Below are 72,089 nucleotides of genomic sequence, written 5' to 3'. Positions count from 1 at the left end.
GGGTGAACCGAACTTGCATAGTTCGGGTCCATGCAGAACTTTGTGGTGTTTGGCATACCAAACCCGGACTTTTTAAAAAGTCCGTGTTCAGGTTCGGCATTCGCTCGAACAACGCGGTGGACACCTGTCAGACAATGGCCGGGCTGAGAACGGCGTTGCTGGCCAGGGAGGCAAGAGCGGGCGCACCCATACTGTCAATCACCTTTCCGTCAGCCACTGCCAGAAAGGAGCTGTCGCCCATGTAGTCAGCCCCGTGGGAATGGCCCGTGGGGGAGGAGAAGCTCTCAATCTGCTGGGCCAGGGAACCGGAGGTGCAGGACGGGATGGAGGCGGTTGAAGCGAAGGTCCAGTGTTCAAGTGACATGGAGGCAGCGAGCTCTGGCTTGCCCATCCCATAGAGGCGTCCGATGGGAGGTGAAGCACTGGAGGGGTGTGTATGTCAGGCTCCATCAAACAGGCGATGGCCGGGAGCCACCGAAAATCCCTGCCCCTAGTTCATTCTCATTTCAGAGGCTCCCGGCCATCGCCCATTTGATGGAGCCTGACACTCCCCTCTCCAGTGCTTCACATCCTGTCGGGCAAGAGGGATCGGGAGGCAGGTTCTGGCGCAAGAATTTACGAGCCGCAACAGCAAGCGCAATTTAGCATTCCAGCTCATAGCCCATCGCTGCCTTCCCCTAGTGCTTCATCTCCCGCCGGTCTAGAGGTGTTGGGGTTCGGGTTCGGCGAACCTACCCAAACTCTGATGTAAAGTTCATCTGAACCTGCTCAAACCGAACTTCAACGGGTTCGCCCAACACTAATTATAACTTTGGGCACGTACTCACTTAACAATTGCCTTGCTTAGCAACAGAAATTATGTCTCAACTATGGTCTTAAGTCAATAAGACCATAAAATTACCTCTATGTTACACTTTGAAATTAATGGACATTGATTGCCTTCTTGAATATAATACTAGTTGTGAGCCATAGTTGAATTTATATTTAAAAAGTGGGATATAAAACCGTTAATAAATGCATACCAAAAAAGGTAAGCAGAAAGTTATCTATACCCTATGCTTTCCTTGCCAGCCTTTTTGGGCCCCATTCATTTCAATGGAACTTGCTGAAGGCTAAATGCAACAGCCATGTAAAAGCATTACCACATTTTGACTAATACTTATTTCTATCTGAAGGGGGTAGGTTTTTTTTTAACTTTTAATAACTTTGTAATGTCAATGAGTGCTTTAGAAAGTGTTTCAACATCACAATTTATATGGAAATGTTAAGCAATGCTTTAAAACCACTTAATATTTTTTTAGGTCTTTATTGTTCATCTTGCATTGCCAAATTACTTGGAGGCTTGATGGAGTTATTATTTCTGGAATACAATATATATATATATATATATATATATATATATATATATATATATATATATAATCACAATGAAGTCATGTTGTATAAATCAAACATTTTTTTTTTAAAGGGCAAGTATAAAAGGTGGGAAAAGGGGCAAATGATTAAGGCAGACTATCAGCAAGTAGCCCAAGCCTGTAAAGATGAAGAGAGGAAGGCTAAGGCTCACAATGAACAAAGGCTTGCAACAAAAGTTAAAAAATAACAAAAAAGCTTCTTCCAACATGTTAAAAACAAGAAAAAAGTCAAGGAAACAATTGGTCCATTGCTGGGAGAAAGTGGTGACAAGCAACAGGGAGAAAGCAGAACTAATTAACTCATTATTTTGCATTTGTCTTTACACAAAGGGGAAAAAACAGTCCAAACTATCAAAAACAGTGCCACAAATAACATATTAGGAACACAAGTTAAAACAGGGAAGAAAATAGTAAGTTAACACATGTCTACCCTAGATGAGTTCAAATAACCAAGACTGGATGGATTGCACACCAAGGCTCAGAAGGAACTGGCAGACTGAACTATATCTTTCAAAGATTCTAGAGCACCAGGGAACTGCCAGAGGACTGGGAAAGAGCTGGTGTACTTCCCATCTTCAAAAAAAAAAAAAAAAACAGATCCAGGAAACTAGAGATCTATCAGTCTGACCTCAATACAAGAAAAGATTCTGGAAAAGATAATCAAGCAATGAATCAGCAAACACTAACAAGCAAACAAAGTAATAACCAAAAGCCAACATGGGTTTGTGCCCAACTAATCTTATTGAATTCTTTGACAAAGTGACAAAATTAGTGGATCAGAGGAATACTATTGATATAATTTACTTGGATTTCAGTAAGGCATTTAATAAAGTAGACCATAACCTACCACTAGATAAAGTAGAAAAATGTGAGTTAGACAGCAGCACCATCAGATGGATTTGTAACTGGCTGGCCAACTGCAAGCAATGTGTAGCCCTCCATGGAATTGCATCTAATGAAGGGAAGTATGCAGTGGAGTACCCTAAAGTTCTGTTTTAGGCCCAGTACTCTTTAATAGTTTCATCAATGACTTGGACAAGGGGATAGAAGGGGAACTGAACAAATTTGAAAACTACACCAGGCTGGCAGGAATAGCACATATCCCAGAATATAGGCTTAAGATACAGAAGGATCTAGACAGATTTGAACATTGGGTGCTATCTAACAAAATGAAATTCAATGGTGAAAAAAATAAAGTTCTACATTTAGGCAAGAAAAACAAAATGCACAGGCATAGTATATGTGATACCCTGCTCAACAATAGTAACTATGAGAGGGATATTGGAATCCTAGTGGACAACCATTTAAATGGGAGCCAGCAGCTGCCAAAAAAGCCAACACAGTTCTAGGCTGCATAAACAGAGGATAGAATGAAGATCACATAAAGTGTTAATATCACTTTATAATGCCTTGGCAAGGCCACGCTTGGAATACTGCATTCAGTTTTGGTCGCCACAATGTAAAAAAGATATGGAGTCTCTGGAAAGAATGCAGAGAAGAGCAACAAAGATGATTAGGGGACTGGAGGCTAAAACATATGAAGAAGAGTTGCAGGAACTGGGTGTGTCTAGTTTAATGAAAAGAAGGACTATGGGAGACATATTAGCACTGTTACAATATCTCAGGGGCCACCACAAAGAAGAGGGAATTAAACTATTCTCAAAAGCCTGAGATCAAAAAAGAAGCAATAGGTGAAAACTAAGCAATTTAGAACTAAGAAAAATTTCCTGACAGTTAGAACAATTAATCAGTGAAACAGCTTGCCTCCAGACTGGAATGCTCCAATACTGGAAGTTTTTAAGAAGACATTGGATAACCATTTGTCTTAAGTGGAATAGAGTTTCCTGCCTAAGCATGGGGCTGGACTAGAAGACCTCCGAGGTCCTTTCCAACTCTGTTATTCTCTTCTGTCCTGTCCTGTCCTGTTCTGTTCTATTCTATTCTATTCTATTCTATTCTATTCTATTCTATGCAACTTGGGCCTGATTTATATTCAGCACTTTGATGCATGAAATTTATTTCTGGTAATTAATTTATCAATGCTCAATAGTCCAGTTCAAAAATATTAATCAATTATCTACACAATATTCTTCTTTATGTTGCATTTGGACCAAGTGAACCATCAAGATAATATGTGACACATTATTACAATATTTTATAAGTTAAAATTTAACGAAATTGTTAAAAAGTTGCAATTAATGTAAAATAATAGAATATCATGGTAGAATGCCTTTTTAAAAATAAACATTTATATCTAATATTGTTCCCTGTGTACTATTTTGAGATATACAACTACTGTATATCGAGCTTTCTCCCAGAAGATTCTGCTAGACAAGATGACTGAAACAAATATTTCATCCTCATCTTCAGAGAAAGAAAAAGGGTCCACTGTATTTTAAACCTGTCAAACCTGCCGCCCTGAGTCTGCGGAGAGGGGCGGCATACAAATCTAAATAATAAAAAATAAAAAAATAAACTGCTCATTTATACTAGGCAAGTGATTTATCAAGCAATGCATTTATGAGTATTTATGCAAGCATACTTTAATTAACAGGATTCAGCTTGAGTCTTCATGAAGAAATCATGGCAGTCTAATCTTATCAATTTTATAAACTGATTAGTATAACCAGGATATGCTATACACTCAGTGAAACCTTTGAAAGGGTGTCTCGTGATGTTCTCTTTCATAAAATGGTGAAATATCAGCCAGAAGTCACCGTACTCCTATTATATTCAGTTGGCTGAATGACTGAATCTAAAGCATCCTCCTCAAGCACTCCACTTGTTTGTTTGCAGATAACACCAAATTTGGAACAGTTCAAAAACATTTAAAGAGTCTTAGACACTGAAAAGAAGAATACCATTTAATAAAGTTGAATAAAATTCCTAAATGGTAGAAAAAATTTAAACATCTGTATATACTTGGGTAGACTTAATTAAACCTAAAGCAGCAATGCAAGGAGGATGTAAAAAAGGCAAGTGCAGTGGTACCTCTACTTAAGAACTTAATTTGTTCCGTGACCAGGTTTTTAAGTAGAAACGTTCTTAAGTAGAAGCACTTTTTCCCATAGGAATCAATATAAAAGCAAATAATGTGTGCAAACCCATTTAAAAATAAAGAAATAAAAGCTCAGAATTTGGGTGGGAGGAGGAGGAGGAAGAAGAGGACAGTTGCTGCCAAAGGAAGAAGGTGAGGTGAGCGCCCCCTTTTGCCTTTCCGCGCCCAGACGCTACGGGAGGCAACCTCGTGCAGTGAAGCGGTTTATGCCCTCTCCAAGCACCCTGAGAAAGGAAAACGCTCTGTTCTGTCTGGATTGCCAAAGCTTCCTTAAGCACCACTGAAAGGCACCTCTGGAAGCCCAGAAAAGCCCGAGATGGCTGGGATTAAAGGGGGAATGTCAGGAAATTGGCCGGGCCTTCGTGCCACTCTCATATTTCCTGGGAAATTTTTCCGGGCTCAGGTTCTTAAGAAGAAAATGGTTCTTAAGAAGAGGCAAAAAAATCTTGAGCACCCAGTTCTTATCTAGAAAAGTTCTTAAATAGAGGCGTTCTTAAGTAGAGGTACCACTGTATAGTGCATTAGCAGAAACATTGAATCAATGGCAAATAATTGTTTCATTCTAATGGCTTTACTTTAAGAGTGTTGTGCCCTGGTCAATTCTTACCTGTCACTGTATGGCATGATAGTTCCATAAGACAGTAACAAACTGGAGAAAATTCAAAGAAAGGTGGATAGTGAAGAGTCTGCAAATCATGCCTTATAAGAATCTTATGGACATGTTTTGCAAGCAGACAGATCAGTTAACAAAAGCAATATTTCTATATCTGAAGGGTTCTCACAAAGAAGAGGGTGGGGACTTCTTTTCTATTGTCCTAGAAGGCATGAGCAGAATTAATCAGTTAAAATTATTACACGGGAGAAGGGTAGGGCTAAATAATCAGAATAGCTTTCTGACTACAGGAGCTACCAAGCAGCAAAACAGTTTGCTGTATGAACTTGTGAGTTGTGACTGTTAAAGCCGGAAGTTGGCTAGCTCGAAGGAAAAAGGTCAGGAGGTGGCTTTTCATAAAAATAGCTATTTATTCAAAGATTCTGCTCAAACAATTAATAATGGAACTGAGTCTGACAAGCTTCCCTATTTATAGGAAATCTATGACGGAGAACCAATAAAAACTATCCAAGTCTCCAACACACTGGCTGCTTAAGTAAAACCAATCAGGCAGCAGCCAGGGCAGATATAAGCTAGGATTTAACACTTTCCCCCCACTATTAGAATGCACAGGCATAGTCCTTCAAATAAGTGGGGCTTTGCCACCTTGCCCAGACCTTCTCTGCTGGGTCTATGGGAGCTGCCATCCTCAGAGGTGAGACCAGCGCTGGTGAACCCATCCTAGCAGGTGAGGGTGCTGGTGGAAACACAATGAGTGAGGGCGTGATTGGAAGACTGACTGGAGTAGGTGAAAATAGCATACTAGGAGGCTGGGATGGTATCAGGTATGTGGCGGCAAAGCTGACTTATGTGCCTCCTCCAGGTTTGACCATCCAACCAGGAACAGGGTCCTGTTATATGAGAGATATGTCTGGGGACCCACTTGGGCCCAGTCCCTAGATTCAGTGCAAAAATGGGGGGCCCAAGTTGTAATAGTCTAGAAGTGGTCTGCCTGAATTTAAGGACAACAGCTCTAACTCTTGCAAATAGTTCTGAGAGGGTGGAGGCAGAAATGAGCATGCCATTGAAATAAGGCACCATCCCCTGCAACCCATGTTCAAGCCTTTCCAGGAGGCTCTAGAAAATGCCAAGGACAATGCTAATGCCAAACTGGAGCCTGGTACATTTGAAAGCTCCATAGTAGGTAACAATAATTTGAGCTAAGGCAATTGAACTCATCCACTGGGACATGCTGGCAAGCTTGTGCCAGGTCCAGCTTGGCTAAAACAGACCCCTGGCCCAAGAAGTGCAGGAGGTATTGCACTACTGGGACAGGACTGGACTGCTTTATAATCAGCACAAAGGCGCACTGTTCCATCTGGTTTAAGGGAGATTATGATGGGGGTTTCCCTTGTAGTGTGGTCAATGGGCTGTAATACACCTTGAGAAATTAACTTGTCCAATTCAAGGTCTATTTTAGGCCTTAAAGCTAATGGGACCCTCCAAGGCTTAAGCCAGATGGGGGCCACCTGAGCATCCAAATTAAAAGAAATTGGGGTGCCAGTATATTTACCAAGCTCTAGAGTGAAAACATCAGGAAATTCATTTTGTAGTGATGCCATGTGGCCCTCAGAAGTGATGGTGGAGGCTGGTAAAGCGATAGTAGCATGGATTCCAGAGACAGCCAGATCAAGCACATGGAACCAGTTGACACCGAGCAGAGTAGGCAGGTGTCCATTGACAACGATGAGAGGAAGGTAGGAAACCTGCATAGCTGATACCCACTCCCCACCAGGAGAATTCAATTCTCTTGGTAATCTTTGAAGGCAATGGGGCATGATTCTAAATTTCCATATCAAAATTAGGGAGCAACTGGATCAAGGGCATAAGAGCGTAAGGTTTTGGATGACCTAGTGTCCACCTCCGACATGGTTGGCCTAGATATGAATAGTGACAAACAGCTGTTGTGAAGGGTCAACCAGGGAGGCAGGTAAGAGACTGAAGAAAGATTTTTGGAGATAGAATAACAAGACTCTTGAAGAATAGGGGGTCTTTGAGAGGATGTTGGTCTAAATCAGTGAAGGGCTACCAAAATTTTTACTACCACACTATGGGTGTAGCTTATGCATTTTCTTTCAACATCTTTCAGTGCAAATTGGGTACTTTGGGATGGAGCTCCATTTTTGCTATCCCACTGCATCCCTCCCGTCCAGGATTGTCTAAATCCTGGAAGTGGCCTTGAGGTAGAAACAGGAGAAGGCTTTTTAGGGTACGCCCCAGTGGGCATTCTTGGTGATGCTGGGAGAGAAGATCTGCAAACTTTAGCTAGATATTCCTGTTTGCTGCAACAGCAACAGGTGACATTTCTAAAGCAACAGTCAGTTCTATTTTACCCCCCTCCAGCTAAAGCAAGTTTGCTAAGATGATTGATCGATTTGAAGGGCTTTCTCCTTGTTGTTTGTAGTTTGCAGATATCATTTTCATCATCTGAGAAGATGTCAGGGTCTGAGTCCTCATGATGAATAGACTGAGGTCTGGTTTGAACAGGTATAGTTCTGGCTTTCTGCATTTCTTCTCAGGAAGCTCAGAAACTCTTGCCTCATCCAATGCAGTAGTAAGATTGAACTCTTTTTTTTTTTTTTGCCAGTAAGTGTCTTGGATCTTGGATCCCACAGTCAATTGATCAAGGAGGAGGTCTTACTCTGAATTCACACTTTGCAGCTTCAGAGCAGCAATATAGTTGTTTATCAATTTATCCTCCTTTTAGAAATGTATGAAAGCATATCTTCTTGCCACCATAGAGGGTGCAGGAGAATAGTGGTTTTGAAGCTTATCTATAAATCCCAGGAAACAAGGTACACCTTCTGAAGAGCAGCGAGGGCTCTGGCAGTGGCAAAGGAGTTTAAAAAGTAGCCCAATTTGCAAGTCTCCGGCACACGAGTTGTTTAAGTTCAACCAAACAGGCAGTAGCCAGGATGGTTATAAGCCAGGATTCATCAGTGACCTTCTTGAGAGGTGTTCAGAAGAGAAACTCTGTGATTATCTGCAGGAGATGTTCTAGTACAGGGGTGTCAAGCCCAAGGCCCACAGGCCAGATGCATAATGCACTGGCCACGCCACCCCCAGTTTAGCAAAGGGTGTGTGTGTCACAATATGGCATGTGATGACAATGTGATGACGCAAATTTGACACCCTGCTCTAATGAATTCTACTAGAGATTGGAACAGATGATATTTAATGTCAGAGCCTATGATTCAAAATGAGACTTGGATCATTCTACCATTAGATAAATAAAAAAAATGTCAATAATCATATAACATCACATAACATGATTCTGCATCCAGCTGGAAAGATATACAGCATCAAGATTACATTTAGAATATTTGGGCACCACACTTTAGAAAGGACTTTTTTTCAAATTCGAGTGTGTCCAAAGAAGAGCAATTAAGGGGATAAGGAACTGGGAAGAAATCAAAATGTATGAATAATAACTGGAGTCACTGGATGTATTTATTCTGATAAGAGGAGACATCCAGGAGACATGATAAATGTCTTCAGACATCTCAAAGACTAACATGAGGAAGGTGGGGCAGAATTTTCAGAGTTGTTCTAAAAGATAGGCATTTCCTAATAGTAAGAACTGTTCAACAATAGAATAGAGACAAGCTTTGAGACTTGTTGAACTTTCCTTCATGAGACATGTTTGAGCAGATTGGGAGGCTGGATGGCATCTGTTAAGGATGCTGTAGCATTGGATTTCTGTGCTGGCCAGCATAGTTCCCTCTAAGCTGAGCAGTGAGCAATGGCTCACTTAAAAATCATCATCAACTCAGAGTTTTCCAAACCTGCCCAGAAGCCGAGAGGGAAAGAGTGAGAGGGAAGGAGAGAGAGAGGAAGAGAGAAAGAGAGAGAAACAGATAGAAAAAAGAGAGGAAGGAAAAGAGAAAGAAAAAGAATGGGAGTAAGGAAGAGAGAAAGAAAATCAAAATCTAGTTTGAAACTAGCTCAACTATTTAAGTGGCATTTTGATATTGATAGAGTTGCCCTATTATGAGCTCACTGTTATAGACACACAGTACAGTATTTTATTTTGAAATTCTCTGAGGCAAAACAGGGTGGGATTTTTTATTTATTTGTTTGTTTGTTTGTTTGTTTATTTATTTATTATTTCTGTGCCGCCCAGTCCCGAAGGGACTGCCACTCAGACACTATACTTTTCTGCCCACCCCCCCAAAAAATTAGAGGGAACACTGCTGGCCAGGAGATTAGACTTGATGATCTCCAGTATCCATTCCTGTTTTAAATTGTCACTCCCAGCATCTCATAGCACATACTTCCCTATGTACGCAGAAGGAACATTCAATTGAATTGTTCAATTCAAGTGAACCAAAATACCTTCCCGTGTCCTAATGTTTCTCTTTTACTAGCATCATGTATAAAATTTTATTTTTGTATACCACCAAGACGTACTTGACAAGCAAGGAAACAAACAAGCAAATAAAATAAATAAAAAAGCAAAAATGTCACCTACAATTGGAAGAAGTTAATTCACAGGTAGGTTTATTTTTACAAATGAGAATACAGAATAACAGAGTTGGAAGAGATCTTCGTCCAATTCTAGTCCAATCTTCTGCTAAAGCAGGAGACCTATACCATTTCCGGGTATATATCCTATACCAAGAGCTGGGGTGGCGCAGCAGATAGAGTGCTGTACTGAAGGCCACCGAAGCTGATTGTAGATATGTAGGTCAGTGGTTCAAATCTCATCACCGGCTCAGGGTTGACTCAGCCTTCCATCCTTCCGAGGTGGGTAAAATGAGGACCCGGATTGTGGGGGAAATAGGCTGGCTCTGTTAAAAAGTGCTATTGCTAATAAGTTGTAAGCCGCCCTGAGTCTAAGGAGAAGGGCGGCATAAAAATTGAATAAATGAATGAATGAATGAATGAATGAATGAATGAATGAATGAATGAATGAATGAATAAATAAATAAATAAATAAATAAATAAATTTCCAACAAATAGTTGCCCAATCTCTTCTTAAAAGCCTCCAGTGATGGATTACCCACAAATTGTGAAAGCAAGCCATACCACTGATTGATTATTCTAATTATCAGGACATTCTCCTTATTTCTAGGCTATACCTCTGCTGAGTTTCCACCTTTTGTTTTTTATCCTGGCTTCAGGTGCTTTGGGGAATAGTTTGACACCCTCTTCTTTGTGGAAGCCCCTTAGATATTGGAAGACTGCTATCATGTCATCCCTAGTCTTTCTTTTCATTAGACAAGATACACCCAATTTCTGCAGCTGTTCTTCATAAGTTTTAGCTTTCAGGCCCCTCTCAGCATCTTTCTATAATCTCAATGTTGTTAGCCCTCCCCCGAGTCTGCAGAGAGGGGCAGCATACAAATCCAATAAATAAATAAATAAAATGTCCTCTCTTTTTTCATTTTGTGGAATCAAAACTGCATGCAATATTCCAAGTGTGGTCTTTCCAAAGCAATATAGAACAGCACTAACTCTTACTTGATCTCGATTCTATCCCTCTGTTAATGCAGCCTATGACTGCATTGGCTTTTTTGGAGGCTGTAGCATACCACTGGCTCATATTTAATTGGCTGTCCATTAGGACTCCTAGATCCTTCTCACAATTATGCTGTTGAGACAAATACCATCTAATCTACACCTGTCAATTTGATTTTTCATGCCTAAGTGTAAAATCTGATTTTTCTCACCACTGAATTTTATTTTATTGGATAGAGCCGGTGAAGGGCTACCAAATATTTTACTACCACACTGTGGGTGTGTCTTATGCAGGATGCCCTGCATATACGTTCATCGTTCAGTGGAGCTCTGAGGTGGAGCTCCGTTTTTGCTACCCCACTCTGTTCCCACCCCCAGTCTGGGCAGCAACCCACCCCTGGATAGAGCCCAATGTTCAAGTCTATCAGGATCCTTCTGGATCTTGAGTCTATCTTCTGGAGTATTAGCTAATCCTGCCAGCTTGCTGTAGTCTTCAAATTGGATCAGTTCCCCTTCCATCCCCTTCCATCTAAATCATTAATGAAGATGCCAAAGATTATTAGACCCAAGACAGAACCTTGAGGTACTTCACTGCATGGTTGCCTCCATATAGATGTTCTTCTATTAGGGACTACATGCTGAGTACAGGGTCAGTCAGTTATGAATCCATCTAGTTATGATTCCATCTATCCCAGATTTTTCTATTTTTCCAAGAAGTAGACTATGGTTTACTTTGTCAAATATCCTACTGAATTCCAAGTAAAGTATGTGCACAGCATTTTTCTGGTCCACCAATTTAATCTATTTGCCAAAAAATGCAATAAGATTTTATTGGACTTTTCTATTTTTGGCAAATCTATGTTGGTTTCTGGTTATATCTATGCTTGTCTATAGGTATTTGCAGATTTGTTGCTTGATTATGCTTTCTACCATTGCTGTCTGGCTGATTGATCTGCATATATTTTTCCTAATATATTTTTCCTACTTTCCTGGAAACCATACCAGCTCTGTTGCTAGATTTGTATAGAGAAATGGGTTTCAGACAGCATAATGCAGATGGAAGAGAAGAAAATAGAATAGGTTACGGACTAGGAAGAAAAAGAAGACTTAGAGAGGGTGAAGCTCAAAAAGATCAGTGATGGTGCAAAACTAATTAAGAAGAAAGGAAAGAAGGAGATAAACATGGGATTAACAGCTTAAAAATAAACATCTGAATTAGTAAATGATAAAAGTGAATATTTGAATATTAGTTATTAAATATACACCTTTTTCATTGCAATCAGGAATTTTTTATGCCCGTTCTTGTAGTTATATGATAACAGGAAAAAAAATAATCATTGCTTGAAATAGATATTTGATTATTTCTGCCCCGCCATGTCCACATTATTTCTAAACCCTTGTTAATTTTTAAAAGTTCAACCTCAAGCTCAACAACAATTGTTAGACATGATTACTTTTTAGAATTCCTGAACTATGCTACTATATCCATTATCACGTACTGTTACTGCTAGAAAAAATGTTTCTAAGACCAAATCTCCTAATGTTGTATGACCCTTTTCCTTGTTTCTGCTAACCACATTGTCCTCCATTGCATTCCAATATGGGGACTTTTGACAGTGCCATTGTTTATGAAAACAACATAACCACATCCTAGACATTTAAAGTTAAGGAAAGAAAACAAGGCATTCCACTAAACCTTTTCAATGTGCCTCTAGTGTATATGTATTTGTATATTTTTCACTCCTCATAAAAAAAAGAAGGGAGGATAGAATTTTTGGCCTTTGTAGCAACCTAAGACTGTGGGATTTATGATAATGAATTACTATTATTTCCATTTTCATGTTCGGGTTGCAGTGTTACTACCATATTATACTGTAAAATATTTTGGCTATTTTCTCTCAGAACATCCTCAAAATCTCAGAAAACAAACAAACAGTAGATTTTACTACTGAATTACTTAACTGGCATAGATTAATGCACAAAATATTGAATCACAAATCCCATCCAAGTCTATTTGGCCAATCTTCATTGCATTGGCATCCTTTAGTCTCAAAAGACCATGGTATCATGTTCTGGGTTCCCCAGAGCATGAAGCCTGGGTAGTTAGTATGAAGGATACTTGTCCAGGCCAGACCACTAACTCACATATAGATATTTTGAGATCAATAACTTGAAATAGAATTTGATTTACTTTTGTAATTATATCTGTAATTATTTTCCATATTGCTCTGCTTTCTCCAATTTGGAATGTTGAATAAATTAACATTCCTTTACCCTTAGAAAAATAATAGCCCTCCATATTTAGTTTATTGAACTTTTCACATTATTGTTTGAGCAATAACACAAGAGACAGGGTAGCAGTGTTATTGTTTATCATTGAGGCTGGTGGTTTGGTGGCTGTACCCTGATTTCCAAGTATGCAGCCACAGAGGTTATGCAGAAACTCTCTCTCTTTGCAAAATGCCCTTGGACTAAAGGACAGTGATGAATTTCTGTGAATAGCTTTTAAAACTGCTTCTAGGATTATAGGAATCAGTAGAAGCTGCTATGACATCAAAACTGTCATTATATACATCGCAATGCTATTGCACAAATGGTGCAGACATACGTCTGTCATGACAAATACATAAATCATAATGATTTTCATTATGTCTCACAACATAACTGCATATTTGGGATGATCACCTGTGCCCCAATAACTGGAATGCTTGACTGAAGCTTGATTTTCAGTGTGAAGAAAGCCAAGATGTCTAGGACCAAAAATGAATAAATCTAGAAGAAAATGATAGATAATATTAGGGGTTATTTTAGAAACAGAGAATATAACCTATGAAAGAGACCAGAGAACACCAACAAAGATGATTAGGGGCTGAAGACTAAAATATGAAGAATGGTTGCTGCTACTGAACATGGCTAGTCTAATGGAGAAAAGGGGCAGGGGTGACATGATACCAGTATTCCAATATTTGAGGAGCTGTCATAAAGAGGATGGGGACAACCTATTTTACAAAATATCTGAAGACCACACAAGGTACAATGGCTGGAAACTGATCAAAGAGAGCTTAGCACAATTGTGATGACAGAGATTGTGCAAGTATAAGATGCAGTGCTGCAGTAGTGCATCACCCCTGAGCTGTTTGACATAGTTGTTTTGCAATCTGGGAAAATCCATATTCTGCACAGAAGGCTATGATTATTCTCTATCAACATCTCAACCTAAGTGAAAAATTGCTAAAGCATAGGAAGTGACTTGGAATTAACCTCACTAACCTAGAAGACTTTTCAAGAACTCCAGCAATGAAAGAATTATGCAAATATGAATTCATTAATAGTTCATTTTTAATTGCTTTTTTCCTTTAGATTTCAGAACTAAAGTTAATTTTTGAAAAAAGTGGGTAATTTTTAGATTTTGGCATGAGAATTTGGTCTTAAATTAAAAATTAAACAATGGTAGTGTGATTATTGTGTTGAACCATTATAACCAAAACACTGAGTTGTGAAGCCCAGGGCACATAACTACCATTGAGAGGACTTGGGAAAACTTAAGGTGAATCTCTCACTGTGGTAAATATTTACTCTCTCTTGTGCTTTTTATTTTTAATATTTTAATAATGACTGTTTTGATACATTTATCATTTTAAATAATTGTTGCATGCTACCCAGAACCACTTTTTGGAAGAAGTAGAATGCTACACTATATAAATTAGATAGATAGATATGTAGGGGTGGGGGTAGGGGAGTGGGGTGGGGGATGAGAGAGAGGGGGAAGATAGATGGAATTATATAGCTAGGATAAAATAGTATAGTGAAAATATTAGCTAGCATACGGTGAATTTCTATCTCTAGAAGTAGAGGAGGTTGCAAAAGCATGTCCCTAATTCCTGAAATCTTGCATAGAAGGAAACTACAGTGTTCCCTCGATTTCCGCGGGGGATGCGTTCCGAGACTGCCCGCGAAAGTTGAATTTCCGCGAAGTAGAGATGCGGAAGTAAATACACCATTTTTGGCTATGGACAGTATCACAAGCCTTCCCTTAACACTTTAAACCGCTAAATTACCATTTCCCATTCCCTTAACAACCATTTACACACCATTATTACTGGTACTCACCATTGAATAAGACACTTAGTGATCCTGATATTTATAAACATAATTATTTATTAACAATAATTATTTTTTTTGTTATTTATTTGCAAAAATTATTAGGTTGGTGATGACATATGACGTCATTGGGTGGGAAAAACCGTGGTATGGGAAAAAAACCGCGAAGTATTTCTTAATTAATATTTTTTGAAAAACCGTGGTATAGGCTATTCGCGAAGTTCGAACCCGCGAAAATCGAGGGAACACTGTATTATGAAAGCTCTCTTGGCAAAAGGCCTACCCTGCTTGGTCTTTGCTATGAAACTCCTCTGCTGTATCTTCTACTAGATTATTCACATCATAATAAAAGCCCAACCAACCTTTTTAAAAAATCTAATTATGCTCAAAAAAACCATAATTCTTTTATTTGCTGAAATTTCAGATGAATCCCTTAAAGCAGGGATGTCAAACTCTAGCCAGGATGCCAGATCTGATCTGCAGATTGCTTAGATCTGGCTCATGGGGTCATCTTGGAAACAATGAAGGACCACCCTGCAATGCCTCTGCCAATGAAAATGGAAATTGGGAGGGCAATACACAGCTCTCCCGAACTCTGTTTTCACTGGCAGAGAGTTTCAGGAGGCTCTTGCAGAGTCTGCAGAGAGGGGCGGCATACAAATCAATCAAACAAACAAACAAACAAACAAAATGGATTTCATGAGAGCTACATGCTGCTTTCCCGAACTCCGCTTTCACTGACAGAGGGTTGCAGGAGGCCATCGCAGTCAAAAATGGAGTTTGCGAGAGCTGTGTGCAGTTCTACTGATGCCTGTTTTCACAGGGTTGCAGGAGGCTATTATAGCCAAAAACGGAGCTCACGAGCCTGTTTTTGCTGGCAGAACGCTTGGGCCATCACAGGTGCTCCTGACATAAGTGACATTGAATGGCCACATCCACCTGGCCACATCCACCCTGGCTCCCCAAAGTCAAACATAACCCTGATGCAGCCTTCAATGAAATCAAGTTTGATTCCCCTGCCTTAAAGATTCCTTCCTGATATCCCTGGCTCTTCAGTCACAAAGTTAGACTGAGCAGGCCCATTCACACAGCAGTGCTTTGTCACAAGGTTTCAGATTGGGCTAACATGACTCTGCACAGAAAAGCTAAATAACAACATTCTGATACTTCACTCTCGATACTTCACTTCACCGACACAGACTTCAGAGGGTAATCAGAACTGCAGAAAAAACAATTGCTGCCAATCTGCCTTCTATTGAGGAGCTTCATACTTCATGAGTCAAAAAGAGGGTGGTGAAAATATTTACTGACCCATCACATCCTGGACACAAATTGTTTCAACTCCTACCCTCAAAATGTATCTACAGAGCACTACACACCAAGACAACTAGATATATGTTTTTCCCCTGAATGCCATCACTCTACTAAACAAATAATTCCCTCAACACTGTCAAACTTTTTACTAATTCTGCACTTCTATTTCTACTAGTTTTTTCTCATCATTCCTATCATCCTTTTCCTCCCACTTAGGGCTGTCTGACTGTAACTTGTTGCTTGTATCCTAAGATTTTTATTAATATTGATAATATTAATATTGCTTATTTGACCCCTATGACAATCATTAAGTATTGTACCTCATGATTCTTGACAAATGTTTCTTTTATGTACACTCAGAGCATCTGCACCAAGACAAATTCCTTGTGTGTCCAATCACACTTGGCCAATAGAGTTCTATTCTATTCTATTCTATCCTATCCTATCCTAGCCTATTCTAATGTACTATAACCAAACTGATGGCTGAATTATTTTCTAAATAGAATTTAGTGGTAGCTTGTGCTAAGACTTGAACTAACTTTATTGTCACTTTAAATGTGCAATTTTTACTACACAATTAGTACATTAATTGGCATACATTAAAATGAAATTTCATTGCATACAACTCTCAAAGGGTCTAATATACCTTACATAAACACGACAAAAAATATAAACAAACACGCACATACCCAAATATATGACACAGAGAAACAACACAGTCCTGTGCTTGTGCTAAGACTGGGACTAACTTTATTGCCACTTTAAATGCGCAGTTCTTAGTACATGATTAGTACATTACTTGGCATACATTAAAATGAAATTTTATTGCATCCAGTTCTCAAGGGGTCTAATATACATTACACAAACATGACAAAAATATAAACATGCATATACCCAAATATATGACACAGAGAAACAACACAGTCTAATTTGGATGTATAAATGTACAGGGTGAGAAAAATGAATGCACAATGATAAGGCCAAAAAGCAGGAGCTCTGGAGCAAAGAATGACCAGGAGACAAGCCTAAGAATTCAGAACTCAAAGGTAATCAATAGGAATCTGACTGCCCCATTATCTGAATAAATATGGAACTGTTCCAAAAGATAGAAATAAATACTCCATTCTGTATTAATTCCTCAGTCAGCTTCAAAGTGATCTCAAATATCATTTATCTTTTGTACTTTTTCTACATGGTTCTCTGCTAGGTCATCTCAAATGCTTCCTACTGGACTTGAACACCTTCCTGCAGACCAAGTATTGGTTACTTTGATGATGATAGATTGCCTAAAGATGAGAATTGATCGCAAAGTTATTTTTTTCATCACAATCACAGCAGAGGTCACTAAATCTAAATCTAAATTAGTTCCAGACAAAACAATGGCTTGGCTGGTACTAATAGTGATCAATCAGATTTCTTTCCTTAGAGAATTGTAAAAATGCATCTTAATGCAACTCTTCCACTGAATTTTCTGAACAGCTGATAAAGTTTTATTTATTTAAATATTTAAAATATATAAAATTTCCTGAAGGTAATAGTTAAGAAGTTAAGAATCAGAGTTTCAAAACAAACCTGGACTCTGATTTACCTTGACAAAGATAGTGCGTCACTGAAGACAGATGAGAAAGTTACTACTTCTTACACAGTGATAGTGATTAACTCTTTTCTCTATGAGGTGTTTTGGATTGTTAATTTGCAAACAGGCTTTGGACTATTCCTGCAAAATGTAGGATTTCTGACATGAAAACAGGATAGAATTTTCAGAGAAGGGCGGCATATAGGTCGTAATAATAATAATAATAATAATAATAATAATAATAATAATAATATTTAGGTCTGGAATGCAATAGTAGAGAGTAGAGCCTTCCTGCTTAGGATCCAATCAACTAGCTATGTCTTCTTAGAAGCCAAACATCGTTAGGCCCAGTATAATTTTGCAAGAAGGGACAAATGTACTTACTATATACTATTACTATCCTGTCTCATGAGTCAAGGAGGAAGATACTATGGATATGTGACTTAGGCACCTACATTTCTTACAAGGGAGTTTCCTAACCAACATGCTATAGCCTTACTTACCCTCTGTACAGATTTGAGGAAAACAGACCAAATATGTTGCTTACTAATCATTTTAATCCATTTACCGTACTCTGCCAACTGATTTTTCTAGGAAGAAATAAATAACTTCCTCTTTCTCCAGTTCGACCTAATCTGAAAGTGTAAGCTAAGGACTACATGCAAAATAATTTGACTCACTTAATATTTATATTAGGCAGAAGTCTGGAAGAAAAATGAGGAGGGAGAAGGAATGAATAATTCCTTTCTGAAGGGGTTGATCTTGGTCTGTTGCTTCTAGGATCTTATACAGTATCTAGATAAGCACACCAGGACATCAGCTAAAGTCTCACTCCAGAAAACAAACCAAAAAAACCCCCATAAATCAATGCTACAATCTTGAGGGAGAGTTGTATGAAGCCTATGGATTAGAGTTGGGAACTCGTTACTTGTGGACTTTGACTCCTAAAATTACTGAGCCAGCCATGCTGGTTGGAGTTGAAGTCCAGAAGTTATAAAGGGGCCATAGTTCCCACCCCTGCTATGAATCATCTTGTTGGTGTTTGTTTTGCATTATTTTTATTATTAATATTAATATAACATGCATTTTATAAATAAATCCATAATATAATTGTTTACTATAAATATTTCATAAACAAGCCAATTTATTTTAAAATGTGCTTTTTGGCTTCTTCTTTTTTTAAATTATGAATTATCTCAAAATTATCTCCTCAAAATTCATTTCTATTGCCAATTTTCATGGATACTAGAAATTATTATCAGTTCTGTTTCGTTAGAAAAATCTTTCAACTTCTAAGTATGCTTAAAAAGTAATTTTTATATAATTTCATACTTCTGTTCTGAGTAAAATTTTATACTATTTTCCAAAATGCTGACAGACTATTTGTCCAATGGAAGATGTCACAAGGGACATGCTTAGAAACACTGCATTTCCTTATGAAATTTAGTAGTATTGTTTTCGGAGATTAGTATAAAATTAATAATATTAAATGACTTTTGTACTATTTAGGCTGGCAGCTTTTCTTCACCATCAACCGTGATATATATGCTAGATTCACATATTGCATTAAGGTACTATTTTAATAGGGGACGCTGTGGCTCGGTGGCTTAGACACTGAGCTTATTGATCAGAAAGGTTGGCAGTTTGGCAGTTCGAATCCTTAGCGCTGTGTAACGGAGTGAGCTTCCATTACTTGTCCCAGTCTCTGCCAACCTAGCAGTTTGAAAGTATGTAAAAATGCAAGTAGAAAAATATCTTTGGTAGGAAAATAACAGTGTTCCATACATCTTCGGTGTTTAGTGATGCCAGTGACATGACCACAGAGATGTCTTTGGACAGTGCTGGTTCCTTGGCTTTGAAATGGAGATGAGCACTGCCCCCTAGAGTTGAGAATAACCAGCACATACTGTATATGCGAAGGGAACTTTTACCTTATTATTTTAAACAGTGCTAACAAATATCAAATTTAATTTATCTGCTAAATAAGCCATGATTGGTTTTCCCTACATTATTTTTGAAAACCTGCTGCTCAGATTTATTGATTGCTTTATTTTTCTTAAGTAATTTTGGATAAGTATGGGGAATACTTACTGGGTCATTCCATGTTTCAAATGGTGTGATTTCAAAAAAAGTGCCCTGCTCAACCATCACGGATTTCGATGAAATTTTGTGTGAATATGCACACATGTCCCCAATGAACATTGATAAAGTTACCTGTGCCAATGCAACACTTGCAGAGATATAGTCATTTGTGTGAGCTCATATCGTAGTCTTCTACAGAATGACTCTGAGATTCCAGAAAATTTAAGATATGATATCTCCAGCAATATGACAGAAGCAAAGCTTGGCCATATTGTACAACTTTTTGTGCTTCTTTATACAAAATAATAAAAACATTCTCATGAGCAATCTTCATCTAGATCAGTGGTTCTCAACCTTTCTAATGCCGCGACCCCTTAATACAGTTCCTCATATTGTGGTGATCCCCAATCATAAGTTTAGCACTAATTCTCCCAACAGAGCTTCAAGCTCATTGGTAGGGAAGTCAGAGGGACACCCCCAATGTAAACGACTGATTGGTCGGATTGTAAACATATTTTACAGAGTGCCAGAATAGAAGCTTTAGTTCCTAACACCATGGGAGATTTGTCTTTTCCCATGGTCTTAGGCGACCCCTGTGAAATGGTCGTTCGACCCCCAAAGGGGTCCCGACCCCCAGGTTGAGAACCCCTGATCTAGATCATTTAGAGCAAAGTTGGCTAAAAATATTGCAGCTCAAAAAATGTTAACGTTTGGCTTCTTAAATCTCTGGAAGAAAAAGTATAAGAAATGTGAAACTTTATGCATAACAATTTAGCAACATAAGGTTTTCAAATATAAAATTTCATTCTACTTCTTTCCAATAATTTACCAATTGAATATAAACGTGATGGTTTTTGTAAAAATGCCAAAAATAGGGAGTTTTTTCAGTTCACTTCTACATAAAAAAAGACCTTCTGGAAATTCTGTTAAATTATTCTCATTAGAAAGAGCATGTTTCAAACCCCCTAAAAAAGTAGGGTTGGTTTTTCATCGCTGACATATAAAGCCGTAAAAATAGGGACAAAGTTCAGAACACAAAAAGGAATAAGAAAGAGATTTCAGATCTCTGGTTGGAAATAGTATCATACTTCCATGTATAATTTCCATACATATGTAGTCATTATCTGAAAGCTAAAATCTACTCAGATCCTGCCTTCCCTCTTGACAGTGATACAAGTTTAGCCTCTTAAAACCCAGTGCATTGGTAGCATATCTTGAATGCTAAGTGTTGTATCCTGAAATGGCTACCTTGTATTTCCTGTAAATAGTTTGTTCCGCTTTCCAGCGCTGTCTGAGCCGAAGCAGGAAGTCGCTCCTGATTGGCTCAGACGCGGCTGGCTCTTGCTTTGGCGGGAGCCGCAAATGTATAAAAGAAGCGGCTTTTCCAAGCAGAGCCAGTCGGTACTCGCTGAATTGTCACTTTGCCTTGCTGAGCTGTCACTTGTTCTCTGAGCTGAATAAAAGTACCGATTTGCTTGAACCCTGTCTCTGGGTCTACTTCACTGGCGACGAACGGACGGAAGAAACATCGCGTGCAACATGAACAAAGTCCAGATTGGCCAGGCTCCGGAACTCTTCGATCCCGAAAAAACGTCCTGGGACGAATACATGGCCACCTTCGAGATCTTCCTCGAGGCGGCAGGGATACAGGACGCCGAAGCCGATCGCAGACGGGCTATCTTTCTGAATTACTGCGGCCCAGAAATCCGTGGCCTTGCCCAGACTCTCACCGACCCGCAGCCAGCAAGAACCGTAGCTTGGGACGTCCTACAGGAAAAGCTAGTGAGCCATTTCAAACCGACCAAACCAGCCATGGTTTTTCGGCATCAGTTTTCCAGGATGGCTCAGAAGGAAACTGAATCAATCAACCAGTTTACAACGCGACTTCGGACGGTACTTGCTCAATGCAAGTTTAAAGACCCGGAAGCTCGCCTCACCGATGCCCTGGTTTTCGGCATGAGAAGCGCCACAGTGAGAAACAAACTCCTCACCGAAGAAGAGCCGACTCTACAAACCGTGATTAAACTAGCACAAACCGCAGAAGCCGCCGACGCAGCAGCTAGAGAATTAAAAGAACACGGAAGGCGAGAACTCATTGCCAAGATTGACTCCGCGTCTCCCCGCGCCGTGGAATCAGACGACCCCAGCCAACCAGCTCACAATGGGGACAACTGCTTCCTGGTACAAGACCAGCCGAGACACCACAGAGCTACTCACCCAGCCCCCTGCGCGGGCTGCTGAGGAAACCACCAGCGCCATCGATGCCCTTTCCGAGACGCCACATGCCGCCGCTGCAACCGTCGAGGCCACATCGCCATCGCATGCAGAGCAACGGCACCAGAGGAGACATTCGCCACACCGCAATACCAATGACCACAAAACCAGACGTCCCAACCGCGGGAAAATCGACCGTTCCGCTATTCGGGTCAAAGAAACTACTCAACCGCTAACCGCGACTACTATAGAGGTAACACTCAATTTTCCGTGAATAACACGGCAACAAAAAAAGGGGCCAAAATTGTTATCTCACTGTTACTAAATAACCAACCATGCTCGATGGAGCTTGATACTGGGTCTAGGTATACCATTATGCCTTGGGAGAAGTTTAAACTGTATATGCCTAATATGTCTAAATCTGATCTAAAACAAACCTCTTTAGTGATCAGAGATTTTCAAGGGGGGGTAATCTCGGTCCTGGGAACAGCAAATGTACCTATTGTATTCAAGAATGTCAAATGTACCCTACCCATGCTTATTGTAACGGGGGCTAAGCACTCTCTCTTGGGGTTGGCTTGGATGGAACCTTTGGGGATTGAAATTTCGGGTGTGTGTAATGTGAACTGTGATAATATGCCTAACTTTGTGCAAGAGTTCCCTGAAGTGTTCAGCCCCACCTTAGGATCGTATAAGGGGCCCCCTATATCATTTTCTATTGACCCCAAGGTCCCACCAGTCAGGCTAAAACCTCGCAGGGTCCCCCTTCCGCTTCTCCCCAAACTAGACCTGCAGCTTGATAAACTTATAAGCCAAGGTATTTTGGTCCCTGTGGAACAAAGGCCATGGGAAACTCCCATAGTTACGCCTCTGAAGCCAGATGGTTCTTTAAGGGTTTGCGCTGACTATAAATCCACCCTGAATAAGGCCCTCCAACACCACCCCTACCCCATTCCGGTGGTACAACAACTCCTACACTCCCTGGGGGAAGGGAAAAGGTTTGCAAAAATCGACCTCGCACAAGCTTACCAGCAACTCCCGGTCGATGAACAAACAGCAAATGCACAAACAATTGTAATGCACAGGGGGGCTTTCAAATGCACGAGGTTACAGTTTGGGGTAAGCATAGCCCCAGGAATATTCCAGAGCATTATGGAACGCCTATTGTCAGGGGTAAATGGGGCCATTCCATATTTTGATGACATCTTAATTGCAGGGGAAAACCAGGAACAAGTAAACAAAAGAATAAGGGAAGTACTTAAGAGGTTACAGGACAAAGGCTTAAGAATCAAGCCTGACAAATGTGTCTGGGGAACCAACAGTATAGAATTCCTAGGATATAAAGTAGACAAAGAAGGTATCCACCCCACAACAGAGAAGCTGAGAGCCATTAGGGAAGCCCCAGAGCCACGAGATAAGAATGAGCTGCAGGCATTTTTAGGCCTCCTTAATTTTTATTCCGTTTTTTTTAAAGCAGAAGGCAACGGTAGCAGAGCCTCTACATCGTTTACTCCAGAAGGAAGCCCGCTGGACCTGGGGGGAAACTGAACGTGAAGCTTTTTTCCAAATAAAGCAATTATTAACTTCTAAAAGTGTAGTAGTCCAATATAGTGCTTCATTACCCATTAGGCTCACGTGCGACGCTTCACCGTACGGCATAGGAGGAGTCCTAGCTCACGTTCTGCCTAATAAGACAGAGGCCCCAATAGCATTTTTCTCAAGAACCATGACCAGCACAGAGAGGAATTATAGCCAGTTAGACAAGGAGGCTCTAGCTTTAGTGGCAGGGGTAAAGAAATTTCACAATTACATTTTTGGAAGAAGTTTTGAATTAGTCACTGACCACAAGCCTTTACTAGGTCTGCTAGCCCCCAACAAGCCCACTCCGCCTTTTATGTCTCCAAGACTGATCAGATGGGCTCTTTTCCTCTCAGGATACCAGTATGATCTCACCCACAAGGGGGGGAAGGAAATCAATCACGCAGACGGCCTCAGCAGGTGCCCCATAACAGACTTAGTGGAGGACCCTGCTCCTTCCACAGATATACTAATGATAGAACTCGAGGATAACCCACTAACCACGGCCAAAGAGGTAGCTGCACACACGCAGCAAGATCAAATCCTTAAACAAGTGGTAAACTGTGTACTTAAGGGATGGCAAAATGATGCTGTGAAACCTGAATTGTGTGACTTCAAAACCAAAAGACTTGAGTTATCTTAGGTAAAGGGTTGTCTGCTGTGGGGAGATAGAGTGATCATCCCCAAAAGCCTAAGGGAAAAGGTACTCAAAATGTTACATGTGGGTCATCCTGGGATTGTCAGGATGAAGAGCCTAGCAAGAGGGCATTTATGGTGGCCAGGTCTGGATGCTAACATTGAGAGCTGGGTTTCGAAGTGTGAACCATGCCAAGAGTCACGGCCTAATCCCCCCAAAACAACTCCGGCTGAGTGGGAGCAGCCTGCTGGTCCTTGGTCAAGAATCCACATTGACTTTGCTGGTCCAGTGGGGTCCCAGTATTTCTTAATAGTGGTTGATGCGTTCTCCAAATGGGTGGAAATAATAGCAATGAACAACATAACCACAAGTGCCACCATCAAGGTATTGAGTAGACTGTTTGCCTCCCATGGTTGCCCAGATATCTTAGTGTCTGACAATGGGCCACAGCTAACAGCCAGGCAATTCGAATTGTTCCTAGATGGCCTAGGGGTCAGGCATGCCCTCATCTCGCCTTACTCGCCTTGGGCTAATGGATTGGCAGAACGTTACGTTCGTGTGGCAAAGGAGGCATTGCGCAGGTCAGGCCCTGGGGATGTACAACAAAACTTGGACCAATTCTTACTCACCCAACACATTACCCCTAACTCGCACACACATGTAAGCCCTGCAGAGTTATTAATGGGAAGGAAATTAAGGTCACCACTAGATAGGTTGAACACAAGGTTCTGTATTAATAATAACCAAATGTGTGTAAAACCTGAAAGAGAAATGTATTTGGGACAAAATGTATATGTAAAAAGTTTTGATGGAAATGTAAACTGGATGAAAGGAATTGTTGTTAAGCAAAATGCACCAAAGACTTATATTGTAAAACTAGAGGATGGTCGTTTGTGGAAACGACACATAGACCACATTCGGAAGCAAACAGAAAATCAATTGCCACAAACCGCTGACATGGACTCTCCCCCTTCAACAGACTTTAACACATTGCCCGAGTTAAGAAACACGCAAAGAGACTTATCGGGCCAAGGGGAGCCATCCAGCGACGCCGAGCCATCCTCCTCCTCCGAAGCCTTCGTTGGGCCCGCCAGGCCAAGTCCGCCACGCAGGGAGAACAGCGGCGAGCCATCCTCCACAGTCGGTGTCGAAGGAGAAATTGAACTGCGCAGGTCAGAACAAGCTTCACGGAGGCCCCACCGATTGGACGACTTTGTCACGTGGCTTCGTGATGGATTGGCTCAGACGCGGCTGGCTCTTGCTTTGGCGGGAGCCGCAAATGTATAAAAGAAGCGGCTTTTCCAAGCAGAGCCAGTCGGTACTCGCTGAATTGTCACTTTGCCTTGCTGAGCTGTCACTTGTTCTCTGAGCTGAATAAAAGTACCGATTTGCTTGAACCCTGTCTCTGGGTCTACTTCACTAAGGTCTGAACTCAATAAGAGGTTCTGCGGTGAAAACTGATGAAATTGCTTTCATGGCAACAGTTTAGTGAGTCAGGATGAACGCTGACAGTAGTCTAAAACTACAGTAAGATCTCCTTGTATAGGAAGCATATATTTGTCCCCTTTATTAGAACACATACTCATTGTTTCAACATAATTTAATGTGATTTGCAGCACGTGTGGAGTGAAGCATCCTATGGTGCAACCATGGATTTTTACCCTCCAGTCAGATGTTAAGCTCATTTACTGGAAAGGCATGGCCAAATAGCAGCAAAAAGTGTTGAAACCAGAGAAGTCAACAAAACATTTATCTGAAAGATTTCTGTGTTGAATCACTTCACGTCTGCATTGGTTGCCGATCAGTTTCCGGTCACAATTCAAAGTGTTGGTTATGACCTATAAAGCCCTTCATGGCACCGGACCGCCTCCTGCCGCACGAATCCCAGCGACCGGTTAGGTCCCACAGAGTCGGCCTTCTCCGGGTCCCGTCGACCAAACAATGCCGTCTGGCGGGACCCAGGGGAAGAGCCTTCTCTGTGGGGGCCCCGACCCTCTGGAACCAGCTCCCCCCTGAGATTAGGATTGCCCCCACCCTCCCTGCCTTTCGTAAACTCCTTAAGACCCACCTCTGCCGTCAGGCATGGGGGAACTAAACATCTCCCCCTTGCCCATGTTGTTTTGCCATTGATTGATTGACTGTGTGTCTGTTTTTATATACATTGGGATTGTTTTATAAATTTATTAATTTTAAACTGTAATTAGATTGGTGGGCATTGGATTTGTTATTATGTACTGTTTTATTGTTGTTGTGAGCCGCCCCGAGTTTGCGGAGAGGGGCGGCATATAAATCCAATAAATCTAATCTAATCTAATCTAATCTAAAATGAAGTGCATAAGTGCACCAGAGTGCCTTTCATCCCCTATCCTAATGTTTCTCTTTTACTAGTATCATGTATATAAACATTATTATGTTTTTGTATACCACCAAGACAAAACAAACAAAAAACAAGCATAAATAATTTACGATTTGGTGCAACTATGAATAAGTTAAATGAAACAGAATGTTATATATGTTCTGGACAGACAGTACTCAAATGAAATTTATTTGCTGTGGTCAGCAATATATAGCATTGAGAGGAGATATACATAGGAAGCATGTGTTATGACACTCATATAAAATAACATTCCACCAATTCATTCAGAACTGCGAGTTATTAAGCATTTTTTTTTAAAAAAAAGTTTATTAATAAGATCTAAAGACAAAAAGGTATGATCCCATTTTTCCCACAAGATGTGCAGAATAAAACCGTCCTTCAATTTTCAGAGTACTTTACCAACATGAGAGGACATATGGAATATAGCTAATGTTATTGGAAGATAATTTTTTCAATTCTCTCTTTTGCCTCAAAAATCCTGAAATGCACCCGGAGATACAATAATGACAATTCTCGCTATTGTCAATTTACCATGTGTGCAACTCTTAACAAATTCCCCACTTTCCATTTTTGTCCCATTACCATCAAACTATAGGAGATAATACATAGATAAGGGGATAGATTCTGGATGGATATGACAGCCATTACCACAAAATAATTTTTTTGTGCCAATCTTTGACCTAAATAATTATTCTGCATTCAAAATAATATTTCTTTAGGAAACAACTGAAGAAACAAAGAAGCATGCAATGCTATTTAGTAACAGATTTGTTACTAACTTTTTTTGTCATCTCCAGAACAGATGATCACAGTAGCTAACCAGAATTCATTTGTTTTTAAACATTTTAATCCAATTAAAAATGTTTACTGGGAAATGTATCCTTGTTTATCTTTATTTATATCTTTCCATGTTGTAAGTTTATATTGTATTGTAAACTTATATTCACTTATAGTAAATTTCTTAACTTCTTTTTCAAAACAGTTTATATTTCATTGCTGGATATAACATTTGATGAAGTAAATAAAATCATAGTTTAGAACCATATCCCCTTTAACTTCTTGCACTCATCATACAAGTTTGAGTTGAACAGAGTAATAATATTTGTCTCAAAAGCAGCAGAGGGCAGATTCCAATAATATTTAAGTTTGGAACCAAAGCAGAGTTGACTTTATTTTTTACATTCACATAAATCTTTCTTCTTTTAATACAAGAAGAAAATAGAGAAAAGTTTTGGAAAATTGTTAAATTTGGAGATAAACTGATTTCATTTGCTCATAAAAAGGCCTTTTTGAAATTGCTACATTGAATATAAATCCAAATATACATCTTATTTATTATATTTTAGTTTATTGTTAGTTAACTATTGAGAATTTAAAAATTGATATTTTCCCCAACTAAGTTTTTGTGAGCCTTTTATATAAAAATGACAGGCAATATAAAAGTATCCTTGCATAAGCTTTGTGCAAAATTTCATATGAATACATTTATGGACACATGTTATGGAAAATCCTTGTTTGGGTGTTACTAAAATATACAACGTAGTGAAAGCTTAGGGACAACCTGATGTGCATTTTAGATCCAAGTTACCATTTTAGATCCAAGTTACCATTTTAGATCCACGTTTGTTTGTTTGTTTTGTTTGTTTATTATTTCAATTTCTAGGTTGCCCTTCTCCGGAAGCTTACAACATAAAAAGTTAATACATAGACCTAGCATATTAGAAATTGAAGTTAAAACTAGACTAATACAAAATCTAAAACCCATTAAACATGCTAAAATCCAATTTAAACAACCCTAAAAACCCATATCTTAAAACCATTCAATCACATTCACAATTGATTCAATAACAATTCACATCTCAGTCATAGCATAGGCTGAACCAGAATATCTATGTTTGACAGCCCCAAGCCTGCCGGCAAAGATGTGTCTTCATTTTCTTCCAAAAGGCCGGGAGAGTGGGAGCAGTGCAGATCTCTGGGGGGAGTTGATTTCAAAGGGCCTGAACCGCCACAGAGAAGGCTCTTCCCCTAGGGCCTACCAGCTGATGGGACCTGGAGAAGGCCAAATCTATGGGCCCTGACTGGCTGCTGGGATACAGGAGGCAAGAGAGGGTCCCATAGATAATCTGGTTCTAAGCCATGTAGAGCTTTATAGGTAACAGCCAAGACTTTAAATTGCATCCAATTGGTAGCCAATGCAGCTCACGGAGTGATGACAAAACATGGGTGTACTTAGGAAGGGCCATGAGAGCTTGTGTGGCTGCATTTTAGATTAACCACAGTCTCCGAACGTTCTTTAAAGATAGCCCCAAGTAGAGAACATTGCAGTAATCGAATCTCGAGGTGATGTGGGTGTGAGTGACTGTAAGGAGGGCCTCCCTGTCCAAATAAGGCCACGACTGGTGCACCAGGCAGACCTGCGCAAACGTCTTCCATGCCACAGTTGAGATATGTTGTTCCAAACTCAGCTGTGGGTCAAGGAGGATTCCCAAGTTTCGACCTTTTCTGAGTGGGGCTAAGATCCCCCCCCCCCAAGTAATGGATGGATAGATGGAAATGTCATTGGGAGGCAATGCCTACAGCCACTCCATCTTGTTGGGGTTGAGCTTGACCCTGTTGGCACCGATCCAGATTCTCACAGCCTGAACTGTGTCACTGAATTGGCATGGAATGGAAATGTAGAGTTTAGTATCATCAGTGTACTGATGGTAACTCACCCGGTGTTGATGGATGATCTCACCCAGCGGTTTCATGTAGATATTAAACAGCAGGGGGGAAAGGACTGCCTCCTTAGGGATTCCACAAAGGAGGGACCCAGGAGCCGACCTCTGACCCCCACCACCAACACTGACTGTGACTGACCAGAGAGGTAGTAGGAGAACCACCATAAAAGTTACCATAAATTACAAGCTAGGTAGTTTGAATATCTTAAGTGCATTCTTACTTATAATGAGGCAAAGCAATGCAGATGCAAATTTATTAAGCTGGATTAAGCAAAGATTCTTGCTACAGAGATCATAAGTTAATTAGGTATAACCATAGACAAATATCAATGTAACAAAAAGCAGAATTCTATATCTCTAGTCTAGAGGGCAAAGATTAAAAAGCTGAATATTAATATAAGCTGCAATGATAATTATTTTAAAGTTATAGAATCTGATGTTCTGAAATAGTCTATCATTATTCCATTTGAAAATTATTTTGTCATTATCACACTTTCCAAAGAGGGAAAGTTAGATAACGATCTAAAATCAGTCAAATTTTCAATGAATAATTAATTTTTAAAAATCAGTAGGCAAATAATTATCGTTAAAATTATACCTGCAAATAGACATTCATTTGACCATTATCCCAAAGATACAACTTCCTGAGTTAACCTTCAGAATGCCCGATAACCCATCAACCTCCTTAAAACAGCTGTGCCAAAGAGATATAAATTGGTAAAACCACTGACAGATGAGATGATCTGACATTTTGTGATTAAACTCTGCACAATGGCATTCATCAGAACAAAGTAATAAAATGTTACAAACAAAAAGATATATGAAAGTATCTCTGTGGGATTTGATCTTTGATCTTTTGGTGAATCATTTTTGGAAGCCAAAGGCATTTTACTGATGAGAAAGATCTGCATGATAGATGTCTTCCTGAAATTAACATGGTAGGAAGACTGTTTTCTTCTTGCACTGTTGTCACTTCAGAAGCTGGTAAATTGGCTTTATGACATGTCCAGGCAGGTTCAATTTTCTACCTCTGATGCTTGAATCATCTCCATATCTTTTATCACACCCAGGTTCTTGGTAAACTATGGAGCAAACTGGGTTCTAACTAAATGAGTTGAGTGCCTGTGAGCTATCAATGTATATGGCTCTTATATATATGTGTATATATAAGAGCCATATATATTGATAGCTCACAGGCGCTCAACTCATTTAGTTAGAACACAGTTGGCTACATATATATCAGCTGAAGGGATCAGATCCTGTGGCCTAGAGGTTAATTCTCTGCCTTGCAAGGCAGAAGACCCAGGATCAAATCCCAGTAAGGTTATGGCTAGCTGATGAGGCCAGAACAAGGCCGAAATAGCGCTATCCTAGTCTCCCTTAATTTAAAAAATTCAGCATAAACATGTGATACATACAGAATATAGTTTGCCGGCTATGAATAAATTAACTGACTTGAAATGGCCCTGAGTTGGGCCTAGAGGCAAAAAGGAACGGTGACGTTCCTTCAATATACCAGGGTGATCGGACAGAAAAAAAACCCATATAGCCCCTGGTACAAAGTTGAAGGGATCATATCCTGTGGCCTAGAGGTTAATTCTCTGCCTTGCAAGGCAGAAGCCCCAGAATAAGGCCAAAATAGCGCTAGCCTAGTCTCCCTTAATTTTAAAAATTCAGCAAAAATATGTGATAAATACATACACACATATATGTACATATATATGTATATACAAATATACATACATATATATAGTATATATACATTCCAATAGAGCACAGATAGAATAACATTATCAGAATTAGCCCTGTTTTTTTTAACATTCTGGAATCAAAAGCTTTTTATTCAGACAGTGCACAGTTCAAAAATGATTCAAAAGTGCTTTAAAAACTCCCACCCCCCACAAATTTATATAGAAGCCTGAAAAAGTCAAGCAGTATTCATTATTGTAGAGAAACCTTCCGAGGTGGGTAAAATGAGGATCCAGATTGTGGGGGCAATATGCTTGCTCTGTTAAAAAGTGCTATTGCTAACATGTTGTAAGCCGCCCTGAGTCTAAGGAGAAGGGCGGCATAAAAATCAAATAAAATAAAATAAATAAATAAATAAATAAACCAATAAATAAACCAATAAATAAATAAACAAACAAACAAACAAACAAATAAATAAACCAATAAATAAATAAACAAATCAACAAACAAAAAATAAAAAACAAACAAACAAATAAATTAAATGCTGTATTCTCAATCATACAAAACTTGTCAACTTCACTGAAATATATCCCTGTGGTGAAAACATTAACATTATTATTTCTGAATGTGTTTGCTGTTAAGAGGATTCTATTTTGTAATTCCCATATTATTTATTCACCTGTTGACATCTAGTGGTTAAAAAAAGAAATTGTTTTTGGGAGTTTTTGCTTGGCACATTTGCAAAATCTCTGACTTGTTTGCCATACTTTGCTGAATAAGTCAAAGATCTAGCATTGCCCTAAGCCAGTGTTTCACAAACTTTTGACATATGTGTACCCCTTCTATAATTTTTGTAATGCTTAGTACCCCTCGTCAAAAAAGAGGATGTATTTTAATAACAATCAAAATATATTTATTTTTTCATTTTTTGGTACATACACAAAGTAATAATAAGTAAAAAATAAAAATACCCATAATAAAATATAAATAAAAGTTATGTTATAAATAACATTTATTTGGATCAATGAGAAGGATGAAATTGTTTGTGCTCAGATGACAGATAGTCATAATTTGGTTCCCTGATTGTTAATTTTAATTTTGTTAAGAGCTGGGGTGGCACAGCAGGTAGAGTGCTGTACTGCAGGCCAGTGAAGCTGACTGTAGATCTGTAGGTCAGCGGTTCAAATCTCATCACCGGCTCAAGATTGACTCAGCCTTCCATCCTTCCTAGGTGGGTAAAATGAGGACCCAGATTGTGGGGGCAATATGCTGGCTCTGATAAAAAGTGCTATTGCTAACATGTTGTAAGCCACCCTGAATCTAAGGAAAAGGGCAGCATTAAAAATAAAATAAATAAATAAATTTTAATCTGGGATAGTCTTTTTTTGACAATGTCTACAAATGCTGAAAAAGCAACTTCACATAAATATGAAGTTGAAAAAGGCAAGATGTATTCCAGAACTTTTTCTGAACGCGTACCCCCACCAAATTCTTCCCGTTCCCTTGGGGGTACGCGTACCACACTTTGGGAAACACTACCCTAAGCTATTGTTTCCCCACGTGTGGGCCCCAATTCACAGGGAGGGTTTGTGAGTAGTGATGGGAGAACTGAACATACCGAATTTTGCGGTGTTCGGTATGCCGAACACGAATCTGATTTTTTTTGAAACTTCGGGCAAAGTTCGGGGATGCGTTCGGCGTTCCATGGAATCCAGGAAGTGATCACCTTGGTGTCCTTAGCAACCTGCTGGTGATGTCAAGTCTCCGCCCCCGGAATCTCTTCATGGAAGGGATTCCCCAGCTCCTTCAAAGAAAGGTCTTCACATAAAAATAAACATTGTTATTTTTACGTGAAAGGACACCGCAGCAGCGCTGCAAGCAAAGGGCGTATTTCACATGCATAAAAACTAACACGTAAGGCAATAATGCTGCATTCTGGAATTTAACCTCTGACAGAACATGAGACCAGCTCACAAATTAGAGGTGGTTGTCTGAGAAAACACTCAATACCATGTCTACCGTCAGCTGATCCTTTGTGATTGCTTCTAGAAACCACCACCCCTAGCCAGCGCAAACCATTTTTGCTTTCCATGGACAGAGCTTCCCTCAGGACTCCTGCTCTTCGTTCATTTTTTGCTTGACGTATGCAGCTTCCCACTCTGTTTCGAGAATCATGTATGTTCCATCCTCTGTGCTTCTACTGATTCTGCAGCAAACCCTCAAGAGCATAATAATTGCACGGACTCTGTTCTGATCCAATTCATTTTATTAGGAATCAGGCAAGTAGCGGTAACAAAATAACTAGAACAATAGATACAAAGTAGAGGCAAGAATGCCGGCTCGCGGCTGTGCTGTCCTTTTAAAAACTTTCTGCGCTAGAGGTGTGGCTTGACAGCCTCTTGAATTTCCCGGCCGCGGTTTAGCCAATCCATGGCCGGTATGCATATTAACTCATTTCCATAACTATTTACATATTCTATTTACATACACAACAGCAGTGGAGCTCTACAAATGATCTGAAGTCGTTGTCCTGAGGCCGGCTTTATGGAGGATCCCTCCCAGGCTGGTGAAACCTAGACTTCCATTAAGTCTGCAGGGCCTTTTGCACAATGACCAGGGCTTTTCTGCCATGCCCAGATGGCAACAGTATCGCCACCTGCCTGCCGTCTCCTGTTGGCTACTTCGATAGGAAGAGAGTTAGAAACATAGGAACATAGAGAACGGCAGAAAAAGACCTCATGGCCTATCTAGTCTGCCCTTGTACTATTTCCTGTATTTTATCTTAGGATGGATATGCATTTATCCCAGACATGTTCAAATTCAGTTACTGTGGATTTACCAACCACGTCTGCTGGAACTTGTTCCAAGCATCTACTGGCTTCTAATCTTTCCCCCAACTAACCTCAGATTGTGCCACCTTATTCTTGTGTTCACTTTCCTATTAAAAACACTTCCCTCGTGAACCTTATTTATCCCTTTAACATATTTAAATATTTTGATCATGTCCCCCCCCCCTTTCCCTTCTGTTCTCCAGACTATACAAATTGAGTTCATGATAAGTTTTAAGCTTAAGACCTTCCACCATTTTTGTAGCCTGTCTTTGGACCTGTTCAATTTTATCAATATCTTTTTGTAGGTGAGGTCTCCAGAACTGAACACAGCATTCCAAATGTGGTCTTACCAGTGCTCTATACAGCGGGATCACAATCTCCCTCTTCTTGCTCGTTATACCTCTAGCTATGCAGCCAAGCATTCTACTTGCTTTCCCTACCACCTGAGTTGCTTGTTTGTGGGCATGGCATCCATGATTTGGAGTTTGGCACCTTCAAAAACTGGAGCAAGTGTCATGGCCATCCTGGTTTGGGTGAATCTTCAGGCAAAGTGGCATATTGTGAAGCCTTTGAGCACTTTGACCATTCTGTGCATTCTGCTTTCTTCCAGAACAAACTATTATTATTTGGCTGTAGCATGGGCTTATGGTGGACTTTTTATGATGGTATTGTGTTGCAGTATATCAAGCTATGTTGGGATAGGATTTTTATTAATCTGGAATTCTAGCATAGAAATATATATACACTCTGTGTGACCCTGATTCCAAAACCCAGGACAAGGAAAGGCCGTAAACCTAATCTGCATCCCTGGGAAAAGGGGCTCAGAATAAACATCTCAAAAGTTTTACAACTCAGGATCAAAGGGGGGAGGTTTCATTGCCTGAAGCAAACAAACTATCAAAGGACAATTAAGAGGGATTAGCCAGAAGAAACCTTCAAAAGAAACTAGGTGTGAATTAACATCTGCTTTTTAGGAAATCCCAAAAAGATCGTTCCTTGATATGCATGGGAAAAAACTCAAAGATACCTTTGAAGATGTATCATTTTGACATGTATATGTAATTATACCCCATTTCCTTATGTTCCTAAATAAATAGAAGCGCATGGCTCTACACCATGTCACTTCACCCAGAGAGAGAATGTGTCCAGTTTCTACTTTCTAGGATTCGCTTTCGTGAGTGGCCCCACTGGCTTGCCTTGCTCTCTGTCCCTTTTGAAGGCATTGCCTTCATTAGGACTCAGCGGCGTCACAGTATTGTTTATGATAAGTGATTTCATTTTAATATTATTATTATTTTCATGTAATAGTATCATGCCAACCTGAAAAGTGGAATCTGGCCTAAGATATGATCAATTGCAAAATCTAGAGCATCTTAGATATAAAATACAAGGTTTTGGACTTGGTCATGCTCAGTTTATAAAACGCCCTACCAGATATACTGTAAATAATTTAGCCATCACTCAGATTACTTGGGAGAAAAAGAGTATCAAAATAATAATATAATCCAGAAAAAAAGGCATCCAGGTTTTTGGCTTTCTTGCCAGCAATTCTCTAAGGAAAGAGTTTAAATCATGATCATAGAAGAATCAATTAGCATTAGGAACATCAATTACCTGACTTAAAGATCAAGGAAAGAAATGAATAAGCGAAGACAGAGATAATTACAAATCAATCTAGGCTTCACAGGAAATTCAGGTTTACAGCAAATAAGAGCCAGTTTGGCCCAGTGGTTAGGCAATGGCAGTGAAGGGCTACCAAAATTTTTACTACCATACTTATGCTGGACGCCCTGCATTTTCTTTCAACATCTTTCAGTGCAAGTTGCGTGATCTGGGGTGGAGCTCCATTTTCACTACCCCATTGTGTTCCCCACCGTCCGGGCAGTAGCCCACCCCTGGGCACTGGGCTAAAACCCAGGAGATATGAGCTCTACTTCTGCATTAGCATGATAACCAGCTGGATGACTTTGGGCCAGCCATTTATTTTTCTCAGTCCAGCTCACTTCACAAGGTTGTTATTGTGATGGCAAACCATAACTACTTTTACAGTACTTGATTCCGTCTGCTGGTCATAATAAAGATTTGGTTTGATTTAAGGTCTAGGCAGAAAATGCTCACTGAATCCATACACTGCACTAATTTTTGTCCATTGGAATACACAGCCTAGTAAACAGGAGTCGATGTATGAGGTTACCATGTTTAAGTGGCAAGGTCATAATGGACACTAGGAAAGCAATAGTTTTCAATATGTCTTTGCTGCCATAAAGCAGTCACTGGGATGGGAGTGGAAGGAGATTGCAAGCCAAATATGATAACTTTAATCTGCAACAAAATCAATGTATGGATGAGAGGCAGTCTTTCTTGATATTATGCTATAATGTGCGATATGCCTGCCTTTCAAGGATAATCCTCTTATCAATTAATAATTTGTACTAGTATTATTAATTAAGGGGCGAGTACAAGTGCACTAGAGTGCCTTCCATCCCCTGTCCTATTGCTCTCCTATATCTCCTATACCTTTCTTCTATTCCTATCTCTTCTTCTATTTTTTCATTGATATGTTCTATTACTATATCTTCTTTTCTATTCTTTCTTAGATATATTTTACTATGAGTATCTCCTCTATAATCTTCATCATGCATTTTACTAGGTATATATATATACACACACCCACTAAAACCCTCATTGTGTATTGGACAAAATAAATAAATAAAAATAAATTAAATTATGTTTTGGAGTCGGGCCGCCGTGATTGCTCCTCCTAAAAAAGCTCTTTGCTAATGGGCTGCAGGGTTCCATCTGTTCAGCCTTCTATGCTCTGGAGAAACGATTCTTTTTCCTCCCCCAAAGGCCAAAGGATACCTTAGGTCAGTTCTCAAAAAATAATTGTCTCTGGCGGCGCAGGCAGAGCATCTCTGCAGCCATCTCGGACTTGCGCAGGAAGAAGGCGGGGCCGATTCAAAAGCAGCCGGCGTGGCTGAGCACCCAGGGACCTCGCTATGGCGGCGGCGGGCGTCCCCAGCCGTCTCTTGCTGCTACGGGGGAGACGGCGAGGAGGCTTCTTCCTCTTGCCGGGCGTAAGAAACACCTCTAAGAATTGCAGCCGCGGCGGTTGCCGCAGCAACGGCAGCAGGTAGGAAATGGGAAGGGTCGGATGGTATTCAGGGAGCATTAAGCCTTCCCCAATCTAAGCTGCAAACAAGCAATGCTTAGAGGCTCTGTCTTTGCGCTTGTCGAGCAGGAGAGAAACCGGAGGAAAGATTGCCGAGGTAACTCAGTTGCAGGCTTCTTTCCAGTCAATGAAGGTGTGACTGGAGGTTCAACCCGGTAGGAACCGTGCGTCTGAGCGCCTCCGGAACGGAAACGCTGGGGAACCAGCGTGGGTCGTATGCGCGAAGAGCGCGCTTCGCTCCAAAAGGCCAGAGACAGCGAGACCTCTTGCAACGACTTCAAGGAGAGTCACATCTCATGAATGGCGACAACATTTCCGCCACAGGTTCAGCTTTGTATTTTTAGGACTATTTATTCATTCGCTATCCAGCTCATTAAACCGCGTGAATCCCTAATGTATAGGTTTTGGAACTAAACTGGAGCAGAAGGATGAAGAAACGCGACAGCGGGGACTTGTTAGTGACGACTATTCGTCATTGCTTCTTCCTCATATCAAATGTATTGGTACCTAATCTTGTCATGAGAAAGATGTTTCAGTTATGGATAGTTAGATGTCCAGTTTCTTTTTTGCTCCTAATTTTGTAAAGTAAAGTAAATTCCTTCATTTACTGGTGTATGTTATGTCTAACTGGGTTTTATTGTTTGAAAGTCACCCTAGTGATATTGCTATTAGTTAGTGAATTTTCCTTTATTTTTTTGCGGAAGGATGGATTATACATTTTGTAAAGAAAAATGCATTCAAAATATTTGATTTGTGCATGACCAGTTTTATAAATGAGCATCCCCAATAGATAACACTCCCTTGGTGCTACATAATGATCTGTTAGATTGTTTTTTAAACGTTATAGTCTATATCCTTCATTTGTGCTGTTCTGTGCTTAATGTTACAGCTTTCTGTCTGAATTCATAATTTTTCATTAATCAGATATTGTGAGAACACATAAACAAATGTTTCTAAGGCCACCAAAAGTAGAATAGAACAAAATTAGAGGCTTGATTCTTTACTCTCCTAGATTAATAGGCAGTTAGAACAACCAATAGTTTATTTATTTTAGTTATTGGTATCCTGCTTCATTATTTTTTTTTAAAGATGATGAACATAATACTCCTTCCTATTTTTTGTCAGACACAAGAGATCAGGAAGGGGTTCTAATGCAAACAGGTAGCATTCTACAAGAATCTGAACTACTAATGGTCAAAGCAAATTACCAGCAGATAAGAATCAACTGAATTTAAGATAAGCTGATTTAGCTCTCTTGTGGGTGCACAGGGAGTCAAGACTGATGACACGCTTGACCCCTACCTTGAGCTAAGTCTGGTCATCTCGTATAGTTTTTCCCACAACAATTCTGTGAGGCAAATTGGGCTGAGACAGAGACTGGCCCAAGGTCACCCAGCTGACTTTCATAGCAAAGATGGGTGGTCACTTACTTTCTAACTTGCTGCCTTAATATCTTGCTGCTTAGAGTGAGTATTTAGTGCCATTTTTAAAAATGTGAATTTTTTGTGAAAAATTACGAAAAATTGAGGTAGATAGTCAGATATTATTTTCTGACAGGACTAGAATACAAGATAGTCCTTGACTTTTGATAACAATTGAGCCCAAGGTTTCCATGGCTAAAACAATTAAGAGAATTTTGTCCCATTTTGTGACTTTTCTTACCACAATTATTAAATGAATCACTGCAATTGTTGAATTGAATCCTGTTGAATGAGGAAAATATTAGACTTTGGAATGTAACAGGGCTTAGAGCTGGAAATCATGGCTTGTCCATTAATATTCTTTTTGTATACATTAATTGCTATCTCAATTTTCTAAAAACGTTTCAGTATAAATAAAAGGTAGATAGTTTTACATGTATACATAGTTTTTTGTTTGTGAGTTATACTTCTAAATTCTATATGTTTATATTTTTAAAATGGTGGCTTGCAAAAGTGTTTGCTGAACAATACGCTATTAATAATTAATTGCCATTATTTATTATTATAATAATTAATAATTCTTATTAATTTGTTATTGTTATCAATTATCAATAATTGAATACAAGCAGAATCTGCATTGGAGCTTCTTATTAGTTTGTGAGAATTATGGTGATGATAGAATTTTTAAAAGATCTGTTCAATTGATACATAACAACAATAGCCAACTCCCTATGATGATTGCAGATGTCAACGTGCCCAGCAAGATTCTCTTAGCTTCTTCCAGGTTTCCTAAATTCTGAAAACGAAATGAAAAAAATGAAAAACCAGTATTATATTAAATCCAGTAGGTTCAAGCATACGCACATATAGTTTTTGAGATATGACTATAAAGGTGCCTGCTCCTTATGATTTCATGTCATGACTGTCTTTAGATTAAATGTCTCACCTAACAACCACCCCCAATCCCTGCCCTCCCCAGTGAATCGTTAAATAAATGGGCAGGTTTTTAAATAGAGCATGGGATGCTGATTCCCACCTCATGAGGCCAAACACGCTCCTCATTACCTTTTGAAGAACTCCCAAGGCCTTCTAGAGCAGTGTTTCCCAACCTTGGCAACTTGAAGATATTTGGACTTCAACTCCCAGAATTCCCCAGCCAGTAAATGCTGACTGGGGAATTCTGGGAGTTGAAGTCCAAATATCTTCAAGTTGCCAAGGTTGGGAAACACTGTTCTCAAGCACTTCAATGGATTGCTTCTTTGCCCAACCACATGGTGCAATTCCAGAAGTGGCCGCCATTTTGTCCCACCACAAAATGGTAGCTACATTTCTTTCACTACTACACCACAGTTTGGCCCAGGTACAAACTGATTTGTTCTTCTGCCTTAATAAGGCATGCAGAAGTTTTTCTGCCGCATTAATTTTGCAACTCTATGCAGACCTTGTTAAGGAAGCAAAATGAAGCAGTTTGGCCATCGTCATTTTGTCCCCGCCCACAAGCGGCAGGGATAAAATGATGGCCATGGTTAGGTTGTCACCATGTCGCTTGGGGACAAACTGCTTAAGTTTGCCTTAACAAGATATGCAGAATGCTGCAGAAGCTTTCTGCAGTATTCAGAAGCTTCCATAATGGCTGTGAAGACCTTGTTAGAGCCAAAAAACAAAGCAGTTTGTATGGCAGCCACCATTTCTCCTTGTCCACCAGTAGGTGGACAAAAGAGAACAACTTTCTTCAAGTCATTGCCTTGTGGTCCAGGGACACATGGTTTGCATTTCTTCCGAAATATGAGGTTTAAATACGATGGTTTCACTTCACAATCCCAGTCACCACTCTCCATTGTGTGAAGTGACCGTGTGGATTAAGTGGTGCATGGGGTACCACGGAGGGAGAGGGCCTGAGAGTACTAATGTAATCCTAGGTCTGCATTCCAGCACCTCCCCAACTCATATATGACTTACCCCAGAGATCACTTCCAAAGATTGTGTTTAGGCAGGGTATTTCCTGTACAATATGGAGTGGGACTCATAAATCCCTTTGTTTAGCCGTGTCATAATTTTGAGCAGTTGTAAATTGAGAAGTATCTACATGCAATCATGAACCAGTGAGGCCCTTCTGGGTTCTATATAGAACAAATAGAAAACTTTCCGTTCAGTGTTGGCAAATACTTCAAAAGAAAAGGATTTAGGGGTAGTGATTTCTGACAGTCTCAAAATGGGTGAACAGTGCAGTCAGGCGGTAGGGAAAGCAAGTAGGATGCTTGGCTGCATAGCTAGAGGTATAACAAGCAGGAAGAGGGAGATTATGATCCCACTATATAGAATGCTGGTGAGACCACATTTGGAATACTGTGTTCAGTTCTGGAGACCTCACCTACAAAAAGATATTGACAAAATTGAACGGGTCCAAAGACGGGCTACAAGAATGGTGGAAGGTCTTAAGCATAAAACGTATCAGGAAAGACTTAATGAACTCAATCTGTATAGTCTGGAGGACAGAAGGAAAAGGGGGGACATGATCGAAACATTTAAATATATTAAAGGGTTAAATAAGGTCCAGGAGGGAAGTGTTTTTAATAGGAAAGTGAACACAAGAACAAGGGGACACAATCTGAAGTTAGTTGGGGGAAAGATCAAAAGCAACATGAGAAAATATTATTTTACTGAAAGAGTAGTAGATCCTTGGAACAAACTTCCAGCAGATGTGGTAGATAAATCCACAGTAACTGAATTTAAACATGCCTGGGATAAACATATATCCATCCTAAGATAAAATACAGAAAATAGTATAAGGGCAGACTAGATGGACCATGAGGTCTTTTTCTGCCGTCAGACTTCTATGTTTCTATGTTTCTAATATACACATCAGAATAAGAAAAAAATAGTATCACAATACAGTATTTCAATTATGCTAGAACACCATTTTGCAATTGTCAAAGTTACCATTTTCGGGGGAATAGGACAGTCTTTAACAGCAAGATATTTCTGAACTCATAAACAGCAAAACATTTAAAATTGTTTGAAAATATCTCAACAAACGCAATTAACACATCACAAAAGTTAATTGATAAAATATGTAATCTGTGTCAACTACAGCATTGCTAATCTGCCTCTTGTTCCATTACCTTCCTACCCATGTTCATTTTAGTTTAAATCTTATCACAGTTTAGATACTGATTAATTTACACGCAGCTCAATCTATGCATCTATGGAAATGAGCTGCATTTCATAAAACCTTATGCTTTTCAATAAAATATATTAGTCAGAAAAAGTGCTACCAGACTTCTAATTTTTGGTACCACAATACAGTGATCCCCCGTTTATTGCGTCCCCAACCATTGCGAACAGGGTACTTCGCTATTTTTCAACCCGGAAGTCAAAATACCATCTACGCATGCGTGCCCGTGGGCACGCATGCGTAGATGGCAACCGGGAGATCAGCTGCTGGGCGGCTTCCCTGAGTCTTCCCCCTCTTGCTGGCGTCAGCGAGGAGTTTCCCCACCGCCCACGCAAACTCCTCGCTGCCGCCCGCCCTTCGCCCGCCCACGCCGTTCATTCTCGGCGCTTTCGAGCTGAGTCCGGGAGCGAATTCGCTCCCGGACTCAGCTCGAAAGCGCCGAGAACGAACGGCAAGGAACGGCTTTTCCACGCCGTTCATTCTCGCCGCTTTCGAGCTGAATCCGGGAGCGAATTCGCTCCCGGATTCAGCTTGAAAGCGGCGAGAATGAACGGCGTGGAAAAGCCGTTCCTTGCCGTTCGTTCTCGGCGCTTTCGAGCTGAATCCGGGAGCGAATTCGCTCCCGGATTCAGCTCGAAAGCGGCGAGAATGAACGGCGTGGAAAAGCCGTTCCTTGCCGTTCGTTCTCGGCGCTTTCGAGCTGAGTCCGGGAGCGAATTCGCTCCCGGACTCAGCTCGAAAGTGCCGAGAGCCAGCGCCCCCCGGACCACCGCCTGTCTCCTGCTGCCCGGTTTAGCCAGGACACGAGCGGCGAAATGACTTGGAGGAATGTGAAGCTGAAACCGTCCGGTTTCAGCTTCCCATTCCTCCAAGTCATTTCGCACCCCGCTTTTCCTGGCTAAACCGGGCGACAGGCGGTGGGCTGGGAGCCGCAGGCGAAAGGAGCTCGGGCATTGTTCTCCGGACCCCGCCCGCAGCCTGGAGAGGGAAAGGGCCGCGGGCGGGGTCCGGAGAACAATGCCCGAGCTCCTTTCGCCTGCGGCTCCCAGCCCACCGCCTGTCGCCCTAAAGCGGGGTGCGAAATGACTTGGAGGAATGGGAAGCTGAAACCGGACGGTTTCAGCTTCACATTCCTCCAAGTCATTTCGCCGCTCGTGTCCTGGCTAAACCGGGCAACAGGCGGTGGGCTGGGAGCCGCAGGCGAAAGGAGCTCGGGCATTGTTCTCCGGACCCCGCCCGCAGCCTGGAGAGGGAAAGGGCCGCGGGCGGGGTCCGGAGAACAATGCCCGAGCTCCTTTCGCCTGCGGCTCCCAGCCCACCGCCTGTCGCCCTAAAGCGGGGTGCGAAATGACTTGGAGGAATGGGAAGCTGAAACCGGACGGTTTCAGCTTCACATTCCTCCAAGTCATTTCGCCGCTCGTGTCCTGGCTAAACCGGGCAGCAGGAGACAGGCTTTGAGTTTTTGGCTGCGGGGGGAGAAGTAGGACTTTCCTAACTCCCTCACCCCGCAGCCAAAACTCAAAGCCTGTCTCCTGCTGCCCGGTTTAGCCAGGACACGAGCGGCGAAGTGACTTGGAGGAATGGGAAGTCCAAATCGGCCGGTTTCAGCTTCCCATTCCTCCAAGTCATTTCGCACCCCGCTTTAGGAGTCAGCGGAGAACGGCGCAACTGTTTTAAAACGATCGGAGCTTTCCAATGAGTCCCGAAGACAAACGTGTCTTCGGGACTCATTGGAAAGCCGCGCGGGTGTTTTAAAAGGTCCCCGCCGACATGGGGGGCTCGCTAGCACCCCCCCAAACCTGGGTTGGGGGTTCGGGGGGTGCTAGCGAGCCCCCCATGCCGCCCCCAATCTTCGGCTCCTCGCTAGCGCTGCGGAAGTTAAAAACATCATCTGCACATGCGCAGATGGTGTTTTTACTTCCGCAGCGCTACTTCGCGAAAACCCGCTCGTTGCGGGGGGTCCTGGAACGGAACCCTCGCAACGAGCGGGGGATCACTGTACAGCTAATTAATATTGGTCCCCTCATGCAAGCCTATTTTGAAATTGCTTTTACGATGTCATGCTTGTTCATTCTGGCTTTAAAAGCCCATACAGTTTACCGATGCACCATTATTTGATAGCTGGTTCTTAAGTCTTTTTGCTAGTTGGAGCAGCTAAATAAACACGAAAACTCCTCCTGTTTTGGTATGATAGCTTAGCTTTGGTGTATTCAGTAGATTCAGAGCTGCCAAGCTTTCCAAGGCAGAATTTCGATCAATTAGTTATGATGATGAGTTATGGGACATTGCTGGGGAAAACCCAAGGCAGTGTGCCTATGCTTATTGGTTTCTCTTTTCTCTTTTCTAGGAGCATCAGAGAGATTCGGAATTCAGGCTTCTCTTCTTCCCCCATGCCCCTTAAACTCATTTACTTTATGAATCAAAGGGATGCTGTTAAGTAATAAATTTAGATAATAAAAGGTATTTTTCCATAGATGTTTTACTCATAATTTTTTAGTGTCAATAAACACGATACCACAGCTTCTTAAGTTCTTAAGTATTAGTTTGTTTAGACAAAAATCTCTCCCTTGAAATAATTATCTAATAGCATTTCCATTTCACATTTTAAAAGTTGCATTATAGAAATAGCCAGTGACTCTCTTGATATGGTAGTTGATTTACATTAAGAGTAGAAAATCTATTAATAAATGTGGCCATGTCAACATTCATGTTGTGATATTCACGAAAGGGTGTGTTTTTTCTATAATGCTTGCTTATTTCATGTTATAGAAAATTACATCCAGAGATATTTGTCTATCTGTATGTGAAAATGAATTAAAATGTATTTAAATATATAAGAATTAATACAACTAACTAATAATTCTTGCAAAACTGAAAGATATTGGTTTTTCATGCAAGTAAATTAGCTGAATGTGTAACCTCAATAGCAATCTTATACAGAATGTTGCTACAATGCACATATTATACATTTACTGTCTGCATTCTGGCAGCATTCTGAATAGGATTGCTATTCATAATCCCCTTGCACAACATCATTTAAAAGAATTGACTTCTAGCAAACACTTATATTGTTTTCCAGATGATAATATAGACCCGTGATGGTGAACCTATGGCATGCGTGTCACAGGTGGCACCCGGAGCCATATCGGAGTGCACACCAGACTTTGCTAATTTCAGCTCCAGCGCTGGCCACCTGGTTTTTGGCCTCGGGAAAGGCCATTTAGTCTTCCGGATGTTTTAGGGAAGCTTCCCTGAAGCCCTGGAGGCAAAACAAATCCCGTAATGGACAAACCAGAAGTTTGGAAAAACGCACTTACGGTTTGCCAAAGAAAGAAGGAGGGGGAAACAGATGAACAAGCACCGAGAAAGCAGAAGGAGTCTCTCTGTTGCTTCCGGCCACCTGCACTATGCCTAGTGGGCAGGGGAAACAGATGAGGGTCCCCCTCTTTCAAAGCAATTTAAAACCCAGCTGCCTCTCCATTGCAGGGAACAGCAAACAACGCGCAAAGTGCTCCGAAGGGCTGGAACAAGGGATGCCCCGGTTTGCTAATGGCCAACTTGATAGAATTCTTTCCTCCAGTCTAATTTCTCTTATGGCACCTCTCCCCGTCTGCAAAGAAGGACTAAGGGACAGCATGAGAGGGAGGATAGAGAAAATCCAAGCCATTCAATGGGTGGAAAGCAACATATTCGGAGAGGGGCAGCATACAAATCTAATTAATAATAATAATAATAATAATAATAATAATAATAATAATAATAATAACAACGTCTGCTGCAGGCTGGGCTAGAATCCCTTGTAAATTAATTCATCAATGGGAGGATTCAATGGAACAGAATATTCATACCTCGGATTTGAATTTTGGAGTTCTCGGTGCATTCTGAACTTGGTTGTTGTTTGCAGATTTTTTATTAACTATGTAATAGCGTCAGTGCTAATGACTGCAGGGTTTGCTCCCTATTTGTATATGATGCTTGTCCTGCTAGTGTTGATAAGGTTGTGGTTTTCTTCTTGGTTATTTCTTGATTAGAGTTTTATTTTTTGCTTGTTACTGGTAATAAGCAGGAGTTATGTCCTGTCCAGAATGGAGGGCAATGGCACTATATATAACAGAAAGCAAACCATACTGATTATGTTATTTAATTGGATAATAAAATGCCTGCAAGCAAACAACCAAGCTCAAGGAGTACCAAGGACTTCTAGTCAGAGACATGTCTGAAGTACTCTTTGTTTCCAAAGCCCATAATAAATAAGTCTGTGTAGAGCTAGTAAGTCATAATGTGGCTTAATTCTTTTAGGATTAGCGTCTATTCATTAAGAACTAATGTCTGTGAACATGGGCATAGTTCCCTCTAAGCTGAGCAGTGAGCAATCGCTCACTTAAAAATCATCATCAACTCAGAGTTTTCCAAACCTGCCCAGAAGCCGAGAGGGAAAGAGTGAGAGGGAAGGAGAGAGAGAGGAAGAGAGAGAAACAGATAGAAAAAAGAGAGGAAGGAAAAAAGAAAGAAAAAGAATTGGAGTAAGGAAGAGAGAAAGAAAATCAAAATCTAGTTTGAAACTAGCTCAACTATTTAAGTGGCATTTTGATATTGATAGAGTTGCCCTATTATGAGCTCACTGTTATAGACACACAGTACAGTATTTTATTTTGAAATTCTCTGAAGCAAAACAGGGTGGGTTTTTTATTTGTTTGTTTGTTTGTTTGATTGTTCCTTCCTTCCTTCCTTCCTTCCTTCCTTCCTTCCTTCCTTCCTTCCTTCCTTCCTTCCTTCATTTATTTCTGTGCCGCCCAGTACCGAAGGAACGGCCGCTCAGACACTATACTTTTCTGCCCACCCCCCAAAAAAATTAGAGGGAACACTGAACATGGGTACTATTCCTTGTTCAATAAATAATGATTAAATATCTTATTCATAATGAAATTTGTTTAGTTTTGATGGTATCTGACAGCCTCAAAATTTGATGGATCCTTTGCCCAGGGCTTCTGGACTCTTCTTTGCAATCTAGATTTTAGCCAGAGGTTTGTTTCTTAATCTTTTGCTCCTTTTGCGGAATGCTTCAATGGCACTCAGCCTCTTAATCTTATAACATATTCTTCAGCCTTCTTCCTGCTGTTTTTTTTAACTGCATCACAAGATTTAACCAGCAAGTGAGGTTTGAGCCAATGCTGTACCTGTTCTTTAAGCACCAGTACAGTCTCTGCTTCAGTTTTCTGAGACCGCCTTTAATACTTTATTAAATTGACTAACTTTTAATACCACATTCTGCTGAATACTATCCCTCAACATATGAACTCTACTATATTGGTAGCAGACTGCTGTTTCCAATTCCCACATCCTGTTTCCTTGTCCTCTACTTTTATTTTGTGGATATTATTTGAATACAGTAATAATTGCAAGAAATGTAGGTTATCAAAATATTTATGAAAATTACTTTCAAAGCATTTTATTGCTATGCTAATAATTTTATCTATGAAAAAGGACTCATTTCACTCAAGGATGTTGCTTGAATCTATATTATGCTAGGCACTTCTGAAATAGTCCAGAATGAAGCCCAAGCTGAATCTGAAAACTTAAGGGGCAATCTTCAGAAGATGTAGGATTAAGCTAGAAGAATCTGCTATTCTAAAATATTGTTCCTATGTATATTTTAATATTAAATCAGTTTTCCTTTAAATATTATACCATGTTTCCCTGAAAATAATACAGTGGTACCTCGGTTCTCGACCACAATTCATTCTGGAAGTGTGGTTGAGAACCGATTTGGTTGAGAACCAAAACAATTGAAGATAAATTCCCCTCTTCAGTTGTCTCTCCCTCTAGCTTGCCTGCTTCTGTCCCCGTGTCTCTCTCTCTCTCTCTCTCTCTCTGTAGCTTGCCGGCTTCCGGCTTCAGCTCTCTCGCTCGCCTGCTTCTGTCCCTGGCTCTCTCTCTCTGTGTAGCTTGCCGGCTTCTGTCTTCAGCTCTCTCGAGTGTTCGAGTTCCAAATATTTGTTCGGATTTCAGGGCAAAAGTTTCTTTAATTTCCTGGTCGAATACCGATTTGTTCAAACTGAGAAGCGTTCGAAAACCGAGGTACCACTGTACATGTCTCCATAATAAGGCCAATTGGAGTTTTCAGCGTATACGCTGAAATAAGCCCCCCTCCAGCTACTTTCTGGGAGGCATTCTTTTGTCTGGGAGAGAGAGAGAGAGAGAGAGATGGATGCGCACACTTTGGCTCCTCTGGGCTCTACCTACAGCAATTTGAAACATATTCCTCTCTGCGAGGAGGTGACGAAGCAGGAATCTTTGCAGGCAGGAGCGCACTTCAAATGCTGCTGGAGGCAGAGCCCAGAGGAGGCGAGCCAGTCCCACAGGATGTGTTTGCCCCTTCCTCTCTCTTGTACTCTCTCTTTCTCCTGGCCAAAAGAGTGCCCACTGCAAAAAGAACAGCTTCTGGCTGGGAGAACAACAGCAAGCAAGAGGCAGGCACACACATGCCCCGCAGGACTGGCTCAGCTCTGGGCTGCTCTTGCTTCCTACCTCCTGGAGTGTGTTTCAAATTGCCATAGGCAAAGTCCAGAGGAGCCGAGCCAGTCCCGCGGGATGTGCGCGCATCTGCCTCTTCTTCCTTGCTTTCTCAGAGGAACGCAGTGGAGCTACAAGTCCTGGGTAGAACATGCATCTTGCGGCCCACCCTATCTCACCTCACCTCACCTCACCTGCCACCTCCAAATTGCGCTCCACCATGAGATGTGCATCCTACCTGACACTTGCAGCTCCGTCATGTTCCTTGGCATTCTGTCCAGACAATCCCATTGTAAAAGAAAACTTCTCATGAGTTTGAGAAATTTGGTTGAACTCACGAGAAGTTTTCTTTTACAATGGTCTTCTCTGGACCAACACCGAGGAGCTCAGCGGAACTACAAGTTCAGGTAAGAGCTGTGTCTCGTGGCTCAACATGCCCCACCTGCCAGAAATGAACTTCTGTGAAACTTGTTATGCTACCGCCGGTGCCTTGTGGAGCAGGACTCTACAAGGCCTTTTTTGCTGTTGCATGCACGCATGGCAGCAAGACCCCAGCTGTGCTGGTGTGATGAAGCTAGTGGCAGTCTTGCAGTTTGTGCATGCAATGGCACAACAAGCCTTGCATAGTCCTGCTCCACAAAGCAGTAGCAGAGGGCTAGCCGTTCGGCTAGCACCAAGAATAGGGAGGGGAGGCAGTGCCTATTGCACCCCAAAATAATAACCCCCACCCCCACCCCGATAATAAGGCCAAGGCCATATTACGGTGTTCAAAAAATATAAGGCCCTGTCTTATTTTGGGGAAAAGATGGTATGTTCACATAAATTGTCCAACAACTAAATGTGCTGGAATAACATATTTTATATGTTTCAAAGTATCACTAGCGCTATATTGAAATTTCCTTGGCTGTAAAGGTTTAGACGGATTCTCTTTAAAGTTTTCATTTTTGTCTCTTATAGGAATGAAGCAACTATTATCTCAGGGAGAAGGCTGGCTGCACAAGTCTGTGAGGAAATACAAAGAGATATCGAATCGTGGCTTACCCTTGGCCACAAAAGACCTCATCTTACTGTTGTTGTAGTAGGAGAAAACCCAGCTAGCCATACTTATGTAAGAAATAAAGTAAAAGCAGCAGCCACCGTAGGTATGACTTTTTTTTTTAAAAAAAAATAGAGTTTGGACATTGCCAACCTACAATATTTTACCTGCGTACAATGTAATTTTTTCTTAATAAAGAGGCTTCAGTGGATATAGCAATGATTCAAAGCAGGAGAGCTAACACACCTATTTAGGGACAGTATTTTCATAAGGTTTGAGTGAGATAGTAGGCAAGGTTGATATCAGCCTTACCAAGAACAACAGACAGAAAACGTGGTCCGGTGGAGTTTATCCTACTTTATTGTAAGGCTATATTAATAGAATCTTCCAAGTCTAAAACTTGTGCCATCTCATTTGCAACCCAAGGAAGAATGGAGGGCTTTCTGAGCCTCTGTTTCGATCCATTATCTGTTTCCTAGACAACAGCTCTCTGCAGGTCTCCCAAAGTCATTCTTCTTCTTCTTATTAATTAATTAATCTATTAATTTATTAATTAATTTATCAATCTATTTATTTATTTATCTATTTATTTATTCTATCTATTTATCTATTTATTTATTTACTTATAATAAATAAATAAATAAATAAAATGTATAGGCTGCCCGTCTTATCTCAAGGTAACTCTGGGCTGTTTATAATAATAAAAAATAAAAACTGTATAAACTAAATGCATAAGTAAGTTAATACAAAAGCCAAGCACTATGGCCCAATTAAAAAATGGGGAGAGGAGGTGGGATCTGTTGTTAATTGATCAACCAGATTCACAGTGATGCTCCCCCATTGGAGCCCTAAGCTAACGAAGAGAGCCAGGTCTTTAGAAGCTTCTGGAAGGTCACACCGGGGGAGGGGGGGAGAGCAAGATCTCAGAGACCGCCTTCTGCTGCACGAATCCCAGCAACCAGTTAGATCCCACAGAGTGGGCCTTCTCTGGGTCCCGTCAAATGTCGTTTGGCGGGACCCACGGGAAAAACCTTCTCTGTGGCGGCCCCGGCCCTCTGGAACCAGCTCCCCCCAGAGATTAGAATTGCCCCCACCCTCCTTGCCTTTCATAAGCTTCTTAATACCCACCTCTGCCACCAGGCATGGGGGAACTGAGATATTCTTTCCCCCTAGGCCTTTACAATTTTATGCATGGTATGTTTGTATGTATGTTTGGTTTTAAAATAAGGGGTTTCTTAGTTGTTTTAATATTGGATTGTTACATGCTGTTTTTATTACCGTTGTTAGCCGCCCCGTGTCTGCGGAGAGGGGCGGCATACAAATCCAATCAATAAAATAAATAAAATAAAATAATAAAAATAATTTAAATAATTTAAAAAATGTTCCATAAGTCAGGTGCAATGGTAGAGAAACCCCTTCTCCTAGACCCAGCCAAAATAATTAGGCTCACGGGAACTGCATCATGCTTCCTCTGCCAGCATCGGTGGAATGGGCCAATCCCAGAGGGATGAGACAGTCTCTCAAGTAGCCTGACCTATTCACTGATGTCTAAATCCATATATTTCTCAAAAAGGCACCCAGTGATGCCAACATTTTGAACGTGTGTCCTGACATCACAGTTCAAGTTGTTTCATTGTCACAGACAAGTTTGTAAGGGGTACATTTTGTTGCATGCCTCTCTACCTCCCCCTCCCCTTCTCTTCCTCCAGGCTCCTAGGAAAACCATTTGCTTAATTCAGTAAATTGAGTTTGCGAAAAGAGCTTCAGTAGTTACAATCTGTCTACACATGTCCTAGATAGATAAGCAGTGTATGCATTTGTTTTACAAGTTTTGAGCAAAGATAAATAATAGTGCCATTAAATGTGGAAGTATATAATTTGATTTGTGTATCAAATTTTGCAAGAGACAAAATGCAAACTTTGTTGCTAAGGATATTTTTTTTTGTGGATTGTTTTAGGCATTTGTAGTGAAATAATACTGAGGCCCAAGGAAGTTTCTCAAGAAGAACTTTTAGATCTCACTAGCAAATTAAACAAGAATTCAAGAGTCAGTGGCATATTAGTCCAGTTACCTTTGCCAGGTAATAAATTCTATTTCATATGAAGTCAGAAAATAAAATGACTGAGAATCTTTGAGAAAAATGCAGTTAAACTAATACCTCTGTTCTGGTACAAGGGAAGGGATTTATGAACAATCAATTTCCTTAGGTCATTGTTTTTACTAGTATTTATTTTTCTAATGATTTTTTTCTAAATATTTGCTATTTCTTAGTCCTTTACAAGCATACCTGAAATCTGATTGCCAGATTGCTATATATTTTACCAGTAGGACATCACTGCAGGTAGCAAGAGTTCAGTTCTGTCCTTTTCAAAAATGTCCCCAAAATAAGCAGTAGCTCCAGAGAAAGTACAGCTTTAAATTGCCATGAATGAAGCTGGGAGAATCATGAAGAAGAAAGTCTTCCCAAATAACTTTTAATTAAGGCCATACAGGGCTTTCCTGGCAATAACCAGCACTTTTGGAAAGAAACTGGCAGCCAATATGGTAGTACTCTTAATACGGAAATATTTTGAAGTCTTCTCAAGTCCAGACTTTCTGGGATAGATCCAAAAATTGCACTACACAGAGTACATGAAAAAGTTAAGTCTAGAGGTTTTCAGTACTGGTAGCTTTCTCCTAAGATCATCTTCCAGGCAAGGATGCTGTTGAAACATTCACTGAACCATTTACTAAACAGCTGCCCTGGCCATTGCTGCAGCGTGGAAAAAGAATGTATCTTTATTTGCTGCCTTGGGTTTTGAACAACCACATTCGCCATGGGTACATCTACTATCTCCTGAAATTATGAAACCTCACAAAAAAAACACTTTCATTTTGCCTTGATTATGTTTCAGCATATTGAATCCTTTATTCCTTTCCTTAAAATATGATTTTATTAAATTTCAGAAGCATGAATAAAAACTAAACAAGCAAGAAAAATAGAAAAGAAAGAACCAGACAAAAATCAAGAAAAAAGTATGAAGAAAAGAAGAAAGGAAAAAAGTAAAGACAAAAAGAATGACTTCCAACTTTTTTTGGTACAAATGTACATAAAAACCTAACACATAGTCTAAAATTAACAGTTGCCCATATTACTTCTATAATCCCATATAATTCATCAGATCTCAAAATCAAATTTTCATTTCTCTCATTTTTTTCACAAAAAGTCCAAAATTGGCTTCTAAGTGCGATAGAAATAAAACAGCTTTTCTTTTCTTTAATTAAAGGTGTCAGTTTTGCCAATTTTCCATCAGTCTAACCATCTATTCTTCTAGATTCTGCAAGTACTTCTACCTTTTTGCATATAAGAATCTTGCTATGGTTATTGTACATAAAATAATTTTTCATTTCCAAATTGCACATGGGCATTTGGAGAGCCACTCCATTATCAATCATTATCTGATGGGGTATAAAAAAAATATTTTTGAGTGTCATCATTATATTGGGAACTCTCGGCTTAAAGTTCCTGATATTTGGCAGTATCATGTAGATATTGAAATGCACAGAATTGAAGAACTGATTTCTGTCATGCAATTGTCCATTTTATAGAATCAGGGCTGGAAGGAACCTGAGAAGTAGGAGACAGTATTCCATCCTAGACAGATGGCTGGCCAATCTTTTCTTCAGGACCTCCACTGGTGGAGCACTCAAATTATAAAAGGCAAGCTGCACCATTGATCAATTGTGCTTAGTGTCAGGAAATTTCTTTTTACTTTTGGGTTGGGGGTTTCTTTAACAAGCTTAGACCATTTACTCCTTGGGTGCTTACCACTTGGGTGCTTTGAAGAATAGGTTGACCCTTTCTTCTCTATGATAATCTCTCAAATACTGATAAACAGCTTCAATCACGTCACCTCTAATCCTTCTTTTTGTTAGAGTAGACATACCAATTTCCCATAACTGTTCATTATATGGCTTAGTCTCTAGGCTCCTGATCATCTTTATTGTTCCTTACAGTCTTTCTAGGACTCAGCATCTTTTTTTGTATCATAGTGATCAGAACTGGTATGATCTCACCAGTCAAGTGTGATCTCATCAGTCCAATATAAACTCATACTATAATTTCATGTGATTTTGATACTATTCCTCTGTTGATACAGCCAAGGATTTCATTAGCTTTTTTGGCTGCTGTTTTATACTGCTGGCTCATACTTAAGTGATGGTCCTCTAGGATATCAAATCTCTCTCACAGTTACAATTGTTGATCCAAGTACTGCCTGTTCTGTACCTGTGTATTTGCCTAAGGACAGGACCTTGAGGAACTCATCACATTTGCAGCCAATACCAAGTTTGGAAGGGGGGGGGGGGCTGTCAATGCTTTGAAAGATAAAGATTCAGAAGGATCTTGACAGACTTGAGCATCTTGACTTGTATCAATGCTCAAGTCTGTCAAGAGCCTTCTGAACCATTATCTTCAAAAGCATTGGCAATTCCCCCCTCCCCAAGCTTGGTATCGGCTGCAAATTTGATGAGTTCCCCTTCTATCTTCTCATCTAGATCATTTTTGAAGATGTTGAAGGTCATTGGGCCCAAGATAGAACTCTGAAGTTCTCCACTGCATGGTTCCCACTATGTAGATGTAATTTCATTGACGACTACATGCAGTCAGCCAACTGCAAATCCATCTGGTGATTGTACTGTCTATCCCACATTGTTCTATCTCACTAAGAAGTAGGTCTTTTTTATCACATGTCTCACTGAAATCCAAGTAAACTACAGTTTATCCACAGCACTTCCCTGATTCACTTAATCACTTTATCGAAAAAGCAATGAGGTTTGTCTGGTATGATCTGTTTTTAATAAATATATGTAGTGGTAACTTTGTTCGTTTTTAGATGCTCACAAATCTGCTGCTTGATTATCTTTTCCAGAATTTTCACAGGTATTGATATCAAACTAATTGTAGTTTCCTGGATCCACTTTTTTTTCCATCTTGAAGACTGAAACCATAATAGCTCTTTTCCAATCCTCTGGTAGTTTTCTTGCAGAGTTCAGAAAGATTTTGTTCAGTGGTTCCATCTGCCAACTCCTTCAGTACCCTGGGATGTAAAGCATCTGGTCCTGGTTATTTGAACTCTTCTAAAGTGGATAGATATTCTTCAACCAATTTCTTATCCATTTTCACCAGCATTCCTGTTCTGTTTCTCTCTATGCTGTTTTTGATAGATTGGACTATTTTCCTCCCCCCATAAAGACAGATGCAAACAAGGAGTTAAACAGTTGTACTTTTTCTTTACTCCCTAATAGCTTGCAATTTTCTCCCATGTGGACCTGTCATTTCCTTGACTTTTTTATTTGTTCCTTTCCTCTTCAAAGAAACTTCCTTCCCTCCCTTATTTTTGAAATTTGTTGCAAATCTTCATTCTGAACTTTAACTTCAATGACTCCATTCCTGCAGATTCAGGCTATTTGCTGGTATTCTGTTCTAGTTATATGCCCCTGTTTCTATTTTTAATACTTTTTTTTGTCTAATAGTTTGTAAGAGATCTTTTGTGCAACCATGTTAATCTCACCTGAGGTCTTTTGTTTTTCTTCTGATATTGTTTTTGTTTGGGCCTTTAACTTTTAGAGTTTTTCATGCAGCTGTTTTTCCTTCTAGGATTGGCATTTGTGGATTCCTTCCTAATTTCTCATTTTATTAAAGTCAGATCTCTTAACATCTAAAACATTGGTCTGACTCTGCTTTTGTTAGGATGAATTCTAATATGACACAGTCAATCTGCCCTAATATCCCTCAAATTTGTACAATTAGTTAGTCCAGAGAAACTTTTCTGTTTCCTGTCTCCCCTTTTTGGGTGACAAAGTTGTCAGCTAGGCACAGGAACCAATTCGATCTCCCACTACTTGCAGAGTTTGTTTCCCAGTTGATGTCAGGTAATTAAAGACTCCCATTGCTACAATGGACTGTTTCCTGCACACTTCAGCTAACTGATCAGTAAAGGATTGTTCTATTTTCTCCACCTGGTTAAGTACATACCTCTAGTACATACATATGGCAATGCCATTTCTTTTTCTTCTAATATTTACCCAAATACTTTCAAGAAGGTTTTCATCTCTAGTATTCCGTACCTCTGTAGAAGTCTAGTAATTGTTTACATACAGAGGTATTCTACCCCATTTGTTGAGTTGTTTCTGCTTCTTTTGAATAATTTATATCCTTCTAGCAGTATGTTCCAATCATGAATTCCCTCCCATTAAGTTTCAATAATAGTAATAATATCATATATACCCTCATATATTCAAACTTCAAGTTCTCCCTATTTATTACCCAAACTCTGAGCATTAGTGTAAAGGCATCTGAGCCTTCTATGGCTGATCTTCCGTTTGTTTTCTTCATCTCCTATTTTATACCTAAGTTTCCAGTCTTTTTCACCACTCTCTTTGTCTGATTGGTTGTCTTGGGGACTATGCTTAAAGATTGGTCTGCCTCCATTTCCATTTTTCTTTAAATGTCATATACTGGTTCTTATGGGATGCAGCCCATCTCTTGCCAAAAGTCCTTTCTATAGAAATGCAAACTATGGTCCAAAAATCCAAAGTTCTTTCATTGGCAGCATCTCTTGAACCTGTGGTTTACTTCTACAATCCTCCATTCCCTTGTTGAGTGTTGACTTTCCCTTGAAGATAAGAACACTACTGATGCTTCCAAATGCCTTGTCTTTCCTCCTTTGAAATTGTTCTCAGGCTCTTAATTGCATAATTTGTCCCAGAAGAAAGGGATAATAATTAGTGGACTTGATTATTTTATTAAGACTCCGTGTCATATCTTTAATCTTTGCAACACACCACCATTATTGTTGGTTTACAGATGGCTTGATTCCCTTGTTCCCTCATAGATCATTAACCCATCCACGACTTTATTTTTAGGCTGCGGTGAGGGAGTCTAAGCTGATTTATTTCCTGTCACTGGACCACTTGACAAACACACTTTTCCATGTGTCTGCATGTTTTCTTCCAGACGGAGGGTACAAAATAGCAGGAACAGCCTTTTCAGATTTTTTTATCTTTGAGTGACGTTCTGGCATTGCCTTTTCTTTTCCTTGATATTTATTTCTTTTTTGTTGTGTTTGGTTTGGAAACAGACTTCTACCTTTACTAGGAGTTCATTATGTTCACCAATGAATCTCAGAATGATTGATTTCAGAGTGGCTATCCTTGTCTACAGATTCTTCAGTTTTTCTTCAAATAATTCAATTTACATTTGATGCAGATGGGCAGGAATACATATTGCACAAAATTACAAATCAAGCAGCTTTTTCCATGGCTTTGTTATTTTTCATACAAATGCATCCAATAATACTTTGTTTTTTCTTTTGTGGCATTGTTCATAACTCCACAAGAAACAGGCAAACCGAATCTTTATAAACAATCTTATCTGTCAGAGTTAATTCTGCAACATTATTTCTCATTTTTAAAAAACTTTCTGATAAAAATTAGTCTTTTGCTCCCTCCTTTGATTAATGTTGAAATTACACTTCAATATAAGGAAGCAAAACAGCCTTCGGATAAAAGTTGTGGTAGTTTTTTGCCCTAAATTACATAGCTATCTGTTAAAAATTGATCTTTCTCTCAGATTATCCTTTTGATCCCTCTTGTAGTTAATGTTGAAATATTACTTATATACAATGGAGAAGGGCAAATTAGGTTTCTTCTGTCTTCTTAATTCACAGTTTACAATCCTCAAAAAAATTGCAGCTTTGCTTTATAATCAATGTGAATAAAGCCTTGCTTTGTTATTGTAAACAGTTTACATTTCTCAAAAATTTGCAATGTTACTTGACAGTTAGTATCTAAAAATAAAAACAAAGTCTGAAAATCGGAGAACCATTCAGTTCATAAGAGATAATTTATAGGCATAAGTTTGTAGTTGGTATAAAACAAGAGGTTGGAAGATAAGTCCAACTGCTGTGGTTCTGCAATGCTTGTCTCTATAGCATAAGAAATGGGAGAGTAGACTATAAGTGAAAAAAGTCTCTTTTTAAATTGCAAAAAGCACCAAGATGAAGGTGATTTCAACTTAGTATTTGTCAGTTTTTGTTGAGGAAGTTTTGGGGCTTGGAGGGGAGAAAAACAAAATGAGAACAAAGGGAGTCCAGATAGCTACATATCTCAGCTGAAGTCACCCAAGTAAAACTTTCATTTTCCATAGTCTTCTCTTCTCTCCAAGTCCAGTCTTTTCTCCATTCACACAATTTCCTGTGGGTCTTCTGAGCTTGTTGGAGGTTGTTGAAGCTTTTAATCCACTCATGCTGCAGGGTGTGCCTTGCATTCCTGGTACCAATCCCTCTGCAACATCTGATTTGCAACTGTTTCCAAATAACATCTGAAACCTTTCTAAGAAATAAAAGTGGAATCACTATAAAGCTGCCAAGTGATCCAAAAAGAAGATATGATTGTCAGTGATATCGAAACTTGCTGAAGAACTACTTACCAATTCCCTATGCTAATCCTCAGTCACCATCCAGCAAGCTAACCAAGAAAGTCTCAGCTGCATTGCCCTCAATAAAGTCAATTTGAAATTTTTCAAGATACAATAATCTGTCTAGAAATATCTGTAGAGAAACTTATATTCATCTGTCTTCAGAAGAACAAAAACTGATTGTAGTCATCTTCACTGGATTTAAAGCAGGCATTTAAAGAAGATATCTTATAATTGAATTGTATCTTTTAAACATTATACTCAGTTAAAAATTAAATTCGTTTTATCCCACTTTCTTTATAATTTCTTTCCCCAAATTATAGCTGGTATAGATGCTGCTTTCAAATATTGATTCTACAATTACATTGCACAAACTTATATTGATGGAGTATACACAATTTTTGAAACAAACCGTTCCAACAATTCCAAAGAACCAGTCCTGGTCTTCATAGCATGTTCTTATCATAAATATATACATTTGAATGATTGTAATACAGAAAGGAACTCTTGCAATCTTGCAATATGTTCAGCGCATTAGCAAATTCAAAAAATGGAGAGAAAGATTTCATTGTGATTGATTAATTGAGGATGTCATTTTAATTGAAGATGTCATTTTAATGTTCTGAATGTTCCATAATAACAAAGATGGGAAATTGGTCCAAAATCAGATTTGTGATGATTTAATACATTTCTAAAAATGAATTTTTTTTGAGGTCACCTTTATTGGCCCTAGAAGCACAGGCTCTCTTACAATCAATTAATGTATTAAAAATGAGTAATTTGAATTGTGTGTTGTGTGTTTAAGTTAATGCATCCTAAAAAGAGGATTCAAAGCACATGATATATATCAGAAGGAATATCAAATCATAATAACACCAGTCACTGTGAGAGGGATCTTAATGGGATCAATACCAGTAACTGTAACAGGGATCTTGGAATCCTAGTGGACAATTGGTTAAATATGAGCCAATAATGTGCACCATTGGCCAAAACACCAACGCAATCCTAGGCTACATTAACAGAGGCAGAATCAGGAAAACATGTGAAATAGTACTACTATTTTACAAAACCTTAATAAGACTAATTTAGTCACTATTGGAAGAGCAACAAGGATGATTAGTGGGCTGGAGGTTAAAACTTAGGAAGAATGGTTGCAAGAATTGGGCATGTCTCTAATGAAAAAAGGAACCAGGAGAGATAGGATAGCAGATTTCCAATATTTGAAGGGCTACCATAAAGATGAAGTATTTTCCAAAGCACCAGAAGGCAAGAGAAGAAACAATGGATGGAAACTAATCAAGGTGAGAACCAACCTAGACCTAAGGAGAAATGTCCTAATGGTGAGAGCAATTAACTATTCGGCTTGCCTTTAGAAGTGGTGCCTCATTGCTGGAGGCTTTTAAGAAGAGATTGGACAGCCACTTGTCTGGTATAGTGTCTCCTGCTCAAGCAGGAGGCTGAACTAGAAGACCTCCAAGGCCCCTTCCAACTCTTTTATTCGATGTTTTATAATCCCATTTGTCTAGGATGAAGAAGGATTTATTTCAATAGTCACCATAGCAATATCACTGTGGATACATTACACCCCCCTTTAGTCTCCTTTCCTGGAGAGAAGGGCAAAAAACAACCAGAGCAGCACTTTTCCTAGCTCAGAATCCCCAATAGAAAGATAACATTTTAAGGGCTTTTAGTTAAGAGTGTCATGTAAATTTTCTTCTTTTTTTTTGTTTTTTTGAACATTACATTTTTCAAAGAATAACACTATATTACTTATGCTTTATTAGAGCAGTTCAAAATTGTTGGGAGAAGAAGCAGAACATTTTCCATGTCTTTTGATTCAGACATTCTTATGAACAGAATATTTTTTTTACTGCATACCCGGAAATCAAAGACATCCTCTTTCTAATAGAGAAAGGAGGAATTTCTAACATATCCTGTGGAAAAGTTTGTCCATTACAAGGGAAATGGCTTCTCACAGGTGGTATTTTTTAATAGAGTGAAATTAAATGCATATTTTCCACCCATCCCCACTGGATTAAATTAAGATGTGACCAGTCAGTGGAATCAAAATCAGGAGTCCTATTATAGACGCTTAAACGCTTCTTATGAAATTGCCTCCTTATATATTTGCATTTACCATTAAAAACTGGCACAATGCATCAAACAAGATAAATAACGGTAATTGTAGGCAAATTATTAGGCTAATTGTATTTTAAAGTAAGAACTAAATATAGAAAAATTCTTTTTTCTAGATCACATTGATGAAAGGATTGTGTGCAACAGTGTTGCTCCTGAAAAGGATGTGGATGGATTCCATATTTTCAATATTGGGCGATTGTGCCTTGACCAGCCCTCCGTTATACCTGCCACTGCTGCTGCAGTTTGGGAAATAATAAAGAGAACTGGTAACTGAATTAAATGTTTAAAGGAAATGGGGGTTAAATGCATTCTGGAAATTTATCTGATAAAAAGAAGTATATGCTTAAAGTATAAAATATCAGAGCGCCATTCTTTCAAATAGTTTCAGTACTAAAATAGGCTTGACCTACATTGCTATCAGATTCCAACCAATGCCCTAATAAAAGCAGGAGCCTCAAGCCATCTTTAAAAAAAAAAAAATCCAGTTGTTTATTAGGAGTGCCCTGTCAGCACAAACTAGTTGAAGCCAGCTCTGACTTCACCCAGTTTGTACCTTGACTCTGATCCTGTTTCCCTCTACCCCCAAGGTATGTCACCAGTCACATTCCCCAACGAAGCAATTTCACAGGTTGTAGAAGTCACTCGCTCTAGCCATTGTGGATCTCCGTAAAGATGGCCTTGACTTCTGCTGGCTAGGATGTGTTTTGTTTTGACTGAGGTAGGAATTCCTCGGTGCAGCTATGAGGCATGATTTCCACAGTAAATCCACAGTAACTGAATTTAAACATGCCTGGGATAAACATATATCCATCCTAAGATAAATGCAAGAAATAGTATAAGGGCAGACTAGATGGACCGTGAGGTCTTTTTCTGCCGTCAATCTTCTATGTTTCTATGTTTCCCATCCCCCTGGCTATTGCCACTCAGGAGTGGGTCAGGAAAGCTTTGCGAGTTGACACTAATTCTATTTTATCTAGACTGCAGTCTTTGAAATTTAAATTCATTCAGATTCCCTTAGATCTTCTAAGTTCTTTTAGGGAAGTTTTCAGTTTTCTCTTGCACACATGCTTTCTATCTGTGTGATTTTAAATTCCAGAAATAATAATGGAATGACAGTTCAGTTATATAGATGCTCTTTTGAAAAGGAAGACTGAGCAACATGTATAGAATAAGATTTCTTGAATTATCCTGGGCATAGTAAAACAGCTTATTTTCTTAGTCCTTTGTTATGGTGTCTATCTTTTCCTTAGTGATCATATTTTGTTTTTTATATAAATAAATTCAAAATGCTAAATTTAACAATGAACAAAATAATATTGCAGTTGCCTGTTGTTATTATTATTAAATTATTGTCTTCAAAAACTCATATTAAACTTTTTGTAATAATAAAAAGTATAAAAGCCTAAATCTATCACTCTTATGATTCTGTAGTAAAAAAGGAAATTAGTGTATAGTCAGGTCTTTTCTTAATGGGAAAATTAAAGATTTGATTTCACAAGCTTCCATATGTTTTTTGTGGGGTTTTTTTAAGGAATACAAACATTTGGAAGAAATGTTGTTGTAGTTGGAAGATCAAAAAACGTTGGAATGCCCATTTCAATGCTTTTACATACTGATGGGGAACATGAAAGGCCTGGAGGTAGGTTGAAGAACATTTCCCATTATTCTATTGGTAACTTTAATAGGGAGAGGGGGGAAAGATCTCATTCCTTATTGTGTATGCAATAAAGTCAGTTTTACTTAATCGGAGATAAGATTTTCTTTGAGAATAAATTTATTTTGTAAGTAAATAAATACCCTATTGCCACTGCTTATAAATGATAACTTGCAGTGATATCTCTTTATCTTTTCCGGAATTCTTAGGATTGGAAGGGTGGGATTATATTCTGTTTTGCACTTATTTAAAAGACTAAAAACTTTCTGTATAATATAAGATTCAACAGGATGGTTGACAAGTATGTTGAAATGTCTTCTACATAAATATATAAACGTATTTATATAGACAGTGTCAGGTCGAAGTCTTCATGTGGAGTTAGAGAGTTCAGCCTGACACAACACAAGGGGGGATGGGAGGGGTAGTGTGTAGTCAGAGGGGAAAGTTACTAGACACAACCAAAGATTCCTTTCTCCAAGCCAAGGCCACCATTTGTTCTGCCTCAACTGAAGAGAAGAGGAAGTTGATAAGCCCCTGCACACAGACTGGCTCTCGTGATGAACTTGTGGGTGTGGGGGATGTAAGATGAACCTTAACCTAGGTGGGATTCTGGGAAGGATTCAGAATCGGAATGACAATGGCGTAGCTAACATGGTTCTGTTAATAAATCAAGCTCTGATTGAGAGAATTGGACTGGGACTTGGTTTATTTCTCAGATGCTATTTAGAACGCTGACAGAGAGATTTATAAGTGATTATTATAATTTTAAATATGTATATATGAAAAACTTATTTTTTGTGTCAATGTATGTTTATTTTTTAATTGTTTGTTTTTCTGTTTTTCTTTTTTATGTATATATTTAATAAATAATATTTTAAAAAGACTAAAAACTTGCAATAAAAATGGGAAAATAATGTTTTTGTTTAGAAATACAAAACTCCATGTTTATGCACTGTACGCTAATTCACTTATCGTTCCATATGTGCTTTTTCTTTTCTCTGTCTTTTTTACTTATATATGTGACAGGTGATGCTACTGTGACAATAACTCATAGACATACACCAAAAGATCAGCTGATGATCCATACGCAGCTTGCGGACATTGTGATAGTTGCTGCAGGTGAGGAGCATTATCAATTTTTAAAATGGAATTAAACATCAGTATTGTGCTGTTTCTGTAATTCAACATTTAATGTGCTTTGCTGAAATGTATTGTATTTTTTGGACTATAAGACGCACTGGTATGTAAGACGCATCAAGATTTCAAAGAGATAAGTAAGAAAAGAAGTGGTTGTCCTCCCTGGCCCCCAGGAAGCCTCCCCAACCCTTTCTGGGCACTGTTTTTTACAAGAACAGGTGAAAAACGGGCTACTTTTTTGCAAAAAAAATGAGGTGTGCAGACAGTTTGTGAGGCCTGCAAAGTGCTACCGGAGGAAGGCAAAAATGCCCCCATTTTTGTAAGAAATGGCCCATTTTTCACCCTTTTTTCACAAAAGCGGGGGGTGTTTTTGCCTTCTCCTAGTTCCTAGAAGTACTCTGCAGGCCTCCCAAACCCTCTGTGTACCCTGTTTATTTTGCAAAAATTGGTACATTTTTAACCCGTTTTTGTGAAAAACCGGAGCATGCAGAGGGTTGGGGGGGTTGCAGAGTGCTCTTGGGGGCTGGGGGGAGGCAACCCCCGCTGTTTTTGCAAAGAAATGCCAATTTTTTACCCTTTTTTCAAAAATGGCATTTTTGCCTTTCCCCTATCCTCTGCTTACCCCGTGTTTGCTTTCCCGCCAGCACCTAGGAGCACTCTGCAGGCCTCTGTGCGCACCCCCTTTTTTGCAAAAATGGCCTTGTTTTTGCAAAAAAACAGGACGTGCAGAGGAGTTTGATAGGCCTGTAGAGAACTTATGAGGGCTGGGGGAGAAAGCAAAAATGCCCTCATTTTTGTGAAGGACAGGCTGTTTTTCACAAAAACGGAGGCGTTTCTGCCTTCCCCCAGTGGAGCTGCTCATCTTTGGAAGGGTGACTCATGCATTCTAAACCAAGAAATGTCTCTTCTGGACTTGTCTTTTTCCTTCTTTTTCTTCTTTGTGATGGATAGGAGTCCTTCCCAGCCTATGGTTTCTAGTGATGTTGGATCAGAAGTTCCATAATTCTCTCCCAGATGATTATTTTTATTTATGTCTTTATTTTAGAAACATAGAAGACTGTGTGTGCGCGCGCACATGCGTGTATTATATATATATATATAGTGTCTTTCCTGAAAAACACTTTTCTTTGGTTCTGTAAACTTAATTGCATTGATGATTTCAGGTATTCCAAAGTTAATTACGTCTGATATGATTAAAAGAGGAGCCGCAGTGATTGATGTTGGTATCAACCATATTCATGATCCTGTCACTGGAAAGACAAAGTTAGTAGGGGATGTAGACTTTGAAGGTAAGCCAAATTCCTATGTTCTTAGAAATGCAAAATATTTTTTTTAATGAAAGAAATGAATAATCAGTTTTGACCTTTATTTCCAGAGGAAGAAATTAAGTAAATGCTTAACACTAAGTATATAACTAAAATTTAGTTGACAGCTCTTGTCCCTCCCCCATCTTTTGCAAGTCTAATACGGGGGTGCGAGTCACTTCAATTCGCAGAACACCTGAACCAGCATGGATGGCTCAGGAATTCTGGGAGTTGAAGTCTAGAATTCATAAAAGGGCCATAGTTCCCTGCGCTTTCGACCTGTGCATAAAGGTTCCTCCGCCTGTTTATGGACGTATATTTTAGAATTTACTTTGGAATCAAGATGTTGCTTCTATAAATTGTCTCTATTAATTACATTTAATTACACAGATTAATAGTTCTTAAAATAGACTTCTCTTAGATAATCTAATATTTAATGATATACAAGTAGTCCTCAACTTATAACTATTGTTAAGCCCAAAATTTATGTTGCTAAGTGAGACATTTGTTACGTGGGTTTTGCTCTATTTTACAACCTTTCTTGCCACAGATGTTAAGTGAATCTGGTTTCTCCATTGATTATGATCCCAGGACATTGCAATATGAGTCAGTTGCCAAGCATCTGAATTTGATCATTTATTGATTTGATTTGATTTGATTTGATTTGATTTGATTTGATTTGAATGTTGCCCAATCCCAAAGGATTCAGGGCGGCTTACAGCAAAGATAAAAACAATATAAAAATGATAAAATACAACAGTTAATTAATACGATATAAAACCCTTAAATAATATCACTGCAGTCGTATCATCAAACTTCCCAATCAAGTCATGTCTAGACCAGAAATTTAGGTGTCAGTTCTCACAGCCCCCAAGCCTGCCAGCAGAGCCAGGTTTTTCAAGGCCTTTCAGAAGGCCAGTAGGGCGAGGGTAGTATGGACTGGGGGTTGGTTGATTCCAAAGAGCTTGGGCTGCCACAAAGAAGGCCATCCCCCGTGGGCCCACCAACCAACATTGCTTCCAGGACCTGAAGAAAACTAACCCTGTGGGTTCTAATCAGTCGTTAGGAAGTATGCAGCAGAAGCCGGTCCTATAAATCATGTGACCACATTGATGTTGCAATGGTTGTAAGTATGAAAAATGGTCAAGTTACTTTTTTTTCAGGGCTGTTGTAACTTCAAATGATCACTAAATTAACTGTTATAAATTGATTACCTGTATAAACGTTATTATGTCCTAAGTGCCCAGAGTAACTTTATTACTGAGATGGGCAGTATATACATTTAATAAGTAAATAAATAATATAGCTTATGGTTCTGATATATAGTACATAAACATTTTATACTAAGTTATCTGCATTTAGAGGTTATACTCAAAATTTGTAGCTATGAAAATAAAATATACTGTATAATGTTAAACGTGCCTTACATTTGCAAAATCGTTAGTTCAAGAAACAAAATAATGCTCTTATTAGACTATTTTCGAGTAATTTTCTGGAATGATATATCCAATTTGGTTTTTAAGGACTTCTAAGAATGTACACCCTTTTGTGCAGTGGATTCTGTTTATTAAGAATGAATTTCATATCTTTTTGAAGTTGAAAGAACTGAAATTTCTGAGGGAGTTGCAAAATGATAATACTATTCACCCAGGGTAAAATTCTTAAATAGAACAAGACAGTTTCTTAGAACCCTTGAAACATATTCTCTGAAATTAAATATGAAGCATCATGTTAAGTTGTATTTAGAGAAAAAAAGATAATACAATATAAAATAAATACTTGAGTATCTAATGTGGTGGGTGGCCATCCTTCCTAGAGCAATGTCTAATTTGGATAACAGTCTAATTTGAGCCCAATTACAATGTTACCTATCAAATTATTTTTTAATGAATTAGAATTGCAGATTGGAGATTTCCAATCTCTTATGAGCCTTTTCCCTTCATTAATGCTCTCAGTTCTCCACCCCCACATTATGAATGTAGTTAAGAAAGCTATGAGAGCTGTTGATCCAGAGGTTTGGGTGGTAGGGCGACTATGTTTATTGAAGGAAGAATAACTCAAGTGATAGAAACAATATATATTTTTAAAAATGTCATTCTATCAGTTCTATTGGTGCCCAATAAAAATTCCTTATTTTCTGCAATTTTTGTAATAAGTGCCATATTTTTTGGAATTATAAGATGCACCTTACTTTTGGGAGAGGAAAATCTACCTACCAGGTATTCGTCTGGCTAGCGTTCTTAGTCTGTTCAGTTTCAGCACATTATTTTATCCCCTGGTTGGGGCTGAAAAAGCCTTTTTCAAAGGAATGAATCCAAGCCTGCAAAGATTTAGGGCAGGAAAACCTTCTTTGGAGGGAGTAGGAAGTTCTAAAAATCGTTAGACCTAGTTAGGGCTGGAGAAAAAAAGCTTAGAAAATGCTACATTCAGAGCATAAGATACACCCAAATTTTCAGCCTCTTTTGGGGAGGAAAAAGGTGTGTCTTATACTCTAAGGTAACTACAACTTTGGTTTCAGGAAACTGGGCAAATAATATATTGTTTCTAGTGTCAATGAAGAAACAGGAACTGTAATTTATTTCAAATATGATAAATCAATGGTTAAAAAAAGAATTGAACCGATTCCTGGGCATATGAATAATAAATGGACAAAATAGAAAGAGGCAATAGAATCCATAGGCGATGTTAACACAGGCAAGATGGTGATTGTGATGTTTATTAATTAATTAATTAATTTATTGGATTTGTATGCCGCCCCTCTCCAAGGACTCGGGGCGGCTCACAACATACCAAACAATACAATGTACAAATCTAAAAATCCAATTAATTTTACTAGAAAAACTTTAAAATTCTACTAACATTTAAAATTATTCATTCCCATTCATATCGCAAAAGTCTGTATGTTTTGCGATATGAATGGGAATGAATAATTTTAAATGTTAGTAGAATTTTAAAGTTTTTCTAGTAAAATTAATTGGATTTTTAGATTTGTACATTGTATATTGCAGCACAGATAGGTCTTTAAGCCTTTATGGAAGGCGAGCAGTACGAATCTCTGGGAGGAGCTGATTCCAGAGGGCCGGGGCCCCCTTAGAGAAGGCTCTTCCCCTAGGTCCCACCAAACGACATTGTCTAGTTGACTGGACCTGGAGAAGGCCGACTCTGTGGCTCATAACTGGTCGCTGGGATTCATGCAGCAAAAGGCGGTCCTGCAGGTATTCTGGCCCAATGCCATTTAGGGCTATAATTGAGCCCTGGCCCTTTTTCTAATAAAAAACTGGTAGGACTTATGATGCTGGAAATCAATATGTTGCTTGTTTGAAACCTCCTGTTAATACTGCTGAAAACAGATTATATGTGGTGACATGAATGTAAACCTCTTTGCATTAACCCAGGGATTAATAAATAACTATTCAGCAAGTGGAGAAACCCTCGCATTCTGATAAAGGAACACTGATGTGTCTGAATCAAGCTTGAGTTGACATAATTTCAACTGGTTTCTATTAATTCCTATTTATTTGAGGCTTTATGATGTGTCTTTAAAAAAAATTCCTGCTGTTCAGCTAGCTCTAGATGCTCTCCAGAAACAACCTATGAAAATATTATTTATATCTATCTATTTATTTATTTATTCATTCATTCATTCATTCATTCATTCATTCGATTTTTATGCCGCCCTTCTGCTTAGACTCAGGGCGGCTTACAACATGTTAGCAATAGCACTTTTTATCAGAGCCAGCCTGTTGCCCCCACAATCCGGGTCCTCATTTGACCCACCTCGGAAGGATGGAAGGCTGAGTCAACCTTGAGCCGGTGATGAGATCTGAACCGCTGACCTGCAGATCTACAGTCAGCTTCAGTGGCCTGCAGTACTGCACTCTACCTGCTGCGCCACCCCGGCTCTTGTTGTCCATTGTTGGGGTGGGGGGTGGATTGCATTTGAATATATGCGTATTTTAATACAGGTTTTAACACAGTTTTTCCTCTCTCTCTTATCAGAAGTAAAGAAGAAAGCTAGTTTTATCACCCCTGTCCCAGGAGGGGTAGGACCAATGACAGTTGCTATGCTTCTGAAAAATACCTTAATTGCTGCAAAGAAATTGATTTACTAAAATGTGTAAACTGAAGTAATTCTATAGTTATATAAACATTTATTTTTGTTACAACTTTATTTATTAAAATGTGTTTAATTATGTTATATTATTAAGAAAATATTTATTTTCAAATCTGTTATATAAATGTATTCTTGCAATGAACTGATTTGACTGATTTAAGGTTTGAATTTATGTAACTTCTATGCATAACCCCTGTTTAAATGTTTGATATCTGTTGGAGTTGTACTGTTTAAAGATATATTATCAACTGGATTTGAAGTGAAACCAAAACCTGGATCTGAGTTTTAGATATACAGTATAATGCAACTCCAGCAGACAATAATAAAGGGCTCACAAATCATTATGCACACAGGTGTGGGGACGCTCAAATGAATGCTAAGAACCGTGAAATAGGCTTAACGGACATGAATCAAGAGTTTATCTCTGGAAACATGGGTTTTGTTGATAAATATAATATGTTCACAATTGCAAAACATCAAATAAATTGTATAAAAAATTTAAGATGCTTTTGATCTAATTCTCAGATGTATATTTATGTAAAAAGGAAAATGTTATCCAAAGGAAATGATTGTGTTTCCAAGCAGTTTTCATCTACCTCGAATTTATTTTTTGCAGCTGAGAACTAGACATTGACCAAGTAAGTTAATTCTACTTAACTCACTTGAAGCATAATTCCCTTAGCAGAGCAAATGAGATTCTATCTAGGAGGCACAATCAGATTTGATTAATGTTACAGTCAGAATGAATATTTAGATAAGATAACCTGTGATTTTTGCAAATAAAGCATGTTCTAAAAGATATATTATTATTATATATTATGTATCATATATGATTAGGAACTTAACTAACCATTTAGCTATACTTTTTTATTCAGTTGCCAGAATAGAGCTAAATTGGTTTTCTTCAGGTAACAAAATATAAACAAAAGTGTTTAAAATCCTCTCCCTTTTTCTTAGTTATCACACTGATGTATTTATTCTCATTGTGTTTCTCTGTCATTGTTTATTTTATTGTTCTATTGTTTTACTGCTGTTTACACACTTTTCATTTTTCTTTCTTATTGTATGCTGCCTAGAGTAGCCCCAAAACAAGATAATGGCTGATAAATTTAATAAATAAAGAAATAGAATATGAGTTATTTAAATTTTTATGAGATGAGATGGAGGTTCTTAATTAAGCTTATTTATCGTTTTCCTGCACTTAGACAGATTTGGAGTATTTTTTAAAAATCTGTTAATAACAATAGACAATTTCCAATTACAAATTCCAAGTTTAGGCTGTGATAATTTCATGCAATAATATTGTAATGCTGTAATATTGCAGTCTTGAACTTTTTTTTAAATAAGAATGAAGTTATTGTTTAGATGTAAAGCATTTGGACTGTGAAGCATATTTCCTCAGTTTAACTAACATTGTTCCTTAGAGCAGTGTTTCCCAACCATGGCCACTTGAAGATATCTCAACTTCAACTCCCAGAATTCCCCAGCCAGAATTCTCTGGCTGGGGAATTCTGGGAGTTGAAGTCCAAATATCTTCAAATGGCCAAGGTTGGGAAACACTGCCTTAGAGGAAAGAAACTTTCCCATATGGAGGAATAAATTGTCTCACTACAACATGTTAAAACCAGGAGGCATGTAAGAGGAAAAGGCACACTTAGATGAAATCCGGCTTCTTCTGGCTCCTTGTGATAATCTTCTTGACATTGTTATGGAAGTGTTTTTTTTCCCTTCATTCATTCATTCATTTATTAGATTTGTACGCCGCCTCTCTCCGCAGACTTGGAGCAGCTCACAACAACAATAAAACAGTATATCATAAACAAATCTAATATTTAAAATATATCTAAAAAACCCATTACAGTGATCCCCCGGTTATTGCGTCCCCGACCATTGCGAACAGGGTAATTTGCGATTTTTGAACCCCGAAGTCAAAACACCATCTGCGCATGTGTGCCTTTTTTTTCTATGGGCACGCATGCGTAGATGGGCCGGGCAAATCAGCTGCTGGGCGGCTTCCCTGGGTCTTCTCCTGACTCCTGAAGCGGGGAAGTTCGCCAGGAGTCAGCGGAGAAGCGGCGCGCCTGTTTTAAAAGATCGGAGCCGGCCTGGGGGGGGCTTTCCAGCAACCCACGAGCCCCCAACCCGGGCTCGTGGGTTGCTGGAAAGCCCCCCCAGGCCGGCTCCGATCCCCCAGGCCGTGTCTCCTTCTCCCTCCTCCTCCTCTTCTTCCCCGCTCTTCCATCCTTCGCCGCCGAGGTCGCCAGGAAGGGAGAAGAAGAGTCAATGAACGGCGCCAGCAACCCACGAGCCCTGGGTCTTCCCCTGCTGCAGCGAGCGCCAAGCGCGCCTCCAGGAGGAGAAACTCGAAGCGCCGCGGACAGCGAGCGGGTTGCCTCCGGGCAACAGGTGTTATTCGGGAAACTGGGAGGGAGGCGAGGCGACGTTCACTCTCGCTTGACTGCAAGCCAGAAGCTTCGTCCTCCCCCGCAGATTGATGGCTGCCAATCTCTGCTCTTCCCCAACAGGAGTCTGCAACCTTGGAAACTTTTAAGACTTGTGGACTTCAACTCCCAAGGTTTCCTTACATGCTTTGCTAGCTGAGGAATTCTGGGAGTTGAAGTCCACAAGTCTTAAAGTTGCCAAGGTTGGAGTCCCGGAGGAGAAAACGTAAAATCGGCCTCCAGATCTCGCAGCTGTTCATGCTGTCAAACTTACCCGCTTCGAGTTTCTCCTCCCGAAGCGCGCTCGGCGCTCGCTGCAGCAGGGGAAGACCCAGGGCTTGTGGGTTGCTGGAAAGCCCCTCCCAGGTCGGCTCCGATCCCCCAGGCCGTGTCTCCTTCTCCCTCCTCCTCCTCTTCTTCCCCACTCTTCCATCCTTCGCCGCCGAGGTCGCCAGGAAGGGAGAAGAAGAGTCAATGAACGGCGCCAGCCGCCGCCTCGCCCAATGCAAAGCGCGAGAGCCCAGACCCGGAGGCAACCCGCTCGCTGTCCGCGGCGCTTCGAGTTTCTCCTCCCGGAGGCGCGCTCGGCGCTCGCTGCAGCCAAAGATCCGGGTTTCCCCTTTCTGTGGGCAGCGGACGAAGGAACCTTCCCTGGGTCTTCCCCCGCTGCAGCGAGCGCCGAGCGCGCCTCCGGGAGGAGAAACTTGAAGCGCCGCAGACAGCGAGCGGGTTGCCTCCGGGTCTGGGCTCTTGCGCTTTGCGTTGGGCGAGGCGGCGGCTGGCGCCGTTCATTGACTCTTCTTCTCCCTTCCTGGCGACCTTGGCGAAGGATGGAAGAGCGGGGAAGAAGAGGAGGAGGAGGGAGAAGGAGACACGGCCTGGGGGATTGGAGCTGGCCTGGGGGGGCTTTCCCTTTCAGGGCGGGCGAGCGGCGGGCGCGGCAGCAGCGAGGAGTTCGCGTGGGCGGCGGGGAAACCCCAATCTTCGGCTCCTCGCTGCTGGGAAGTAAAAACACCATCTGCGCATGCGCAGATGGTGTTTTTACTTCCGCAGCGCTACTTTGCGAAAACCCGCTCATTGCGGGGGGTCCTGGAACGGAACCCTCGCAACGAGCGGGGTATTACTGTATTTTAAAAAACATACAACACAAGCATAACATACATAACACTATGTAAAGCCTGGGAGAGATGTCTCAATTCCCCCATGCCTGACGACAGAGGTGGGTTTTAAGAAGTTTGCGAAAGGCAAGGAGGGTGGGGGCAATCCTAATCTCCAGGAGGAGCTGGTTCCAGAGGGTCGGGGCCGCCACAGAGAAGGCTCTTCCCCTGGGTCCCGCCAGATGACATTAGACGACTTATCTTTTTTATAGGCTATCTTTGAATTCCTAAATAGTCTACACCCAACTCCGCTGTGCTAACCCTACTGAGTTTCCAGGAAGTTTAAATATATAGTAGCAATACGAATTATAAACATGGCTCTAATATATTGTATGACTTATCTATATAAATTTGTCTCATGCTGAATTCTTTGCCATACTCCATAGCTAGAGAGATTTATTAATATGGGACTTTTATAATAATTATCTCATTGCATTTCCTCTTTAATTTCATATATCCATGACATCCTTAAACACAGACTTCTCATTCTTCATGTATTTCTAACTAAACCATTCACATTTGGCTTGCAATGCCAATGTTTTCATAGATCATACAGTGTTCCCTCGATTTTCATGGGTTCGAACTTTGTGAATAGCCTATACCACAGTTTTTTTAAAAATATTAATTAAAAAAAACTTCATGATTTTTTTTCTATACCAT

General features: G+C 39.8%; 1 protein-coding gene across 1 annotated transcript; it reads left to right on the top strand.

Annotated features, from left to right (window-relative positions):
• Positions 1 to 36,687: 36,687 nt before the first annotated feature.
• On the top strand, positions 36,688 to 68,954 carry MTHFD2L (methylenetetrahydrofolate dehydrogenase (NADP+ dependent) 2 like). The gene is made up of 8 exons (XM_070730020.1): positions 36,688 to 36,840; positions 48,946 to 49,130; positions 50,983 to 51,105; positions 59,736 to 59,888; positions 61,154 to 61,261; positions 62,303 to 62,395; positions 63,577 to 63,702; positions 67,717 to 68,954. The coding sequence occupies exons 1-8, from the start codon at positions 36,707 to 36,709 to the stop codon at positions 67,827 to 67,829; spliced, it is 1,035 nt and encodes a 344-aa protein (XP_070586121.1). The 5' UTR covers positions 36,688 to 36,706; the 3' UTR covers positions 67,830 to 68,954.
• Positions 68,955 to 72,089: the final 3,135 nt, after the last annotated feature.

The sequence above is a fragment of the Erythrolamprus reginae genome, chromosome Z (genome assembly GCF_031021105.1).
Source record: "Erythrolamprus reginae isolate rEryReg1 chromosome Z, rEryReg1.hap1, whole genome shotgun sequence".
NCBI classification, from domain to species: Eukaryota; Metazoa; Chordata; class Lepidosauria; order Squamata; family Dipsadidae; genus Erythrolamprus; species Erythrolamprus reginae.
Note: the sequence above shows the minus strand (reverse complement) of the source record. Positions and strands in the feature narration are given on the sequence as shown.

What these genes read in the sequence shown, in the direction of transcription:
- MTHFD2L (XM_070730020.1), top strand. Translation starts at nt 36,707, where the DNA reads ATGGCGGCGGCGGGCGTCCCCAGCCGTCTCTTGCTGCTACGGGGGAGA. An exon ending in AAAAGCAGCAGCCACCGTAG is followed by an intron (nt 49,131 to 50,982) that starts GTATGACTTTTT and finishes GGATTGTTTTAG; the next exon opens with GCATTTGTAGTGAAATAATA. An exon ending in AGGGGATGTAGACTTTGAAG is followed by an intron (nt 63,703 to 67,716) that starts GTAAGCCAAATT and finishes CTCTCTTATCAG; the next exon opens with AAGTAAAGAAGAAAGCTAGT.